At 34.7% G+C, this 66,626-nt stretch overlaps 3 protein-coding genes across 3 annotated transcripts; all 3 read right to left on the bottom strand.

The window, feature by feature from the left end:
• Window positions 1–9,231: 9,231 nt before the first annotated feature.
• Window positions 9,232–13,202, bottom strand: LOC130623099 (uncharacterized). Its single transcript, XM_057438597.1, has 5 exons — window positions 12,578–13,202; window positions 12,324–12,401; window positions 11,424–12,033; window positions 10,582–11,306; window positions 9,232–10,235 (listed from the first exon to the last, which is right to left on the bottom strand). The coding sequence occupies exons 1-5, from the start codon at window positions 13,200–13,202 to the stop codon at window positions 9,232–9,234; spliced, it is 3,042 nt and encodes a 1,013-aa protein (XP_057294580.1).
• Window positions 13,203–14,164: 962 nt separating this feature from the next.
• LOC130623297 (coadhesin-like) lies at window positions 14,165–37,392 on the bottom strand. The gene is made up of 14 exons (XM_057438764.1): window positions 37,345–37,392; window positions 34,180–34,243; window positions 33,200–33,793; window positions 31,917–32,075; window positions 24,778–24,951; window positions 22,152–22,754; window positions 21,899–22,072; window positions 21,623–21,802; window positions 18,739–19,341; window positions 18,486–18,659; window positions 18,210–18,389; window positions 15,822–15,920; window positions 15,093–15,296; window positions 14,165–14,901 (listed from the first exon to the last, which is right to left on the bottom strand). Exons 2-14 carry the CDS (start codon window positions 34,241–34,243, stop codon window positions 14,678–14,680), a joined length of 3,432 nt encoding a protein of 1,143 aa, XP_057294747.1. The 5' UTR covers window positions 37,345–37,392; the 3' UTR covers window positions 14,165–14,677.
• Window positions 37,393–44,655: 7,263 nt separating this feature from the next.
• On the bottom strand, window positions 44,656–63,336 carry LOC130623296 (uncharacterized). The gene is made up of 23 exons (XM_057438763.1): window positions 63,249–63,336; window positions 58,241–58,304; window positions 57,278–57,871; window positions 56,693–56,851; window positions 55,744–55,917; window positions 55,503–55,667; window positions 54,947–55,120; window positions 54,471–54,635; window positions 53,771–53,944; window positions 53,485–53,646; window positions 52,087–52,689; window positions 51,770–51,943; window positions 51,115–51,294; window positions 50,167–50,343; window positions 49,885–50,058; window positions 49,630–49,803; window positions 48,786–48,959; window positions 47,965–48,138; window positions 47,558–47,728; window positions 46,506–46,667; window positions 46,342–46,430; window positions 45,721–45,898; window positions 44,656–45,569 (listed from the first exon to the last, which is right to left on the bottom strand). The coding sequence occupies exons 2-23, from the start codon at window positions 58,296–58,298 to the stop codon at window positions 45,526–45,528; spliced, it is 4,299 nt and encodes a 1,432-aa protein (XP_057294746.1). The 5' UTR covers window positions 58,299–58,304; window positions 63,249–63,336; the 3' UTR covers window positions 44,656–45,525.
• Between the last annotated feature and the right edge of the window lie 3,290 nt (window positions 63,337–66,626).

Raw genomic sequence — 66,626 nt, 5'->3', positions numbered from 1 at the left:
GAAAATCTTTGAAAATCTGATTACCTTAAGCAGGCATTTATATCTATAATTACAATAAAGTTGAGTGTCATTGAAGTACAAATGAAAATAAGGTTTATATCGGAGGAAGAAATTTTGACATATAGATTTCAATTTTCGATTTTTAAAACTTTCTTAGTGTATTACAAGATATCAGGAATTTGCGTATCTTGCGGGTTTTCTAGGACATTTTTGACTCTCTGCTTCTCTTCAGTTAAAGAGTTAATAGTGCAAACAAAATGTGTTTTTAGTAAGCGGTACGCCATATTCCCATGATTGTAAAACAAATTGAAAACATTTCTCGAAATGACTAAGTAGCATCAACTGGTCAGTATTCTGCAAAATATACAAATTAGCAAGGGTGCCAGCCAATAAACAATATTAAAAATATGTTTCTTGCATATTCCACCATGCATGTATTATGTATTAATCCTCCCCATTACTCCGGCCTTGACGTCAGAAAAAATTAAAGTTTAAATATTTTAAATTTAACTGAGTAATTTAAGATCCAAAGCCATAACTTGACCATCACCGTAGAATTGTGAAAAGTACGGGGTACATGTTACTTACAAAAACGACTTTCTCAATTGCAAATTTTAGTCTCCACCAGATAATTATTGTTATAAATTACATGGTTTGGGGAAAAGAAGAAAAAATGTTTTGGACCAAAAAGTATAACATGCCTATTTCCGTTTTGTTACGAACCGTTTCGTTCCGTTACGAATTTTAAGAATCCAGCTTTCTCTACGCTAATATATGTCAGTTTTGTAAGAACACAATTTCTTACTTGCATTTAAGATGTGAAAAGTTTCATTCCTTTTGTATTACCTTTCTCAAAAGTGACATTTCACATCCAAACAATTCACAACTCTTGATATAAAAATTCCATGGAAATGTACAGTTTCAAGAAAAAGTACTTTTTCGAAGTAATTGTACGCTTTTGGAGATATAAATGGGAATTTTAAGCCAATATAGATTAATGTACCAAAAAGAACAGAACAAGGAATTAAAAAATGCTATTTGTGTAAAAGCGAATAGGCCAAAAGAGAATTATGATGTTAACGCTAACTTGCCAATGCCACATTTCTTGTGCCATTTTTGTTAGCCTACAAAATTTCAAAGTAAGACATTTGTTTTTTTCCGGACCTCCAAGGATATGGTATGCACGACAATTTTATATCTACGTTGTAAATCATGCTTTGCTTCGCAGATGTCATCATCCATATAAAGAAGAACAGGAATCGGTGTAGTGGACTGGAATATGTCTTCATGGGATCACGAGATTCGTTGGATGACTTTATTATCATAGCACAAACTGAGTCAAACTTGTGTAATAGATTTAGGCCGCTGACGTAATAATTTCTTCTAGGATGTTAGAAATATGATATTATGTAATGTGTCAATGCACAATTTTCTTCAGAGTTAAATTTCGTGTTTCTGATGCGAAAGTACACTACGTGGTATGTTTTTAGGCTGAAAAATTCGCTTCACTTTAATACCCGGTGAAGTGTTTTTCCTTTACTTTGTTATATATGCTATACACACTGTAGCTACTGCTCCTCTTCTATCCTCCGCATTACCATTTCTTTATTATTATGATTTAGTAAATAAGCGATTTTAATTTTAAAAGTTAGCAAATATTAAATGCAGTATATAACAAACGAGCACTGTAGTAAAACTATGGATTTAACTACGGGCTACCGACTAGTGTCAACAATAATAGCCTCACTTAGTTTGTTCAAAATGGCTGCGCCGAAGCTTCATTATAAGCCACGGTAAATTAATTAAAATTCGTAATGCTAACAGAAATGCATGGAACACGCTGACGATTATTATAAAAAGTACGCATCAAAAGTAATCGCAAATTTTAGCCTGCGTCAGATAATTGTTGTTGTAAATTACATGGTTTGGGGGAAATTATGTGTTGTTATTAAAAATTACGCCATATTCCAGTAATTGTGAAAAAATTAGCTGCATTTCTTGAAGTAACCAAATGGTAATATGCTTTTGCACTTTCCATTATGTACTTTCTATGTATCAATTCGCACAATGGGACTTGACATCAGGAAAAATTAGTATAAAAAACGTATAATATTTGGATCTAACGAAAGAACGTATAATTTAAATATCTGACTCCTCCGCCCATTAAACTTTAAACATTAAACTCTAAAAGTTTAGAGTCCACGTTACACACACAAAACTACTTTTTCAATTGATGAGGGTTACAAACTTTGAGAATCCAGTTTCTTCTAACTTCAGTGTTGTAAGAACACGGTTTTTTTACTTAATTTTAAGATGTAAAAAGTTTGATCCCTTTTGTGTTACTTTTTTCAAAAGTGCCGTTACTTTTTATTCTTGTACAACTGGTAAGAAAAATGTTAATAATGATAAACAATTCACATTTCTTAATATAAATTTTCCATGAAAATGTACAGTTTCAAAGAAAAATCCGAAGAAAATTTCTCAAGTATTTGTATATAAATTTAAGCAGATATACGTTAATGTACCAAGAAAAATATATAATATATTCCAAAAAGGAGACAAGGCAAACAAAATGTGATTTCGTCAACATTAACTTCTCAATGTCACATTTGTTGACTCATTTTCCACGTTGTAAGTCATGCTTTGCTTTGCAGATTATCCATAAAAAGAAGAATGGAAATCAGTAGTGGAAAAGAGTATATCACCATGGAACTACGAGATTCCGTTGAATGACTTCATTATCGCAGTACAAACTGACTCAAACTTGTGTAATTACTTTAAGCGACTGAATTTAATAAAGCCTTTCAAGATGTCAGAAATATAAATACTAGCTTATCAGTGCCTAATATGTCAATGAAAATTTTTATCAGAGCTATATTTCGTGCTTCTGATGCGAAATTATATTACGTAGTGCACTTTAAAGATAATTAACTCCTATATACACGGCGGTGTGGCACTCAAGAGCTAAAATATGCTGATAACAGCAGCAAAAATCTGAAAATCATAAGGCAGAACCACATTTTTGTAAAATTACCCAGGGTTCCTCAACGTTGCCCATCATATTGGCTAGCGCTGAAACTTGTGAACGAGACGCAGTTGGAAGCTAAGGAATCGTGGCTTCGAACTGAAGACATGCTAAGAAATGCCAAGAGTGGTGCAAGGGAAAGAAGAGGAAGTTTTAAGTAATTTTTTTTCATTGGATTTACAAGAATTTGAGGTACCCCACAATGAGAAGTAAAGAACAGAAACGCCTTTCTGATGTCTGATGATGAGGGATGGTAACATCTGGATACAACAATATTTATTTTGTGATTTTAAGCTATCTAGCTAGTACCATGCCAGCACTCCCGGGGCACATTTGTTATTAAATAAATAAGTGATAAAGTACAAGAGCTAAATATATTATTTTTATGTAGCTAGCTACACAAAAGATTTTTCAAGGCATTCTGTCATTTTAAATAAAGATAGCTACTTGCTAGCAATTTGGACCTGCAATAACAGTGAACAGTCAAGACTGGAGTATATAGCTAGTTAGGTATGCAAGGCATTGCATGTTGGTTAAATATGTCACGACAAACAGAAACCTATATTTCATAAATAAATTTCTGCAAATGTTCAGGTTTCTTTTATCGAACAGAAACCTATTTTTCATAAATAAATTTTTGTGGATTTTCAGGTTTCTTTTATGAAATAACAAAATTTTGGAAGGTATAGCCAGAAGTAATATTCGCTTGGAGCCGGAAGACCTAAAGTCTCTGTCCAGGTTAAGATTTGTAAAGGGTAAACTGCGTCACACGGAGGACACTTAGTGTAATGTGTTACAAATCCAGTGGAGCGCTTATAGCATTAAAGGTATAATACATTTTTCATAAACCAACATTCACAGGAATTATGATGAAGCCTATTGTTACTTCTGCAAAGCAAATACAGTTGTTTAGCAATTTTCATTTTACATAATAAGTTCCTGTAGATATTCAAAAATTAATTGTGAGTGGCACCAGGCAGAGCGATTAGTACAAGTAAACGTGTTGCAGATCCAGGTGGAGAAAAAAATAACTTCTAACCACTTCGTATTTATACGGCATAAAATTTAGATTACGTATTTTGCACTGTGCCTTAGAAGCTCATTCCCACTTTCTCTGAGCTGGATAAGGTATTTGGTCCTAAACCTGGGACACATTTTATCTGTTTGAATTATTTTAAATCCTGAGAATCACTTTAAATGTTTTCTGTACACATGGCTTGTCAAAATGATATGCTGTCAAAAACAGTTTATCAGCGTCTCCAAAAATGCGTAATTCAGGAACTCAAAAACTATGATAGTAGCAAAAAAATTTCTTGGGTTTATATCATCAAACTGGTCTAAAAACATATAATACTAAGTTTCAAGTCATTATTTCAATTTTTACTGAAGTAATAGGACTTTTACTTAGTATAGTTTTAGCATAGTTTTCATACCGCTAACACCAAAATGGTTGCAGGGACTAATCGGTTTGAAATTAATTTATAATATTTTTTTCTTTATGTGTTTTTATTTTCCTGCAAAAGTTGTTGCATAGCTTATGTATATGACATTAGGATAAGGATGAAAAAGTTACTGTGAGACATGGGTTTTAAACCTTAAAAATTTCCAGCGAGAAATTTGAAAACTAATAAATTACAAAATCGCAAAAGTTTATCTTAAAAACATTTAATTTTTGTCAATGTGAAAGTAATCCACTTGAAAAGGTTTCTGAGGTTTTTTATGAGGAAATCTTCCATGTTACCCATATGGGGTAACTTGATGAACAATGAATTTTCCCGCAGGTGTTCTGCAGTATGTGTAATATAATTTTAAAAACTGTGATGTAATTTTCCTCTTAAGTTTTGACTTTTAACCCAGCTAAAAATCTCAGCCCTGTCCTTTCATACTTAGTCTAGCTAGCTATAGCGAAAAAGTTTAATATTTAAACTTGACCTATTTTACTGAGTATTAAGTAATAAATGCTAGTTTAATCCTTAATCTAGCTATTCGGCGATTCGGTTCAGCTTTGGTGCCGTAGTGATGATTGTCATTTTGCTTAATTGACGAATCACATTTGTGCTACATCCGCCATTTTTAAAATTTCGCAGGGTGAAAACAAACCTAGTTCGTAGTGGGAAGAATGCTAAAAAATGTGGAAATGGAAGAATAATTATCTAACGAAAGGTAACCACAATAAAAATCTGTCTGGAAATGATGCTTAGCTATATAGATTTTGCTCCAAAAAATTATCTTTGCTCAAACTTTCTAACATTGTTCTTAAAACTCTGCAATGTGTCTAGCTCTGCACTTTTCACCTCCAAAAAATTTGTTATGACGTCAAACCGAATCGCCGAACAGGGTAGCTAAGTTACCTGTAAGAACAACATCAGACAACGTCGAGGCTGTTCTCTTTTGTAAACAAAACCAGTGGTATTTTTGTAATAAGTACCAAATTTTATGTGTACATTTCTTGCGCTTATGAGTGTAACCAAAGTGCCCTGTACGTAAATCCTAAAAATTTATGTCATTGGCTCACTCTTTACGAATGACACCACATAACAAAAAAACGTGCTTTGCTATTTCCCCTAACCTCTACCAAGATATGGTTGTGATATATATCAGAATTAATTATCTTTAAGATTTAAAAATTCACTTTATTTGTGCGTTACTTTTCCCTACATAACATAACAATATGAAATGTGCATTGTAACTACTGGTTCGGATTCTAGATCTTCTGCATCAACCAAGTTAGCAAAGAGCAACTGAGGTGTATAACGGATTTGTGAAACAATGGTTTTCTGCCACAATGCATATAAACTATCTTGTTGGTGTGTCAACATCAGGTTGAAGCAATTATGTCTTTACTCAAACGTTATGTCCGACATCCAATACTTTTCTTGCAATGGTAGCTGATCAATTAATTCATCAATCAATTATCAAATCGAATATAAATTAAAAAATTAATTTGAAAATTCTTAACAGTTATTAAGAAAGTTTCTTCTTGGCATCTATACTGTGCCCTTTCTACTTTAAAAGTATTTGTTGTTCCATCTGTGTTTACACATATGGTTTAATTTACGTACGTTTCGAAATTCTATCATTCAACTTTTTTAATTTTAATAACCGTCGATTCTCAGTAAGTTTATTCTGAGCTCCAGTGAAATTTTTAATCACATGATACATGCCGTTAATAATACCTTGTTTTCTTATTGTCACGTGGTATGAATCTGCACATGCGCAATATTTATTTTTAGCATATACGTAATCTTCTCAACATTTGAAATAATTTCAACTATCACAGCGAATAGGAATTTATCAATCATCATTTTATCAGTTTTTAGCATGGATGTCGTTTGGATAATACTTCGAGAAAAGATCTTTGTCCGATTTATTTACCATATTGCAACGAGAAAAAGCATAAAATATATATGTTATAACTTGGTTTGTTTTTATGTTTGTGAAAACTTTCTATAAGCTCGCTCGTAAACATTTTTGTGTTTTTAGAAAAAAACTAAAGTTAGCTTAAAAACTTGGTTTCCATCTGGCGTTAAATCGCGTTAATTTTTCGCGCCAATTTCTGATCCTAAAGTTAATTATAATGAGCGTGAGGTCGTTTCCATTACAAGCAAAATTAACGCGGAATTAAGTTGTTTCGTTAAAGAAATTGTCTAAGAGCATTGACGAGGACATTTCATTATAGGTTTTCATAAGGCGAAGAAGGGGAAAGCAAAAAATGAAAACGGTTGAGATATAACAATACAGATAACATTATAAATTAAAAATAACGTTAAAAATAGTGTGTTTGATGTTCTCTTTGGTATATTCAAAAGTGCATATATGAGTAAGAGAGAGCTGTCAGAGACATTGCCTTATCTAAGATCACTCTGAAATCTAACAACACCAAGATCGTTAGCAAAGATCCCGTTAACATGGAACAAACAGTTAGGTCCCCAAAAGCATATCAATATCAATTATGGTAAAACTTGGGACAGCTATAATAAACACTAAAACAACAGCAGAACTGTTCAAAGTTTCTAAGTTTGATGTTAATAAATTTGAAAAAGACACTTCCAAGGATATGAAGTTGACTGTTGAGGATTATCCTTTTACAGAGGGTGGCTTTCGGGCAGTTTATAGAGCGAAATGTGTTGGCAATGGGAAACTCTATGTAGTCAAGCATTTTATACAAAGTACATTGGATAGAAGGGAGATTTTTACCAGTAATTTAAAAACTCATTAAAAGGCAGAAACAGAAGAAGGCCGAATGAACGGCCAAATTGAATCAGATAGTGCTTTGAAAATGTTCATTTGTTTGACTACAATGTTACTATGCTTGGACAAAAAAAGGGGATTTTTTTGTGATAGAAGAAATTGTTAAGGAAATTTTTTAAAAATACATTAACAATGATGGTTCTTTTAACTTCACAAATCCTTCACTGTAAGTTCAAGCCAAAGCTGAATGTCTAGCTCACTATCCCTCTGTTAAATTAAAAAAAAAAACATTGATCATGCTGGATATTCAGGGTTGTGGCTATACATTGTTTGACCCTGAATTTAGTATGTGCAATTTATTTAATATTGCCATTGAGGTTTTTTTTAATAATCATGTTTGTATTGTTTATTGCAAGTCATTGATGTTGGATAAAACTTGTTGTAGCGAAATATAGAATGTGGTAACTTGATGAGAGAAAAACGCAAAAGCATTTTTCGCTAGTAATATATTTAGCTGGTGTGTTCCTTTAATGTAAGATTATACATATTCCTTAAAAAGAAAAAATTCGAGTTACCGTCTCAGGAGATTTCATTTTATTTTCTCGCTTTCGGAGCATTTGGATAGGTGCGATAAATCAGCCAATCAGAAAACCTCAAAATTACGTCCTCAGCGTTTTTCTATTGTTAATTTTTTTGTCTGCGTTTATTATCACATCAGCACTTTCAACTTTTTATACGCTTCGGAATATGGTAGAAAGGGCAGTCTAAAATTTAGCAAGAAAAGGAAGCAACCGATTCGTGGTCAATGTTAGGTTTGTAGTTCTCTATTTGACCTTTTTTTCGTCCAAACTCTTTTTATTTTTGTAATATTTCTTTTCTCTCTGCGGTTTCGCATGTAAAGGTAAATATATTGCCACGTTTTCTAGCCATATATAAATCCTAAACCAATTTTTAGAAATTTGGCTGTAAACGAATATTTTGAGATAGCATCCAAAATCAAATAGCTACAATCGTGGACAAAAATATTGAGACTAAGGCAGTTTTTTACTCATCATCCAAATATGGACAACACAGTCAAACAGTCAAAGCTCTGCAGTCGGCAGGCTGCAAAGTCGCTAATTTGGCTCACAAGTAGGCCAGCCAGAGAGCGTTGAAAAGTTGCTAGTCACATTCTTTAGCACGCCCGCACACCGAAATAATTCACGTCGGGGACCACAAAGGCCCCGAAATTCGGGATTAATGGCCTTGCTGACGTTAGCAACAATTAGCACATTTTATGAATTTCGTATTTACCAAATAACCTAAGATCCACTCTGAACATTGACACGTGAACTTTGACAAGTTCAACATGTGTGATTCTTTTCACATCTTCCTAACAATAAATTAGAACAGAAAAAACAACAGTATTGGAGTAACTTGTTATATTGGTATATTGGTATTGGTAGAGTGGTACATCGCATGACATATTTTATAAAACATATTTCATATTCATCACAGATCTTTGCACTTGACACCGGCCGACTTGTGACCAGCAACTGGATTAAAAACTTTCTCGGTATCCACGGCCAAATGTGGATTGCATCTTTTGTGCGTATTTTCCAAGAAAGAAAACCGTGAAGCTGGTCACTTTACAGTTGTCGATGTCCGTCTGTTCTTCTACACGCCGACATTTTCTTGATTATTTGCGCCGGTGCGGTACATAAAACGAAAATTGCATCAATTAATATTAATGACAGTTAAAGTTTGCGATGCTTTCCACCCGACCAAAGACCGAGGCTTGGCCGAGGATACAACACGTGCATTTATACTATTCTCATGCGCATGCGCATAACCCGAAAAATCGGGTTACATTGTAGTGCAGTATCCGAAAAGAAACTTCGTTCCCGACTTATCGCAGAACGTCGGAAACAGCGCTTCTTTTCACATCTTCCTAACAATAAATTAGAACAGAAAAAACAACAGTATTGGAGTAACTTGTTATATTGGTAGGAGAGTTAAAAGAGGACCAATTTTTGTTACAATCCTAAATCTTTGCTTACAGAGAGTCGTTGAGATTTGCTATCTTTTATGTATCCATCCCTACTGGAACTTGATGACCACCTGCCGTGTTTACTTATCATTCTGTCAGTGACGCCGTTATTTGCAGCAGCACTACCTCCACCTGAGCGTAAAGAATGTAACCCAAAATTTTCCGGTACTTTTTGAATTGTATTCAAATATTCGTGAAATGTTTTTCTGGCGCTTTCGTAGGATATAGAAAGATGCCCTAACACATTGTGGCCTGTCTTTGTTTTCGCCAAACGACAAATTAAATAAGAATCCGGCTGAAATTTCAAATTAGTCATACAAAGATACTTTCGTAACCAGGTTACTGGACATGTGGAATTACCAGTGTGAGCTATGTACACAATATGACCTTCTCTTAGCTGATCCGTTTTGGATTTTTTAACACTAATTTCAAATGAATCTGGTTTACCTTCCAGGTCCTTAACTTTTAAGGCTAATAATTCGCCAATGCGAAAGAATCCTGCGAATCCTAACACGCATAACATTATAAACCTCATGTGCATGAAGTTTGAACTTTCTCCATAATATGCAATTATCTCTTTAATTATGTCCACTGTGAACGGCTCTTTCTTATTGCACGTTTTACCGACTAATCGTTTTGCGCCTGCAAAGGCTAATTTAACAATTGAGTGGTCTGTTGGCGACGAAAAACCTGCATTAATGTGTCCCCAGCGTATTCCACAAGGTGCCGAAATTATTGTACTTATTGAACATCCTTCCATAACCAAGTCGTTAAAATAAATACATACGAAAAATGGGTCGGCAGGACAATGGTTGACCTCAGTATATTTAGAGCTCCAATCTACCCACTTTTGCCAAGCTCTTTTGTATTTAATAATCGTTTCCTTTGCGTAAGCCGCTTGTAAAAGTTGTGGTAAATTTGCTGCTTTTGACTTCAGTGCAGTGTTTTGTATCGCGTCTAGTTTTTCCCAAATACCAACATTGATGTGATCTGTTAAGAATAAAAGAATGTAAATAAGCGTCCTATATATGATTTTTTAGAAAACCTAACCTTTAGTGGTTCTGGCAAATTTAATGCACACGCCCCTCCGGCGATTTAAGACATACGCCCGTCCGGCGGTTACTCACATACGCCCGTCCGGCGATTTAAGACATACGCCCGTTCGGCGGTTAAGTAATATACATAAGTCTGCTAAGGCGTTTTTCACCCGTGCGGCAGTTGTCCTTGTGTCAAATTCGTTACAGAGAAAATAACAAAAGTTGATTTTTTAATCTGTATTAAATTCCACTAACAAAGCTAAAGATTTAAACTTAGCAAAGCCTTCAAATGGTTTTACTGGCGGTATAATTATAAAAATAAGGATCTAATAACAAGTAATCTTTTACAAATTCGTAAAAATAGATTCCGTTCGGAGTTAACAATGGCCAGAAATATGATGATTGCCACATAGGGACTAATAGAACGCCTCGACCGTTACAAAGTTTTAGATGATTTAGAACATCGCTCACTAACGAAATAGGGGGGCACAACCAATTAAAATCACCGAACCAATTGTAAGTGAACGCGTTAACACCACGCGAATTCGGACAAAAATATTTTGAGTTAAAGTTGTTAATTTTCTTATTTATGTCATCGGCGAAACGATCGACTGTAAAAATGCCAAACTTCTGTTGAATGTAATTAAATGATTCGTAGTCTATCCCCCAGTTGTCGGAATCAATTATTTTTGATAAAAAATCTGCTTTGTTATTTGCCTCCCTCGGGATCCATGACGATTGTAATTTGATATTATAAATCATTGAAGCATCAAAAATTTCTAAAGCGAGTTTTTGTAAATGCGGTCTCCTGCTGCCTACTTCTATAATTCGAGTGACATTAACATTATCGGAAAACCATTGAACTGATTCATTTTTTACACGTGGGCCTACCGCTTGCAGAATAAGTTTAACAGCTAAAAGTTCTCGGTAAGTAGAACTTGTACGTCTTTCTTCCGCAGTAAAATTTCCCCTGGCGATAATATCTTCCAACCGTTGCACAACATAACCCCCATAACCACTGTCACTGGCGTCGGAGTAAAAAACCTTGGTTGTTAAGGTGTTCTTTTTTTATTTGATAACCGTTTGTGTTGAAGAGGTTTCTGTACCAAAAAAGAAGATCTGACTTTAAAATTCATCTAACGTTTCTAATTTTTGCCAAGTTATACGAGATTCTATAAAGCGGTACATGTGCCTTGTAAAAAGTCTTGTTAAAGGGCCAATAGCTAAAGTCATTGAGATAATTCGTCCGGCAATTTTTGAGATAAATTTTGCGCTTGCACGATCGCTGTTTAATGGTAATTTCACAAGTGAGAAAAGTTTACTTAGTTTTTCAGATGGAACGTAAAATTTGCTAGTGCGGGTATCGATGTTAAAGCCGAGCCATTTTCCAGTTTTACGAGGCTCAAACTTTGATTTTTCTAGATTAATGGTGAGTCCTGCTCTTGCTAAATCGTTTTGAATAATCGCAGAATGCTTTTTTGTTGTCTCTAATAATTTTGAACCAAAAATACCATCATCTAAATACATAGTACATCTTATACCGTCTTTTCGCCATTTTGTTAACAAAGGTCTTGTCAGCTTTGTAAACACGTAACAAGCGCTAGCCAGACCGAATGGTAAAACGAGAAATTGATAATATTTGACTGTGTTATCTGGAAAAGTCCAGGAAAATCCTAAATAATTTCGATCATGCTCATGAATGGGAATGTGATGGTAGCCATGTTTTAAATCAAACGTTGAGAAGTAATAATCTGTTTCAAGATACGATTTTTAAATCTTCGTATTTAAATTTTGGAAAAGTTAAGTAATCGTTCAGATGTCTTAAATCTAAAACCAATCGTAATTTATTTCCTTCTGCTACTGTAAGCGGATTGCAACAATATGGAACGTTGGAAACCTCTTCGATACAACCGTCTTTTAAAAGTTGCTTAATACTATGCGCTACAAACTCTTTATGTTTTAGACTCGAGGCATTGTTCTTAGCGGCAAACGATGGCGGTTGAAGGTTAAAAGGTAGGCGAATAGCCATGCTTTATCATACTTAAAACGAAAGGTGACGTATCAAGCTCATCCTGCCAGAATCTTAAATTTTGTTGAAGTTTTCTCACTACAGAATGTTCTAAAACAAGTAAAAACGCAAAGAATTACATTAAATTAAAAACGTGTTAAACTCAAAAAGTAGATTCGAAAACTAAAATTGTTTGTCTCTTTTCAATTCGTTATGAGTGACTTGTGGTACCATCGTATTGTTGCTTCGTGAAAAAGGACAACGTGCGGAATAATGACCCAGTCTACCACAGCCCCAGCATACAATGTTTTCGCTTAGGCGAGGACTTTCTCTTGTTCCAGAATACCTTGGGCCAAAAAACGTTTGAAATTGGGATGCTGGTCTACTACGATCAAAGTTCATTCGTTGGGGAAAAGTGCGTTGCTTTAATTTCCTACGCTTTTCGCTTTTAGCATTGGCTGAACGGATTGCTCGATTTATAAGTTTTTCGTCTTCTGAATCAGACGCTAAGTCGTCACTTAAATATTCATTAACCGTTGCCCAATCTTCTCTGTCTGCCAACTTAATGAGTTTAATACGTTTCTCAACTAAGGTCTTACCTTCAGACAACAATTTTTGCGCTTTTTCGATGTCCTTATCCGCCAAACTGTCCGCTGCCTTGTCGAATTTGTCCATAGCGTTTTGGCAAAAGTTAAATTGGTGTTGATTTCCTTTGCCTTTTAGATTGACGCTGGCCAATTTCTTTTGAGATTCCAACGCTTTATCAATCTTTGACTGTTGGCTGTCTAAGAAACGTGAAGCAATTGTTTCAGCAACAGAGGTAGCAGCTGCCAATGTTTGCTCTTGGTGACGTTGAAGTGTATCTTCCACCAGCTGTTGGATACGTGTATCGAGTTCTTCAGGATTCGACATGCTGTTTATAGTTTGCGATGCTTTCCACGCGACCAAAGACCGAGGCTTGGTCGAGGATACAACACGTGCATTTATACTATTCTCATGCGCATGCGCATAACCGGAAAAATCGGGTTACATTGTAGTGCAGAATCCGAAAAGAAACTTCGTTCCCGACTTATCGCAGAACGTCGGAACAGCGCATCTAATATAGCCATTTTAGTTTTGAAAGTGCTGGTGGTCACTGTTATGTTTGTAGGTCTGTTTCACCTTTTTGTCTTTTTTCTATTAGCCTTTTATTTTTGTAATATTTGTTTTTTGTATGTTCTAAAATGTCGAGATAAATACATTTTCACGTTTTTCAGTCACGCACAGATCTTAAACGCACCAGTTTTAGTATTTTGGCTAGGAAAGAAGATTTTGAAGGCTAGCTAACTAGCTAAGAGCCTTACTTATTACTATTCTCTATGGTATAAGAGCTTTTTATCCTAGGCTAGGAGCGAAGATTTTGAAGGCTAGCTAACTAGCTAAGAACCTTACTTATTAAAATGTTTGTGTGCTAGAAAGAGTTGCGCGACGGAAACACGAAATGCGATATAATAATTATTTTTTCAAAAACTTTTGTTTAATTTAAAAATTCTTATACATAAACCATATGTTGTTACCTTTTATTATTCCCTCAAAGCAAGTTTCTTTGTTAAAAATACGTGCACGGTCAAAGTTACGGACAATTAACATTGCGTTGTCTATTTTGTTAAAAATTTTTAATACTTCGCGCCTTTTTAAGGAAATTAACAAAAACAAGTTTTATGATAATAAGAAGAGGTCAGTAAATTTTAAAAAGACTTTGTAAGTGATTTTTTGTTTGTTCTAAACATGAATTCGGAATTTATTTTGTAAATTTGTTTTATCTTTAACCATTTACATTTTTTATAACAACAATAAATTCTGTCTTAAGGTAAATGGGCTTATAAAATCACGAGGATGGGGAATAGTAATATAAAAAGGAAAAATGCCTTTTTTACATATAAAATGTAATTTATATTTTATAAAATACATTTTTATGTTGTCTTGTGCTGAATTTTATTCTGCTTTTTTTGTCACATATGCTTTCATAAAACAGTGCTGTTATATCCCAGGTCACCAAAAATTTATTAAAATATACTCTCCAGCTTAGAATTAGACACGTGGTATAAAAAATTCGTAGTTCTGTAAAAAAGGCCACTTGGATACATGGTTCAAATAGTCAAAAGATTTATTTCAAAGAGTGCATAACTTTTGACTTTAACAGAATTTGTGTACACCCATCACTTTATAAAATATTTCATTTTAAGTAAACCCGCGGCTTTAAATTTTAGTTTAAAAGTGGCTAATATATAAACCTGTCCCTGCTTGGTTTTCCTTATCTTGGTTTTAATGCATTTTTAAAATGGGATTTTGTGCAATTAATAAAAAAAAGGCCCTTTAATAAAGTATATCGTAAATAAACTTAAAATTCAAGTGTTGAAAATTGCACCATTGCGTATTTTCGTCATCTCAATATCTTCGCATGCGTTGTAATAATCTCTGGTAGTTGCCAACTCCGCGTAGATGCTTGGTTGTATAGATTGTATGCTAAGATCGGCATATTGAGGTGCTGGTGTTCCTACCACATCATCGTAGCTATCAGCATTCTCACTTTCCTTGTTCTCTTGGCGGTTGCTATTGCAAGCGCTGCTACCTAAATGGAATAAAATGATACATTGATTTTTGATTCGGATTGCTTTGAAATGTTCAATTTTAAATTCATGGATTACGTAATAGCGCTTTTTAATCCAATAAATTAGATCTCTCTTTTCTCATAATCTTATTATTTTGCTTAAATTAGGTTTAAAATTCTTATTTCTCTGTTATATGGATGCCTGTACGGACCATTGCGTATTTTCGTCATCTCAATATCTTCGCATGCGTTGTAATAATCTCTGGTAGTTGCCAACTCCGCGTAGTTGCTTGGTTGTATAGATTGTATGCTAAGATCGGCATATTGAGGTGCTGGTGTTCCTACCACATCATCGTAGCTATCAGCATTCTCACTTTCCTTGTTCTCTTGGCGGTTGCTATTGCAAGCGCTGCTACCTAAATGGAATAAAATGATACATTGATTTTTGATTCGGATTGCTTTGAAATGTTCAATTTTAAATTCATGGATTACGTAATAGCGCTTTTTAATCCAATAAATTAGATCTCTCTTTTCTCATAATCTTATTATTTTGCTTAAATTAGGTTTAAAATTCTTATTTCTCTGTTATATGGATGCCTGTACGGACACTGCTACTAATAAAACGCAAGTATATGCAGATACTACGTATTTTGTCCTGAAAAACATTGTTAATACTAATTATGTACATGCGAGAACTATCTGGTATTTTAAGGAACGTGCAGAATCACAGGAGCTTTCTTCCTTCGTTAGTTAAACCGAATTAGATCTGATTCTTTGGATTTGCTCTCCCTGTGCACAGCTTAAATTTAAAGACTATATATTTTTTTCCTTTCTCTATTTATGCAGTGTTGTGAACGTTCTACTTTTTCTAAACTTACGTATCCAACAGCAAAATTAAAGAGAGTCTTGAAGAATTTTACGAGGATCTCAGAGTATCTTACCTTTACACTTTAAAATGATAGCGATAGTGATGACAACTACAACCAGGGTAGCAACAATTGTGATGACCACCACAGTGACAATATTGTCTTGTTCATTATCTAAAATATAAACCAGAAAAATTCGTTTTTCCAAAAGGGGAAGCTTTTTTCCACTTAAAAAATTTGAAAAAAAATATATATAATCTGTATTTTGATATGAAACATTCAGCCTTAACATGTTTCATTTATCCCTATTTATCCCAGGCCCTATCTGACTTTTTCAGCCACGAGGGTAACTTTAAACGGTTTTTGCACTTGTATCTTTGTCAAATTTGATATGCTGTCAAAAATGGCTTATTAAGGTTTCTGAAAATGCCTAAATTCAAAAACTGAGAAACTACGATGGCAGATCAAAGTTCTTTTCTCCATTTTATTAAAATGTTCTAAAACCATTTTTATACTAAGTTTTGGTCAATATTTTAGTTTTAGATTAACAAGAATATATTAATCTTAATTTTTTTTTCATTTAATTTTATTAAGGCGTGACCTAAACAAGCTTTTTTCATTTGAGATAATTACCATCCCGCGCACAATACAAATTAAAAAAATTATGGATTAAAAGACATGATCATATATATTATCTTGCAATATATTATTTCCCTGTTGAACCTCGTAAACCGCGATTAAAATTAAACAATTATCTGGCTAGTATATCAAATTACAGTGATTTATGCTCGGTTTACATGATAAACTAGTTATCACACTTGCTCTTGAAAAACACCCTCATATTTTTTTAGTTTTTTAATTCTCGTGTATTTCGTCTAAAGGCTCGTGAAATATGTAAACAAGAATTTGAAAACTCAAAAAATATTGCCGATATTTTTCACGGCACTGTGCGATAACTACTACTTATTAGCTGATAGCTATTCTCAACTGGTTTATACGGGAAATCCTACAAAACCTTAATGACAGCACCGTAAAATGCCGTAATGGTAAACAACCATAATGGTAGCTATAAATGCAAACGACAAACATTGCTGGAGAATCGTTAAAACATAGCGACATGCATACAGACTCCAAAATCAAGTTACAAAAAATCTAAAATTTCGAACCACTCAGCTAGAAAAGCAGCAAGAAATATGGTAATTTGATATGGTAAAATGAGCAACAAGTAAAACGGCGCCGAATGATAGACCCTTCTTCTAGGGAATAAACTTTGTTTGAAAAAAAATTTTTTAAAGGTTTTTCGCATGCTTTGTTTTCTCTTTGTGTATGTATTTGAAAACTTAAACCAATAAAGTTTGAATCTAACTACTTTTTTTTAACAATACATAGTTTGTACAAACAAATCTTTAAAACTTGTCCTGGTTTCTACATAACTGAACGCTTTTTGCTATGGTGGAATAACAACAGCTACAGTACCATAGCGAAAAGAGTCGGGCGTCCTATTCTTTCTCTTAATGACACTGCTATTTTATTTAATCAATAAACTTTGTATTGCCGTAAAAGGTGTAGCTACCTAACTACATTTAGCAAACAAGGGATTTGCAGCTAATTGAATTTGTCTACTTTCACATTTTAGCTGAATGTAGCTAGCAGTTAAATAACCACATCTCCAGTTAAAAAAAAACGTGTTTCGTCAGTGATGTCACAACTCAACAGGTCGCGTAAGTCCCAACAGAGTGCGGAATTGTAAAAAACTTTAGCGATTGTTTCTAAATATGGAAACAAAGCAAAGATAGATTTTCTTGGCAGACTTTTTAAATTGATTCTCTCAAACATCTCTTGATCGGCTAGATCAAGAGATGTTTGAGAGATCGTCATTATTTCGTGTGTAATGAAGTCAACTTCTTGTAGTTTGTTCGCCAAAGTGCGCTGTAGCTTTTTTTCACACCCGTCACAGAGTAATTTTTTAACTTAACGACGAAAACTTCGCATAATAAAAAATGGAGAAATGTGTATGATTTGCAAAACCTTTTTGAATTTTTCACGGGCTAGCAGCTAGTTTTCTCTATATTCCTAAATTTGCTTTTATAATATGCGAAGCGTTAATTTAAATTTACTATTTCCAAGTATATTACCTGGAAGGGATTTGAATGTTACAGCTTCTTCTCCTCAAAATGTCCCGTTACGCAATGAATATATATATCAATGAATATACGTAAATGAATATAAATTATTTAATACACAAACGAACGAAGAACAAAGGAACGAACGAAAGAATATGCATGATCAAAATAACCCATTAATAATTCTTTTAGTGAACTCTTGGTGAAATATTTCCATTCTATTCTTGAAAACGTTAGGACATTTTTAACCTAACAAAAGTCGAAGCACATTTCCTTATACTTGTGCATTTTCCTCCAAATCAATTTTAACTGTATAAACTAATTTAAAAAGCATATATACCTGGACAAGTAACTTGAACGTTACAGCTCCTTGTTTCTGATGTGAGTCCTCCACCACAATTTCCTGCTTCAGTAGCGCCAACACAAGTCCTTGTTCTCATTTGGCTTGGTGGGGAATTAACTGCTTCAAAATGACAAGTTGCTGAACATGATCCAAAGGCTGACCACTGTGACCAAGAACCTTGTATTGAAACGGATATCCCAAGTATAACATTTTTATTTTATGAATCTCAAGTATCTTATATTGTCATGGTCAGTTAAAACATATGATTTATACCTGCGCAATCTCCTTCAAAACATGCGTGAGTATCGTTAGCAGAACCAACACAATCACTCTCTAAAGCATTAGTTACAGGACTTCTACACTCTCGTGTTCTTGTTTTCACACCATTTACACCACAGCTGATTGAACAAGATCCAAATGCAGACCAGCTACCCCAAACTCCACCAACTATATTGTATCAGAATTAAATATAAAATAAAAAGGAATATTTCATTATAAACTGAAAAAACCATTCATAAAAGGTTACCTTGACAAACGTGGCTAACAACTCTCGGATGTAAAGCAGCAGCATCAATGTTAGATAATTCTGAAAAATTACTTGCAGTAAATATCAGAGACGAATTCCCAGTGATACGAACAAGTTCAGGAAGTCTTACATCTGTACCAATTGCACCAACATATATTAAAGCTTCACTGCGCACTAAATTTTCTGTGCTTACACGGACAGTGTAATTAAATTCGACATTCTCGAACCCATCCGTGAGAAAAAGTACAACTCTTAGTTCACCTGCACGGTTACATCCAGCACCAGTGTATAAATCACGAGCTTTAAGCAAGGCACCATAAATGGCGGTACCACCAAGTATAGGAGGTAAAGCATCTATTAATGCATTAAAATTTGCTAAATTGCTAGTTTCGGTGGAGTCACAAGTAGCAACGATGTTAGCGTAAGTACCATAATTGACAACGCCCACTCTAATTCGTGGGTTTGTTCCAAGACCAAGCTGGGCGGCAAAGTTCTTAACGAAAGTTTTTTCTTGACTCCATTCGTCTGGTAGTGATCTTTTGATACTGTTGGATGAGTCAATGACAATGATGTACGATATGTCGGCATTGGAGCAACTAATCACTAAAAATGTTTTTTAATGAAATAAGAAAATTGTGACAAAATCACGCTATAATCTAAAAATTATTATTAATTTATTTTCACATTTGACATCTCCTAAAACTGCAGTAAATAAACGCTTACGTTGAAATATTTTAACATTTACTGCATTAAATTCATTCAGAATCATCTCGAAGCTTACCGCAAACATGGTTAACCACGTAGTGGCAAAAAGGAGTAAATTTTAGCAATAAAAATACTATGTTTATCTTATTGAATTTCTACAAGATAAATTGAATTCAATTGAGCTGCACAAATAATTGTATACATTTGGAAAAAAAAATGACACTATTTAGGTTTGCCACAGTTTAATAAGAAAAATATAACAAACAATGTAACGATGATTCCACCCTCGTCCCGTTTATTGTCTTTTTGATATAAGAGAAGACAACGAAAATTACCCTGGTTCGTTGAGTGATTTTTGGCCAATATATGGCCAGATTAGGCGAACGCGTCATACGTTAATGTAAGCAACCAACAAAGGCGGAACTTTAGTGAGCAGAATTTTATGTTCCAGCAACAGCAAACGTACTAACATAATCTATTGTCTCACGACTAAAATATACAAGAAAATTTATCTTGGCAACTGCAATCTGTTTATTAGTAGGTCACATAATACTTTAAGAAAGTTTAGCGCGGTACTTCCTGAATTTTTTCTTTGCTGAAGTTAGATAGTTCATTGTTAGATTTCAAATCCAGTTTATAGAAAAAATTTTTATTTTTGTGAAGAGAAGATCAGACCAATTTCTGGAAATATGTAGACTGCTTCAAATATTATAAAAGCTTGCCTTAGACAGCACCGTATAATGCCGTAATACTAAACAACCATAATGGTAGCTATAAATGCAAACGACAATCATTGCTGGAGAATCGTTAAGACACAGCTACATACATACAGACTCAAAAATCAAGTTACAAAAAATCTAACATTTTGAACCACTCAGCCAGAAAAGCAGCAAGAAATATGGTAATTTCAAATCATGTTCCATGCTGCACACATAAGGACTGCGTTTTTAATATAAACATTCATCAGCAAAATGAGCAACAAGCAAAACAGCGCCGAATGTTAGACCCTTCTTCTAGGGAATAAACTTTGTTTTCTCTTTGTGTATGTATTTGAAAACTTAAACCAATAAAGTTTGAATCTAACTACTTTTTTTTAACAATACATAGTTTGTACAAACAAATCTTTAAAACTTGTCCTGGTTTCTACATAACTGAACGCTTTTTGCTATGGTGGAATAACAACAGCTACAGTACCATAGCGAAAAGAGTCGGGCGTCCTATTCTTTCTCTTAATGACACTGCTATTTTATTTAATCAATAAACTTTGTATTGCCGTAAAAGGTGTAGCTACCTAACTACATTTAGCAAACAAGGGATTTGCAGCTAATTGAATTTGTCTACTTTCACATTTTAGCTGAATGTAGCTAGCAGTTAAATAACCACATCTCCAGTTAAAAAAAAACGTGTTTCGTCAGTGATGTCACAACTCAACAGGTCGCGTAAGTCCCAACAGAGTGCGGAATTGTAAAAAACTTTAGCGATTGTTTCTAAATATGGAAACAAAGCAAAGATAGATTTTCTTGGCAGACTTTTTAAATTGATTCTCTCAAACATCTCTTGATCGGCTAGTTCAAGAGATGTTTGAGAGATCGTCATTATTTCGTGTGTAATCAAGTCAACTTCTTGTAGTTTGTTCGCCAAAGTGCGCTGTAGCTTTTTTTCACACCCGTCACAGAGTAATTTTTTAACTTAACGACGAAAACTGCGCATATTAAAAAATGGAGAAATGTGTATGATTTACAAAACCTTTTTGAATTTTTCACGGGCTAGCAGCTAGTTTTCTCTATATTCCTAAATTTGCTTTTATAATATGCGAAGCGTTAATTTAAATCTACTATTTCTAAGTATATTACCTGGAAGGGATTTGAATATTACAGCTTCTTCTCCTCAAAATGTCCCGTTACGCAATGAATATATATCAATGAATATACATAAATGAATATAAATTATTTAATACACAAACGAACGAAGAACAAAGGAACAAACGAAAGAATATGGATGATCAAAATAACCCATTAATAATTCTTTTAGTGAACTCTTGGCGAAATATTTCCATTCTAATCTTGAAAACGTTAGGACATTTTTAACCTAACAAAAGTCGAAGCATATTTCCTTGTACTTGTGCATTTTCCTCCCAATCAATTTTAACTGTATAAACTAATTTAAAAAGCATATATACCTGGACAAGTAACTTGAACGTTACAGCTCCTTGTTTCTGATGTGAGTCCTCCACCACAATTTCCTGCTCCAGTAGCGCCAACACAAGTCCTTGTTCTCAATTGGCTTGGTGGGGAACCAACTGCTTCAAAATGACAAGTTGCTGAACATGATCCAAAGGCTGACCACTGTGACCAAGAACCTTGTATTGAAACGGATATCCCAAGTATAACATTTTTATTTTATGAATCTCAAGTATCTTATATTGTCATGGTCAGTTAAAACATATGATTTATACCTGCGCAATCTCCTTCAAAACATGCGTGAGTATTGTTAGCAGAACCAACACAATCACTCTCTAAAGCATTAGTTACAGGACTTCTACACTCTCGTGTTCTTGTTTTCACACCATTTACACCACAGCTGATTGAACAAGATCCAAATGCAGACCAGCTACCCCAAACTCCACCAACTATATTGTATCAGAATTAAATATAAAATAAAAAGGAATATTTCATTATAAACTGAAAAAACCATTCATAAAAGGTTACCTTGACAAACGTGGCTAACAACTCTCGGATGTAAAGCAGCAGCATCAATGTTAGATAATTCTGAAAAATTACTTGCAGTAAATATCAGAGACGAATTCCCAGTGATACGAACAAGTTCAGGAAGTCTTACATCTGTACCAATTGCACCAACATATATTAAAGCTTCACTGCGCACTAAATTTTCTGTGCTTACACGGAGAGTGTAATTAAATTCGACATTCTCGAACCCATCCGTGAGAAAAAGTACAACTCTTAGTTCACCTGCACGGTTACATCCAGCACCAGTGTATAAATCACGAGCTTTAAGCAAGGCACCATAAATGGCGGTACCACCAAGTATAGGAGGTAAAGCATCTATTAATGCATTAAAATTTGCTAAATTGCTAGTTTCGGTGGAGTCACAAGTAGCAACGATGTTAGCGTAAGTACCATAATTGACAACGCCCACTCTAATTCGTGGGTTTGTTCCAAGACCAAGCTGGGCGGCAAAGTTCTTAACGAAAGTTTTTTCTTGACTCCATTCGTCTGGTAGTGATCTTTTGATACTGCTGGATGAGTCAATGACAATGATGTACGATATGTCGGCATTGGAGCAACTAATCACTAAAAATGTTTTTTAATGAAATAAGAAAATTGTGACAAAATCACGCTATAATCTAAAAATTATTATTAATTTTTATTCAAATTTGACATCTCCTAAAACTGCAGTAAATAAACGCTTACGTTGAAATATTTTAACATTTACTGCATTAAATTCATTCAGAATCATCTCGAGGCTTGCAACAAACATGGTAAACCACGTAGTGGCAAAAAAGGAGTAAATTTTAGCAATAAAAATACTATATTTATCTTATCGAATTTCTACAAGATAAATTGAATTCAATTGAGCTGCACAAATAATTGTATACAATTGGAAAAAAAGTTCTTGACTTTCCTTAAAAATGACACTATTTAGGTTTGCCACAGTTTAATTAGAAAAATATAACAAACAATGTAACGATGATTCCACCCTCGTCCCGTTTATTGTCTTTTTGATATAAGAGAAGACAACGAAAATTACCCTGGTATTGTTGAGTGATTTTTGGCCAATATATGGCCAGATTAGGCGAACGATTCATACGTTAATGTAAGCAACCAACAAAGGCGGAACTTTAGCAGGCAGAATTTTATGTTCCAGCAACAGCAAACGTACTAACATAATCTATTGTCTCACGACTAAAATATACAAGAAAATTTATCTTGGCAACTGCAATCTGTTTATTAGTAGGTCACATAATACTTTAAGAAAGTTTAGCGAGGTACTTCCTGAATTTTTTCTTTCCTGAAGTTAGATAGTTCATTGTCAGATTTCAAATCCAGTTTATAGAAAACGTTTTTATTTTTGTGAAGAGAAGTTCAGACCAATTTCTGGATATATGTAGACTGCTTCAAATATTATAAAAGCTTGCCTTAGACATTCTGACATTCTGTTATGTAAAACAGCGGAACCATTAAAAAATTATTTTTTGCAAAAACTTATTTTCGAAATACTTTTTACAAAAACTATTTCTTGCAAAGTTAGCAAGCTCTACTCTTGTTTAAAATTCCTCCTTAATCTGAATACAAGTATGAGTATATATACTGAAAGGAATATATGCTAAAGATTATTTTCTATTTTAAGAAAATTTCCCGCGGAATAGAATGGAAAGGAACAGAAAAATTTCTGAGCATCCATACTTAAATTGTTTACATCACAGGAACAGAAAATTTTATTGTTTACTCTGTTCTGAGCAAATTAGAATCAAGTTCAACTTTTTTTTTGCGTTGTGTACGGAAAAGACAAATAGAGAATTATTTGGCCATTCAGGTTACTTCATTTTGTGAGATTTGGGCAAAGTGTGTTTACTTTCTCCATAAAAATGTGCACAATATTTTGAAATGGAAGTTACAAGTAGAAAATTTTCTGTTTTGTTCTGTAGTTACTGAGTTTCTAAATTTAGTCATTTTCAGGGACACCCATACACGATTTTTGACAGTATATCAATTTTGACAAAGGCACATGTCCAAAAACATTATGAGCAATTCTCATGATTAAAATTGTCTGATAGGGTCAAAATAAAAACGTGTGCCTTGCTTGATTGATGCAACCGAGTTTCCTAATTTCTTTTACCACAAAAAGCTACTCTGTCCATAAAAAACTCGACAAATTTCACTTCAAATAGGCCAATTTTTTAACATACAACGTCTTCTTAGCTGCGAGTGAGTTGATTTCACCTGCCTCTGCATGAATACGGTTAAGGTAATATTGAAATTCATAGATTTCTCAGCGACACTAGCTTCAGCTTTCTATTTTTTATATTTTATATTTTATATATTTTTTTATATTTCTATTTTTCTATTTTTTATTATATTTTTTTTCTTGAATAAGTTCATCAATTGAAGTAAATATTTGACAAACTTTTGCAGAATGGGTCCCAGAAATATACATATTATTACGGGTTTTTGTACGTGAGTTAAACCAACTGGATTACAAATTGCTAGACAAGCTGACCATAGACCCCAATTTGCCCATTGTATTGCTGGTAAAATATACGTAAAAAGTCGTAAAAATTGTCTTTCATTCAACTACAAATAAAAAGATACTTACCAAAGCATGACGCATTGTTACAGATTTCTGGTTCTGTTAAGCTGGCACCACCACAATTCCCTCCAAGGCTGGGATTGTCACACTGACGACTTCGTGTTCGAGTGGGTGCAGAAGCACCATTTTCCCGGCAGGTAGCTGAACATACGCTCCATTTACCCCATGATGTCAGAACACCTACAAAAACATCTCTTACAGGTCTGAGCGTAAATGGGGTACGATTGTGCAGCAGAACTCTCTTATTATGTGCGACGAAATTAAGCGAAAGTTTTCTTTACAATATACCATTTTGTTCTTTGAACCAGTTGTTATTTATTTTTACAAGCGAAACACGATAAAGTAGCTACGTATAGTTCTTTTCGCATCAAAACTGTTAACAAGATAGTAATTCTCACAAAGCGTCTGTAGCAACGGAGTACGAAAGGTAGAGTTATAATTTCTTTATAAATTAGCTAGCCATTTTTATTTCATCAATGATATTGTGTTGGAGCAAAGGGATCGCATGAAAAAGATATATATTATGACTGCATGACTGAGAGAAAATACGTCAAAAACGTACCAGAATATAAAAATAAAAAAAGAATAAAATTTTCTCCCCCTACGAAAATCTGAAAAAATTGTTAAAACTGTTTATTAATTTTTTAGGGCAGATGAATGTCTTGGTAAAGGGAAAAACTTTAAACATAGTTGATATAAAAATACGTACTTTAAACTTCATTGGTCGAACGAAATTTACATCCTCGTCCCCAGGGTTTGCTGCCTATATCAAAGTCGCTAGCGCTTATTTGACGGCTAAGCAAGACCCTGGTACAGGCTGCTCTTTATAAACAATATATTGGTTACTATGAATTGTTAATGATTTGTCACGCTGTCAAAGTCCTCGTCTTTCATATGGCGAGACGATGTATTTTGGTTGTTGATATTTTTAAACGCTTGACTTTAGAAAGTTTATTTTAAAACAAAGTTCGTATTTTTAAAAAGCATTATTTATCAACAAAGTGTGGTAACGTGTGATTAGATAGATATGATTTTTAGCTGGCTTTTATATTTTACAAGCCTTACTTCTTTGGGAAAAAGTTGAAGTCTTAGATTGTAGCATCTGGCTAGTTATAAATTCAATAAGGTAACAAAACCAAAACTAGCTTAGATAGCTGGCCAGGTAGCTAAGTATATTTTTATAACCAACCCAGTTAATAGTACTAGGTTTCAAATTGAGTGAAAATTAACATATTGCTTAGCTTATATCTATGCTACGCAACGACGAACTTTCTGTGTACATGCTTTCTCTCAACTAGCAGCTTTCCCAATTAAATTATAGCAAATCTTTTCCCAAAAGCAATATATACTGCGTTAAACGGTAATATAATATGCTTTGGCATGCTATTTGCTACTGATGAACATGATCCAAGGGTTAACATTTTGCAAACTGTGTTGACAAAATAAAGGAAACTTGTGATAAGGAAAGGCCTCAGCAATTTAATGTCTGACTCAAGAGAGAGGTTAATCTACTTTTTTATCACTTAAGTGTGTTATATATTGTATATCCAGAGAGCCTTTCAATAGTTACGTAGCACCTAAATTGGCTATTTTTTACCACCCCCACTCCTTGTAACGCATCGCAAAAAATCTAGTACCACGCCCCCTTGTTACATAATATTTTGAATTTTGAGACCATATTCTTTTTTATAGTTCCAAAAACCTTCTTGTAACAGACAATCAGGCAAAGTGCTCTAATATGAGAAAAAAAGATGTAACTGGGCCAAAAATTTAGTACACTTTCTTATTTATTTTTGTGACGTCCAGAGACAAAAACAAATTAAAGATGTTGATCATTCACTAAATTAATTAAAACTATCCGTCATGAGTAAAATTTATCTGTTGCATATCAAAATAACTCTGTCTCTCCCCCCCTCCTTCCCTCTTTTGTCGTTACAGTGCGTAACAAAAATGATCATAGTGTGTGGATAAAGTTTGCCCAATGTGATGTGTCTGCTAACTAGCTATACTTGATAGACCATCAAAATTTTAGACTTGTTGTTAAATAGTTACATCAGTTGTTTAAATTGAAAGATGCATTTAGCTGGTTGGGTTAAAACTACACTTTTGGAAGTGCACTTGTTTTTTCAAATAGAAAAATGAATACAAAATAAGATCTATTTTTATTTAACTACGCCTTTCTTTGTACACGTTAGCAAGATAGTAGCTAACTCAAACATAGAAATCTGCCTAAAAACGTCTTTTATAAAAATATTTACTTTTTTGGCTCACCGTTTTTTTAGTCAGTCTTTTTGATTTCTCATAGTAAGGAATCCTCTTATCTGGAGAGTATTGTGTTTACTAAGATTATATTTTAACGTTTTATTTACACATTCCATACTTTTAGTGTAACATTCTAATTGTATAATCCTAACAAAGAACGACTTTTGTCCATATTAGACTACTCAAATCAGTGACTGGAGTATTTTTGGGAAGATCTGTAACATGACAGTGATATCCTATCCAATTGCAGATTGCATGTAGAAAACTGACGATGTTGAGGTAGTTGATGCAGCAGCACTGCTCAACCTTAACTCCGCCACGTAGTAACGCTGCCTCAGCTTTTCGCGCTCCAAAGTTTGAGAGGAGCAGAGTTCGACTCAACTCCTCAACGGAAGACTGGTACGCCTTCATTGGAAGATGGGATACCTTCCGGATTGGATCCAACCTACCAGACAATGCAGCATCTGGCCAGCTGCTAGAGTGCACCGAAGAACAACTTGGGAACATCGTGCTGCCGGCCAACCCTGGCTTTCTCGTGATGAAACATTGAAGACCCTAAAGGCACTAGCAGTCATTCCAGTCGCCTTTGGTGTGGTTAGATCAGAATTGATGGCCATGAAAAAAGTTCCTGAAAAACCATTCAGAACGTTCGCCGCTAGAGTCCAGGGAAAAGCCGAGACCTGAGATTTCTACACTAAGTACAACGGTGTCTGCAACAACTGAAACGAAGGATACAGTGGAGATGTATACTACACGGACGAGGAAATCCAGGACGTCTTGCTCAATTGCATAGCTGACCGTGACATTCGTCGTGATGCCTTGAGCTCGGAATCGAGAGGGGCTTTTTCTCAATTGGGAAGTTCAGCAACCCAACCCCAGAGACCACAACTACCGACAAGTCAACCATCAGCGAAGAACCCACAAGCGCAAGATGATAAATCGAACAGTGCTGCTTGCACTTGTGGGGCCACGAATAAGGATGGGAGCATTTGCAACTGCCCCAAGAGAACAGCTTTTTTACTTCGTCCAAAGAAGCTCCCCTGTGTCCCAGAAAGCAATGAGAAAATGAAGAAGTGGCTCCTTGACAGGTATGCGTGCCCTCACCAAGAGCTGCCACAAATGGACGGACCACCTGTGGAGATACACCTTCAAGAGAACGCGATACCAAGGGCGTGTCATTCTGCCATTTTTGTACCGGTACATTGGCAGGAAAACGTGTTTTCAGATCTCAAACGTGATGAGAAGCTAGGAGTCATTAAGAGACCACCTATTGGTAGAACGGTGACCTGGTGCCACAGGATGGTTATCACTCGGAAACACGATGGGTCACTACGAAGGACTGTCGACCATTCTCCCCTCAACAAGCATTGTCTCTTTGAAATGCACAATGCTGAGCCACCATTTCATGTAGTTAGAAGGATACCGAGAGGAGCTTGGAGAACTGTCACAGATGCGTGGCTACCACAGCATCCCACTGCGAGAATCATATCGTTACCTCACCACTTTCATGACCCCAATCAGTCGATAGCTTTACATGCATGCCATGCAAGGCTTTCTTTCATCCGGAGACGGATACAATTGTCGGTATGACAAGATGCTTGCTGACGTTGAACGAAAGGAACGGATTACGGACGACACCTGCTACTTTGACCACGATCTAGAGGAACATTGGTGGCAGAGTATCGACTTTCTCAGCCGCAATGGAAAGGCTGGTATCATCCTAAGCTTCAAGAAGATCCAAATCGGCCAGAAAGAGGTTGACTTTGCAGGCTTCCGGATTACTGCCGACAGAATTGACTAACTTCACAAATACTTCAGCACAACCCATGATTTCCCTACCCCAAAATCGACAACCGACATTCGGAGCTGGTTCGGTTTGGGGAACCAAATGACCAACTACGCTCAACTGCGTCCATTCATGGAACCCTTCCGTCCCTTCTTGTTTCCACACTGCCCTTTCCGATGGGACGATGTCATCGAATCAGTCTTTACCTCATCTCAAGCTGCCATCATCGATGCGATCAGACCTTGTGTCAAGATATTTGACCTGGTCAAAGCAAGGGATCAGAGACTTCTTCTTACAGAAGCATCGTACCTTTGACTCCTAGGCACCTGATTGTTGTGTCGATGGGTGGCGCATCACCCTGGCGGGTTCACGTTTTCTGTCATCAGTCAAGAAGCACTACGCTCCAATCGAAGGAGAAGCACTTGCAATAATCTTGAGCCTTCAGCAGATCATATTTTGTCACACTTGGATGCTGTAATCTAGTTGTTGCCACCGACCACAAACCACAGACCCTGGTGTTTCGTGACAGGCTGCTTGAAAAGATCTCCCACACCCACCTGTTCTGACTGAAACAGAAGATACTCCGCTGGTCCTTCGAAATCTTCCACCTCCCAGGGAAATTAAATCATGCAGCGGACGCTGCTTCATGTCACCCTCCACCTGACCAGGACCCATCTCTTGACATTGATCTTTCCGAATCGTCGATGGTCGTTGCAATACACAGGGAAACAACCAACCTGAAATCAATAATGTGGCAATAACTCGCCACAGAGACCGAGAACGACGCCAGAGTGTCGATCTTTTTTTCATCCGTGCTTTAAGGATTCCCCGACAACACACAGAATTTTGTGCCGTTGCAACGTTTTGGCGGCATCGTGACAGCCTTCATGTCTCTGATGGAGTCATTATCTACAAAGATCGAGCTGTCATTCCGCTCTCCTTGCATTTTACTGTTTTAGAATCGCTTCACCCTGTACAACAGGGTGTTTCCATGATGGGCGCACTTGCATGTGCAGTTGTATTCTATCCTGGTATGACACGTGACATCAAAGCAACAAGAGCGAAATGCAAAGACTGCATTGTCAACGCCCCATCGCAGCCGGCTCCTCCATCACCACCATCAGTCCCACCGTTAACGCCATTCGAGAAGGTGTTTGGAGATTACTTTGACCATGGAGGCCAGCACTATCTTGTCGTTTGAAATCGTCTCTCTGGCTGTACAGATGTATTCATTTTCCCAAATGGCTCCCCGAAACCTGGCTCGACAGGCTTGATCTCCGGCCTTCGTAGCTACTTTTCTAGATTTGGTGTACCAGAAGAGCTATCGAGCGACGAGGGGACTGAATTCGTAGCCAAGGCAACACAGCAGTTCCTGAGAGATTGGGGTGTCTACAATCTGCAGTCCAAGGGAAAAGCCGAAGTAGCAGTTAAAACCACCAAATGCCTCCTACGTTCCAACACTGGATCATGGGGATCCCTCGAAACTGACAGGTTCCTGAGGGGAATGATGCAACTTCGAAAACACCGAACCCAGATTGTAACATCTCCCCAGCGCATATCGTATTCAGCCACCCACTACGGGACGCATTTGCATTTGTTAACCGCTTGGGGAAGTTTACGAATCATCAGGTCAGACCAATCTGTAGGGAGGCATGGTCACAGAAAGAGTTGGAACTACGTAAACGCTTCAATCACGCAGCCAAAAAACTGCACAAGACTTGCGTAATCTATCTCTACTTGCTATGGGAGATCGTTGCTATGTCCAGAACCAGTCAGGCAACCACCCCAGACGTCAAGGTTGATGAGTTAGGCCGTCTCACAAAGCGAAACAGAAAAAATCTTCGGCAATTTGTTGCAGCATTTGACACAGTTGTCAGAGACAGGGCTCACAATTTCGTCTCGCCAAACTTGTCGGCACCGACGCCATTTTCTTTAGACGATCCTCCATCAAGCGATAATCCAGGTGAACTGGTTAATTTGCAACGACTACCCCACTCAGATGCTCCACCCATTGACACTGACGAGAGGCTGGCTGGAACTCCTATCGACAGCGGCAGTCCACTCGTCAGCGCAACAGCTCATTTAACAAGTCCATCGCGCTCAACTCTGCCCCAGCTAAGTCTGCAGTAGAAGCTCAATCAGCCTGACGCAGGAAAAACAACTAGTAGACGTTCTTTACGTGTTACACAGTGGCGGAGAACATATGAACCAGAAACTGGTCGATGGGTCTAATGGATTAACTAATCATCATGTTTTTATTCTATTCGCAGAAACTCAGAATTGGGGTGGAAAGTATTGTGTTTACTAAGAATAAATTGTAACTTTTTAATTCATGTTTTATCGTTTTAGTCTAATATTCTAATAGTATAATTCTAACAAAGAACGGCTTTTGTCCATTATCTTTCAATGTTTTTATAAGAAAATGCCTCATCATAGCAGGAAGTTCAAGTAAGTAGTTTTTATTTACACGATATTCGAACACTAATAGTGGGATACAAAAGAGGGACTTTAAAATGAGTGGTAGTGGGTCTTGTAATACAGATCCAGATGCTTTCTTATCAACAAGTATATTATATGTTCTTTTATTCGCATCACACAGTCTCACCTATCCTGAAATATATGTTCGAAACTGAGTCATAGGATTCAGAGTTTTTCGCTCTGAATGCTTGCCACTGTGATATCTTAAAGTTTTAGGGATAGCTAGCTATATATACTTTCACTTTTAACTATAAAAAATTACAGGTGGCTAGCTAAACAGTTGTTTTGTATTAAAGGTGAGCAGAAATAATGTTCGTTTGCTAGGTGCCACACCGTAGAAGAGTATATAGGTACTGCATTTACCTGAAAAAACGAAAGTGCTTATGTGGATCTCATGTTAGGTTAGATGAAAACCTTTATATTAATTTGAAGATAAATACAATACGTATTCTATTAAAAGAATCTAAAACATCCAGTCAAATATCAATTTCTTACTTGCTAACGAAAATAAATGTCGCCTATGAGTGTATGAAAATGGTCTGATTAATTATTTTGCTCATTATACAAAATCTTCTGCGGGCGTCATTGGCAAAAATAAATATATTGGCTTAACTCATACCTGGACATGGGATATTTTCATTGCAGCTAACAATTGTAGTGTTAAAACCTGGGCAGGTAGCACCACTTTGGCAACTTCTCGTTCGGCTGCGTGATGGTGTGACACCAACAGGGTCACAAGTGTTAGAACATGATGACCATTGACCCCAATGAGACCAACCTAATAATAAATATTAGTTATAAATATAACAAGCAATTAAAGCAAATTCTTTTCAGTAAAAGAGTAACTAACAAAAATTAAGCAAACAAATGTAAAATTTCGCGAATATTTGAGATTATTTGATTGCTGATCATTAAATGATAAATGTCTATGTTCGGTTTGGTGCTTTAGTATTTTCTAATATTGTTGTTAATAGACCATGGCAGCAGCAGATTTTTTTAATTTTCTATTTCGCCTGAGTACAAAAAATGTTTAGAACCGTTTGGCACTTTTTAGACAAATAAATTTTTCAAGAGCTCAGTACAGCAACTTTAGCTCAAAGCCAAGCCATAAAATTAATTAATTCACCGGCAGTAATAAATTCATAGCCTTATACTACGCAATTTGAGAAAAAGAGTCAAGACTATCAGTTGTTTCTTTACCATGTGTTTTTTTATTCTTTAGTTTGTTTTCTTTATTTTTCCAATTAAGAGATGCAAACCTGGTACCCTTAACTACGAATGTCTAAGAAGCGAAAGATCTGAACATGCACAGTTTTGTTTGTTTCGAAAGGTTTCTTACATTTTAGCGACGTAGAATTTCGCTGTGAACTTTTTACCAATCAGAACGCAACCATCAGTTTATTCTAAGAAGAACTCGCTACAAGAAGAAATAACAGCTTTGTTACCTTACTTCGTATTTAAATTCAATGCGTGTTGTCAGTTCTAATGAAAATCAAAACAGTTTTTTTTCATCTACTTCACCGCCGCTATTTTGCTCTTTACCGCATTCAAAGGTGGCATAAAAGAATGACGTTGATGGACAAATTGGGACTCCTTTAATTAAATTTAGATGCATTACCAATTGATTGCTTCCTAATGAATTAAATGGCTCCTTATCCATATCTCCCTATGTACAATCGTTAATTAACATGCACTATGGGCTTTATTTTGTTTGATCAAATATTATACTTTTGGGGGCTTTTAATTAGGCCTTTTTACCTAAAATAGAATATTTTGCTAAACAGTAGCGCATCAAATTAGCTTAGTTAGTAGTTTTTCCTTTCAAAGGACAACATAAAATCAAAACATCCAAAAACTGAAGTAAAGGGAACACAGATTTAGGGTAAAAAAATATTTAACTACCAGTTTGTGAAACAGTACAGTATGTCGAGGTTAATGCAGCATATAATGTATCAATATCATAAGTTGCTAAATCAGCAAATTGTGTTGAAAAAACTCTATCAGCGCTTCCGGTAAGCAACGATGCATTTGCTGCGGTAACAATATTTCCGATTGCCAGAGCATAGATAACATATCCAGAATTTCGAAGATTAGTTGCAGTAGTTACCACCTGGCTAGGGAATATATTTTCATTTCCATCAACCATTAGAAAGATTATTTTATTCTCTCCTGTTCTTCCACATCCATTTCCTGACAATAATTCTTGTGCTTTGTCTAAACCGCACTTGATACAAGTTGCACTAGTCAGGCTGGTGACTCCATCTACCAGTGTATTAAAAGCACCCGATGTAGCAGCGTCGTTACATCTGATATGTATTTGACTACTACTTGCAAACTGTACAAGCCCAGCATTGCTGTTTCCAGACACATCAATTCGGGTAATGAGTCGCTTAATAAAATCTTTTTGTTGTTGAAATTCATTCGCTCTAATGCTGGATGAGCCATCCATAGTGACTGCAAATGATAGCGTTGCAGTAGAGCATGGAACTAACTGACCTAAATAAATATATATTTTTCTTACTTTTCATGTGTAAATGTCCTACGAACCTTTTTCCTAACGCTTTTTAGTTCTTAGGGTAAGGAGCCTTGGTTTCTTTCCTATTTAGTTTTAACAAAGAAGAGATTTAGCTGCAGTGCATTGTGTTAAGGAAGATCATACAATGTAGAGCGAAGTCTATATGTATTGGGAATGAAGTGAAAAAACAAGAATGTATAGAATGTATTTGACTAATTCTAAGAAGATCCTATGGTTACTTTATTGCGCAGGCCTTCATAAGGCATTCGTTATAAGATATAAATTATTTCATTCTAAGTTTTAGTGTCTAGCAGCTGGATATCTATCTTTCGGTTACTTAAGACGAAATGAATAAGTACATTTTTACCTTTACTTGTTGTAGCCATTATTGCAAAGAACAATATAACCTGTTTCATATTTGCCATATTCATCTAAAGAAGATAGGTATTGTGACTGGTAATAAACTATTTCTATACACTTTTCCCTTTTTGAGTCTTAATAAAACAAGACGTGCGAAATACATAAACAACCTCACGAATAAGGTGTACAAAAAGCTGTCTATCGGATTGTGATTTCTGTTACGAAGTTAGGCACAACATATTTTGCTATTCAGAAATAAATTATGTAAATTATGTAAATTAAGTTGTGATATCTTCTTGAACGGAAAATTCCTCGAAAGTGAAGCCTAGAAGAGGAACGCAAAAAGTTGATTGTCGATAAAAGTCTTCGTTTCTCTCTTACGTAATATTTTTCGCAGACTACTTTCTGGGCATTTGGGGAGTTCTTAATTCTGCATGCATTCACTTTTGTAAACTTGGTGGAAACACTTTTACTTTTAATACAAGCTCACGGGCTTGTAACTAGTCGTGTGCTTGCGGAGAATTCACGAATATTCGCCCGTCGCTACTAGCAGCCAACATTTTACGATGACAGTCTGGAAAGCATTTGTATCAAGGATTATAATGTGAAAAATACAATTAAGTCGATTTTTGGTCTCAAATTTCTCGCTATCTCGAACAAATTTTAACTGTTTTCCTGATATTTTTTATTCTATCTCTTCTACAAAAACGCACAATCCCGGTATAAAAAATAGGAAACGAGGCTTGACATCGAAATGGCCCTATATAGTTTTTCAATTTTAAACAATTTTTGCATCAACCATCTGACGTAAAAAACGTCTTTTAGCATAAGGAAGGGGCGATTTTATTTTTAGGTAATGTAACGCATGTAGATGTAGATGATGTATGTGTTAAATAAGTAACTTTTTATTGACAGATTACCCTTGCAAAATTAATGATTACACTTGTACTGGTATTGTGCATTGTTATAATTGTCACATGCAACAAAGCAAATTAGAGTTTTTCAACATAGATAATTCCTTAAAATTAGCATAGATTAAAACTTATGCATTTTCTAGTCTCCAGTCTACGTCGTTTCTTCTGCTCGCATAACAAAACGTATCCAGTCCACATTTTATGATATATATACCATAACACTTTCTTTTTTTCACTGTTTTTTCATTGTTTTTGTTTTGACTTGTCTTACTTAATTGAAGGCTGGTTTGCTGTGATTTTACTTCGAAAACTTTAGTTGTAAAAAACTGCAAATTGTACTCATAAAAGGTTGAAAAATTTAATAATTAACGCAATATGCACCTTTAATTATTGATTAAGCCTTCTAGACTAAAACAACAGCCTAGGATTCAAGGAAGCGTTGAGCTGGAATAATAATCCAATTTTTGGTAGAAATTTTAAAATGAAAGCCTACTGACCAAATAAGCAATTTTTCAGCCGAACAGGACGTCTTTTTAAAAAAGGTTGCCAACAAAAACAAGTCTGAATAATTCATCGATGTAGGAACTTTCACATTAGTATTTGATGTGATTTTGAAGTAAATATGCAAAAACATTTTTTCTTTAGACAATACAACAGGATCGATTCGTTGATCTAATGTCAGCAGTATAACGTGCTAGTGCAACCAAAACAGCAAAACGCTTTCCCTTGCAGATACCGAGCCTACAATGATTATTATTATTAATTTCTTATTATTTTTATTAATTTTTTTCCTAGGAATAATCCATTGACTGAGTAAGTGCCCGTCTGAATGAACACCCACGATACCAACGTTAAAATAAGGTAGATAATATAATTTTAAAAATTAGTAGCCATCGAAGCTATTTGATCACTTTTGCGGGTAGGACTGGCATCACAGTTCCACCCTATGCTACTATGGTATTTCAAAGTCAGGGGTCCGCGTTTTTTACTCTGAATGCACTAGTAGCCTTATTTTTCAGGTTCCCAAGAGACCAAGAAGAACTTTCAAAAAATCAGTTTAATAAAAGAAAGGTTCGGGTGACTTGCCGCGCTGTAAACAAAGGTGACGGCTTAGGCATGACAATACCCTGCTTTCTTATGTTATCCCGATTCAGTGTGAGTGACCCAGTCAAAGGAAAAAAAATAATGCCCTTCCCTTATATTTTCTGATCTACTTGCTTATTATGAAAATTATTTTGCATAAATGTTAACTGACATACAATAGTTAAAGTGGGGGAAAAAGTTTTAGTTTCGGTCGCGTGATAATTTGCTGACGTCAGCAACATTTTAGAAATTGCTGGTTTTTAATTTTTTTGAATATATAATATTCAAATATGCTTTAAAAGATCAAATTATATATATTTTTTTCTTTTTCTGAGCTCAGAACATTGGGTTTTTAGCCCTTTCATTTCATTACAGGTCTACCTATTGTTTTATTGAAATAAAAAAGAAGTATGGTTGGACATTAGAATGTCCGAAAACATTTAAAGAAATACAATTCGAATGAATACTAAGAAACATTACGAATTAGAGAATAAGAAAAAGTAGAAGAATAATGAAAAAGGTATTTACTACAAAATACGGGCGTAAGTTACGCCACCATGGCGCAAAATAATGTATGAGGGCGTAATAAAAGCGTAAGAAGGGCATAAACACCACACAATAAAATATAAATATAATATATCACATATCGTAAAATGCGCCTAATTTTCTGGAAAAAATTAAATTTTTGCATTGGCGACCTTGAAAATAGGCCGTATGTGGCTCTACTTTTTTGGCTAAATAAAATTTATATATTAAGAAACTCAGCTACTAAAAATTTCACGTAAAATAAGCCAGGCAAACAAAAGGGAAGGGTAGGACATTTTTGCCCCTACCCCTACCCCCTACGCCAACCCCCCCTTTCACCCGCCTAACCTAAATAGGGTTTATATGGATTAAAGAACTAAAAAGAACATATACTACAGTATTTAATACCCCTAAAATTATTGTAATCATAACGATCCAAAAAAATAGTAGAAAAAATACCCTTATTGTTTTTCTATTTTCCCGGTTAATAGCTAGAAAATTGGGGGTTATTGATTTCTTCGTTCAAATAACCGGGCAATTTGAAGACCACAAAAAAGTTTGAAAATCAGGAAATTTGAAAAATCTGCTCTTCAAAAAATCGACACTTAACTGTAATTACAAATACAGGCGACAGAAAATAATACTCATACCAGAAGGCTTCTTGACAGACCGCTTTTCAATCTGCTTTCTGTTCGAATAAGGAGAGTTTCTACTTAATATTGTTCATGCTAAAATTGGACTACCTAATCGTAAAAGAATAAAGGTAGCTATAGAAAACAATAAGAGCTGTAATTTTTCTTATTATGTGGATTTGGTCGTTTTTTAATTATGATCACTGGTTTTTTATTACTTTTCTTAATTTAACAAATGTCTTTTCCATGATTCATCCACTGAAGGCAACCTAGCCGGTAGGATTTGTCAGGATTTTCATCCAATGATAACAGAATCTTAATAAGCCCGGGAGACAAGGTTGTCACTTAAAACAGGTTTTAAGGCTTGGTGTACTGTGTTCTATTTACTCTGCACAATTTTTAATTACGTTAGTAGGTCTTTAGATATGAAGTCTGCAAACTTAGTTTACAACGTTTCGTTTTTAAAGAAAAGACGACAAATGAACGGTGATTTTTGAAGGACATCTACTTTAGCGAGAGTATTAAATCTGAAGCAGCACATTACTTTTAATACAAACAATCTGGTGAACTAATTCATGATAAACTTAGTATTGAGTTATGCAAGCTTTTAGCACTAGAAGAAATCTTTGGACATATAATAAATCTAGAAGGAGAATAACTATCTCGACATGAATCCAAATTCATTAGCAATGTAAATTTTATATTCAGCCCTATTGCGCCCTCATTCCTTCACTCCATCACCCCATTTGTGTAAAAATTTCTAATATTCTGTAAATTGTCTTATCGTTTTATCTCGTGTGGTTATAATTGTCATATGCAACAAAGCAAATGAGATTTTCAAGCATAGATAAATCTTTTATATTAGAAATGGATTAAAACTTAAAAATTAATTAACGCTCAGAATGTTCTCCCTAGTCTCCAGTCTCCGTTGTCTCTTTTGCTCGTGCCCACTCGAGTTTAAAGTGCAAATTGGTATTTGAACACATTATATTTCAGGTATCCCAGGAAATGACATTTGATCCTACTGAAGTACTTAAATTAAAATTGTTGCAATTAATTAATTGTTTGTTTTTCTTATTGGCACAATGTAGTCAAGCAGAAACGTTATTATAAATATAAATAATAAGTTTTGTTTTTTATCAAATACATGCAATAACACATTCGTCTTTATTGTTTTTGTGTTTTGATTTGTATCCAAAGATTAATTACAAAAAAGCGAGTTTGTTTTGAAACAAAAGATTTTAAAGCATAGACTTGATTGGTAAGGTTGATAATATCAATACAGATTTTACAGGATGTCGAACCAATTGTCCACAGTTGCATAATTGCCTTATTTTTCTGCGATTTTATCTCGAAAACTTTATCCAATGACACAGCAGTATAACCTGGTAGTACAAACAAGACAACTTTTTTCCTACTTGTAAATTTGGTTTTAACGTAGAACGTTTTGCTCACTATATATTTCACGCCCATCATGTGATTAAGGATAATTTGAAAAGCAGGATAAACATAGACATTAAAAAAATGTGTGGTAATAATTTAACTGCCAACATGTTCCAATTTTAAGGAAACTGTTAATTATTTCGTAGCTTATAATGAAGCTTTCAGCTTTATGAGTACTATCGAAAATACACCAACTTGTTAAAAAAAATTCTGTATGAAGTTTTTAGCTATGCTAAATCTGGAACAACTGCAATTTTAACACTGTGCTGTACTGACTTGCGATTGAATGAATTGGTTTATACAATATCTAAACTAAATGGTTATAATCTCTAAAATGATTTTAAAACTATGGAGTACATGGAACAAGATGGGATTTTACATATAAATCCTGTTTTAGTAGCATGCCATTTTTAATACCGAGTGGATTTTTTTTTTTAAATAAATTGTTTCTGATGGACCCCTTGACAAGGTTAAATATCATGTAATTCGTGTTGAATTTTAGGTTAGATGTAGCCTCCATGATCACGTGTTTTTGTGGATCAAAAAATCATTAAAGAACACATAAGCTTTGTTGATAGTGCTAAAAGAGCAGATATTTCAGACACTGTTGCAGAATCAGAATTGTTTAAAGCTGTGAAAATATTCCAGATACATTCCCATTCTAAAACTTGTTAAAATTATAAGAATAGCCCATGCCGGTTTAATATTGGACACTTTTTTACTGATAGAACAATTGTAGCGGAACTACTTTTAACAGACATGGCTTTTGCACAAACAGACAGAGTCTTATAAGAAAAAGAAAATGTCAGATAAAGTGAAAGGTTATATAAATCAAAACCTCCAAATCAAAACAAATGATTAAAATTTCTAAAGCATTTTCAAATCATAGAGAATGTTCCAAGAAACGGCGTATCATTTAATGCCAGAATTATGGTTACGAAAAACATTTCCGAATAAAGTAAACAAACAAAAGCTTAAACCGTAATGTGAAATTGTTAATGAAACTTTTGCTAGCTTTAAGACTGACATAAACACTAACCAAGATGCATTTGTATAACAGAAAAATAAAGAAGTCGATCTTTTAGTATCGAGAAAAGAAAATGATTTACAAAATGAAACAGAATCAAATCCTTTTACTTTATCTGCTTTACCAAGAAATACTTTTGTTGTAACATCAGATGAGGTTATTACCCCAGATATTAGATCTATCAATGATGAGCAGCTGGAAGTATTTCATCCAGTATTTTCTTGGACAAGAAAATTCATTATAAAACGTAACTGTATTTCACCAAAGCCGTTGAACCTTTGTCTAAATTTTTAACAAGTAAAGGTGGATATGAAAAATCTTATCTAATCTTTAAACTGTATACAAATCTCTCAGTTGTTGAATATTTATAAAAGTGATCATGCAAAACAGCAAGGAGTATGTCTTTTAGCTCCAGCTGGCGTGGCAACTCTAAATATCGGAAGTACAATAGTTTATTCTTGTTTTAAAATATATGGTAGTAGTTATACTCCTCTTAGTGAAAAAAAGCAAACTCGTTTACAAAATAAATAATCTGAAGTGTAATGTCATCATCATTGATGAAATGCAATGGTTTCAAGTACTCTTCTTGTAAATATCTATCAACGAATGGTTGAAATATTTCGAGGTCAAAAAGCATTCTTATTGGTGGAAAAAGTATTGTGTGGTGTAATGACCAATAACAACTCCCTCCTGTTAATAGTCTAGTAAACTAAACTCATCATTTTTCCCTTTTTGATATTCTTGATGAGAGAAGGGGAAAAAAGAGAGTTTAGGATGACCTACCTGATTATTTGAAATTCAGGTTTACAGTTATTTGAAACTGAAAAATATTAGTCACTCAAATTTCATCTCATTGTTTTTAAATATTCGCATAATTGTTTTTGCAGTCTCTTTGAAAAATGGTAGAAAAAAATAAACATTGCGATACTTTTCGCCATGTCTGCAGCTAAAAAAAGTAGAAAAAGAAAAACTTTGATCGAAACAAAGCAGTTAACAGCTTGCGAGTTTATATGAGAGACAGAATAATAGTTAATGAAACTAGCACCGTAAAATATTTTTTGATAGCTTTAAACATTTGGCTTACTCCACTTCCTATCTGCCATATTTGTTATGTGCTTTCGTGAAGTCTTACACGGCGGCAGCGCATATATCCGCATTTGAAAGCTTAGTTAAAATGGTCGCTCATCTATGTGATTTATGTTATAAATAAACATCCAAAACGATGGACTTATATTTGCCTCTTCAGATACAACACCTTGATGTTTTCCATTCTAAACATGCTCTTAGCATTTAGATAGCTTAGATGTTTACCAGTTCTATGGTTGTTATTTCTGAACTAGAATAACAGACTTTAGATACATATTTAATATGGGAAAGGCAGCCACACTCTCTGGATATTATCCAGCGAGGGATATCCCCACAGATCAGTTCTCTTCCTCGTGTTACAAATACCTGCCTGTCACACATACACAAGTGGTAAATAAATTGCCACACTCTCCCCCGCACCAACTCTCAAAGGCTTTGAGCGCGAAATTTGAGAAGAAACACATACAAAGCACATCTAAACAAAAAGACAATGTAAACAAACTTGAGAGTGAAGCACGTCCAAATAAAATGCTTTTAATTTAATGTATCAACTCCATTTAAAGTATTCTACACAGCTTCTAGTTGTTTAGCTAGATTTTATTGAAAAGGTGAATTGGTTCAGAGCTTTCGAGACACCTTCTGAAACATCCGAAGCGTTCGCCATGTTAAAATAAAATAAATTAGAACCACGATTAAAAAAAACGGCCTTACCATAATAAAATAATTGTGCGATAACTTACGCTTTTCTTAGTTAAAACAACCAATAAAAACGATGCAGTCAGAATGTGACTGCAGGTTCAATCTGTTTCTCTTGTTTGCAAAAGCTTACTAAAAAAAAGCAGGGTGAAAAAAGCCGGACAACAAACAACGAATAGCGCGGTAGCAGGGAAGAGTGACAGGTATCCTTTCAATCCTGTTATGGGAAAGCGTGCCTATTCTAAATAATGTAACTGCGAACCTGACTGAGGAGGACAAAATTATTTTGCAATCAAGGTTCATTGATGAGACTGATTGCAATTATCCTGTTGGTGCCCTACTTTTGTTCGCAGAAAATCAATCAGTTCCGCAACGTAATAAAGACGACGTGCACATGATTCTTTGTGTAAAATAAATGCGATTGATAAAATACCAAATAATGCACTACCACATGTTATTGACGAAGAATCAAACAGGAAAGAAACCGACACAGGTGGTCTGGCTACACAGTTGATTTTGAACATTGGAGCTAGGGTCATGCTACAGTAAATTAGATATTGACGATGGAATAATCCACAACTGTATTGAAACAGTTTTTCATCACGATAATTATGTTCAGGTAATATATGTAAAATTTGACAATTACTGGTACTGTTAAATATAATATATGTTATATGATATATGTTATTAGGAAAAAGCTCTCTCCACCAGTAATAAAAAGAACACAATTCCCACGGATGCTTTCTTGGGCTTAAATTGTCCATAAAGTCAAGCTTTGAGTTTTTCCAAAGCTGTTTTTGCTTTCAATTTAATTAGATAGAGTCAATTCAATCTGGACCAAATGTATGTAGTTTTTAGTCTTAATCAAGGCTAATAAACAGGCCTTTATGAGTATGAAGAATGAGAATAAAATTTGTTACTGCCATCTTTAGATTACTGACCCTTTGACAAATCCTCTTTGGTGATTACTTTTTGTATGCTAGATCAATGTCAAAACATGCTATTAATCTTTAACACGTGAAAAAGCGATACATACTGTGTCTAGGAAAAAATCAATTCTTAGCTGACCATGACACGACAGAAGTATCCAGTTAACTCCCCATGTTTGATATTTGTCATAAATTTTGATGTAGATAGGTTCAAAAGTATAGGGGCATGTTAGAGGTAATTGTTTTGAATATACTAATCAGAATGTTATTGCTCCTGGTTTCTTTATGGTTAGAGCCCAAAGAGTTCATGCCAAGCTTTTCTTTTTCTCGTATATTTTTGACTAATTTTCGCATGTATAATAACAAAGACTCAGTTTTTGCATTGTTTTTTTAATTTGGATAAAAAAAAATTACAGCGAACCAAGTTATTGCAGTTTACCGCAAAAACTTGGTTCGCAAATTGTAATCATTAAGTGTTAAACATTGATTTTTGAATCTCTTTTTTTGTAGGAGGAGACGTATACATAACATCAAAATAAGTGATTTGTACTTTCAAGTCGTGTGTTTTAAATTTCTTGGGGAAAAATATTTCGGAAAAATATTTTGTAGTGTACCACTTTGTAATCCCAGCGCACTTTTTAATCTAATCTTGTGGCATTTTGTAATCCCATCGCACTTTGTAACTCATTTTGTTGCACTTTATAATCTTAAACCTATTGCAGTTTTTAATCTTTTCAAGTCGCACTTTATAATCCCTCGGTCTGTCGCACTTTGTATTCTCACCTTGTTACAGTTTGTAATCCACGAAACTTTTTGTGATAGAATATTCATCTCCTGTATTTCTGCGCTTGTTTTCGTTTTTTGTGTTAAAAAAGGGAAAAACAGATAACAGTAACAGGTACACGTCTTTTCCTGTTTACACTACGCGTGGAAATAAATTCTAACAAGTGAATTTCTATTGTTTATTATGTCATTGTATCATTGTATGTTCCTCACATGCTATGGGTTGACCGTAGCTGTGGTAAAGGCACTGGCTAAACATGCCCGCGCTGTGGACCAACCCGTGTACCTTGTGATTGCAAAGCGAACTTTATAACCACAATGTTACACGTCATACGTCGTTAACGTCGTTGGACTAAATGACGTACTAAGTAATGATTGAACTTAAAATATTTGTATTCAGACAAAATTGAAATAAACAGGTGCTTCCAAAACGAAACATGTTTTCTCAAATTTAGTCGATACCGAGAAATAAATACAATGGTTTAAGCATTGCTCATTTCATTGAGTTTCGGACTACGAATAATGCAACTTCTATCCTACGGCCTGTAGTGTTTCTGATACAAGACTAAAAGCGTCAAAGTTCTTACAAAAAGCTCGGCTAAATTAAGGACACAGTTTTACCACATTCCGGGCTTATTGGGCATATAATGACGTTGATAAAAATGCGCATCCATGGAAAAAATATGAAATTATATTTTAGAAGTATGACCAAGACAAGTCATTTAATGTTAAGTTTTTAAGGGCGTGCAAGACATAAAAGCGCCCACGTGTCAATTAATTCTTAAACCGCAAACGTTAAAAGTGTTTGTCTAACTAATATAAGCAGTTTAGTTGAAGAGTTTATAATGTTGTTGCCTAAATCTATGTTTATTTAACGTAAACCTTGAAGGCTTGGTGTTACTTACTTACTTACTTTCCTTGTATTGGGTACGAGGAAAGTTTCCCTTTAGAATGGTTAAGTTGCATCCGATATACCGATGGTTTTAATTTTAGTAGTTGTAATGTAGTTCATAGAAAATACAGATGCAATACGTCGTGTTATGACCACCAATACCACACGGTGCTTAACTAAGATGGTGCATTACTAGTCAAAGTTCTTGAGTCTTGTCTCCGAAATTAGAAAATAAATACGTTTATTATTATTATTTCAAATATTTGTACATGATATAGCCACTTCATTGTTGGAAACAATATTATCAGCGTGGCTCCTGTTTTTGAACGTATACATTATGTGTACGCGGACATTGCCTACCCAATCTCTCTCACATCGCATGGGTTAAACCATAGCTGTGGTGAAGACACTTGCTTAACATGGCCGCAGCAAATTAGAAAATAATGGTTTTTTGAAGCATGAAATGATGGCAATTTTGTATACGTGTAGTTTTCCTTCAAATTGCCTTATTAAAAAAAAGTACAAAAGTATAAAATTGTTTGTGCGAACTGTATAAACGATATTGTGCAAACAATGCAAATAGTGCGAACAGTGCAAACAGTGCAAACAATGCAAACAATGCAAACAATGCAAACAGGGCAAATGTAACATGGAAGCATTTTATTAGTGTAAAATCTTCAGTACGTCTATCCAACACAATATGAGTTCAACATCATATAAACTTAAAACCTTTCCCACCGAACACCATACCCAACCATACCCAATTAACACTATACAAACGAAACATTTTTAACACCCGACACCATACCCACGGATATCAAACCTAACCGACACTTTTCCTAACCGACACCATACCAAACCCGCTCAATATTATACTCACACTTGCATTATGTAATAGCCTACCCTGCAACATACCCACCAAACACAATACGAACCCATCACCACGGTCAAATAAAATCATACCTACTCAACATCACCCGACACCATACCCACCGACACAAAACCTATACCATACCATGACTATCCGACAACATACCCAAGTGAAACTATACACAGTTGATACTATACCTAACTGACACCGTACCCACCCAACACCATTTTCGTTCAATCTAACCCAACACTATATTCGTCCATTCCTGCCCAATACTAACAATGAATTAGTAAACAAAATCGGAAAAAACTTATTTCTAACCAGAAGCTAATAATTTACCTACTAACTGTCACCAAGAAAATTTCACTAGCCACAGTTTTTTTAAAAAATACTTCCATGATAATACTGCCCTGTTTGCACATGAAACATTACACGTAAAATATGCGTAAATAAAAGTTTGTTCCCTTTCCTTTTACCACTTCCTGTATACCTGTTTCATTAGTTGATGGAACCAACCTGAAATGAGGAAAAAATGATCATAGATTTGTTTTATTATTGCATTGTTTTGAAATCATCATCATCATCATCATCACTACAATATGGAGTCGTTGTTTCTAGTGTAGTGCACAGATCCATAACGTAGATATAGGTAATAAAACCAACTAACCGTATTTTTTGCAGGAATTGTTTGCAGCTTCAAATCTCATTTGGCACGCACACAATTCAGTATGAACACCGTTTAACATTGTGCAACGAGCATAAAGATAATCGTACAATGCCCATAGCTCGGAACCAATGAAAACATTGTTGTTACAGTTGATGATGTCACGTAGCCGTTTCTTGATCTGCAACAAAAGATTCAAGTAGAAATAACAGTTTAAAAGCTTTCTTAAAGCAGCTGCTATGGATGAAGACAACTCAAAATTCCTCTAATCCTTAGCAAAAAATGGATGCGGAAGGAACATTTTTAAAGAACAGAATGGGGGAATGTGTGCAAACTTGTGTCGTATTCGCAAACCTAAATTTCCCATTTTGTGGAAAATACTCGTTTTGCATTTTACCCTATTTCCAGCTCAGCAATTTGAAGTTATTCTTCCACAATAAAAATTTGCGCAATGACAATTTTTATTCGTATTTTGCACAATTCTTGAGGTATTATTTGCAAATTCAAATTCCTTTTTTCCAAAAATAATTTGCTTGATGAAAAATAATACTAGAATAATACTTTCAAGTGTGCCACACAGCATTAGATATAAGTAGCAATGTAGCTGCTCAAATACAAACTAACCTCATTCAATCGATCAATCATTGCTTTGACTTGATTGACATGTGAAGTTACCGTGTTCACACTCACTTGTAAACGTTGGAGGTTGCAAGCTATGAAGAAAAAGAAAAGTGCAGTCATAAAAACAAAGTAAACTTTTTAAAGTTAAAGTCAACAACTTCACTTACATTCACAGATTTGATTTTGAATTTCTTTTGTCCAATATGTCAATGTATTAATGGCAGCATGAATTGTGGCGTCGTCTATGTTAAAGTATCCAAGAGCAGGAGCAGTTGTTGGAAATTGAGGAGCTAAACTGCAGTTACATCTCTTTTGAACAGGACAAGCAACTAAATAAAAAACGTTGTGCAATCACGCTGCGAAGCAAAGTATAAGAGTTTAGTCTTACCATTAGGTAAATGTGACCACAAAGAGAATCAAGATAAAAATATTCAAAAATGGCGGCGTGTTGGCGACGGTTGATAAACAAAACAAATTTATCAAAAAAGCCAAAATAATGACATTTATGTCATCGTAATTTAATCAAATGCCGCAAATATGTAGTTTTTGGATTGCTACTTCGGTCATAAAATTATTCGTAGTTTCGTTGCAAAAAAAAAAATATATAGATCTAGCTAAAGTTTGAATTAATTTTTATGCTGTGAATATGCAGAAGGTCAGAAAGTTAAGGTTGTCTTTAGGTTCGACTCAATAAGTTTTATGTACTCCTGCCAATTTATTCCGTTTTTTGCATAAAAAACTCTTATTTTAGTTCGTTTGCCATGTTGGAAAAAAACTCCAGACTGTAAGTTAAATATCTACTAGAGAACATTCTATTTTTGACTTTTCGTGCTTTAGATGCAGGAGGTGTTAAATTGCCTTAATTTTACCAGCGTGATGGGTATGTTTTAAAAACAGCATGACTGTTAAAGCTTCTAAGCGTTCTTGTTATGCTTGAAAATAAATTGACATAACATTAATTTCTGTTTATAATTTCTATAATTATAACTTCAACTTAGATTTTATTTCATTACCCTCTAACCCTACATGCATTTTATTGGCAACTGTACGCACCCCACCAAATGCAATCCCGACAACAATTCTTGGTTCGTGACTTTTCTGTTTCTTTTACTGGACTTATGAGGTTATTTGTCACTTTAGGTAGTAAAATCCTAGTTAAAACCATGTAAGCAAACGAGCAAAAAGGGTGCTTAAACAAACTCCGGTTGTTATGTCATACCTGGGCAGTCAGCAATCTTACAAGTGGATGTGCTTGCAGTTGAACCAACACAAGCATTGCAGCCGTTAGCAAGAAATGGATCATTACACGTGCGACTTCGTGACCTTGCACCCATATCACAAGTCTTTGAGCAGGTACTCCACATACTCCACTGATTCCATATACAAGGAACTATATTGAATACATCAATCCATAACAAAATAAGTTAAATGGTTTTAAAAAACAAAAGTTGTGTAAAGTACACTTACCTGTCCCGAAAACTCTAATCAATAATAGAAAAAATATAGTTACAAGTACACTTATTTTAAGTCTCTAAATACTTGCCTTTTATATAGCTGAAAAAAGCTACGTATATATATTGGCACCATGCATTTAAACCTTTACACAACGTAAGATCAATTCGTTACCTGGACAAATCACACCGACGTTGCAACTTTCAGTTTGTTGCAGAGAGGCGCCAAAGCAGTTGCCATTAAAGCTTGTATTAATACAAAATCTAATCCGAGCACGAGAAGGATTGACTGCAGTGGCTTGACAGGTGCTTGAGCAAGGATTCCATGGTCCCCATTGGGTTAGATTCCCTGATAAAAAGATTCTATGAAATACCCGATTATTGTCGCAAGTAGTTCTAAGAAGTTATCTATTTCAATTTGATTACACTGACTATAATCTCCTGTCATTTACAAGTTCCTAATGGGGTTAGCCAGTGTCAGTAGAGAATAATACATGGATGTACCATGATAAATTCTCATTTAAAAAAATGTCACAATTTGCTGGGCGGATATAGGAAGTTGTGCCACAGATAATTTGCATATGCAGGTGCAGAAGCCACTCATTAAGCGGTCAAAATATCATTATTTACTTGAGAATATAATGTACTTAGTTTTTGAAACGAAGCATGTCAAATAGACACAAAAGTTGCGAAAGTAAATCAAATAATTTTCCTGATTACTGTTTACAGTGCACAAAAATTATTCTTTGCCTACAATAATCTCGTTAAAGCAAACAGAAGAAAACGTAGGTAAGCAGCGCAATGCGTGTAGATAAAAAACGTTAGGTACGTGAAGGTAATCCCTTTATACTGGCACAATATTAAAAAAAAGTTAAAAATTTAAATTCCCTACATTTGTCTACATCCAGTAGTATAGATAAATACATGTTAGCTTTTGTTGCGTGGAGTAATATCTACTAACTATATTAGCTTTTTTTATATCAGGCAATCACATACCTGGACAGCCAACTTGAAAGTTACAATTTTCTGTTTGATTTAACATTGCACCACCACAGTTGCCACCCAGCGTTGCGCCTTGGCATAAACGTGTTCTTGTTGTTGTTGGAGAGGTACTTCCCAATTGACAGGATGCAGAGCAGGTTGACCATTGGGTCCACGCAGTTAGGTTACCTTTAGGTCAAAAAAACTATTAACTCTAATCTCCACGCACTTTATAGTTGTTCTGCTGATACACGAAAGAACACACGGGAAAGGTACGCGTAACATAAAGAACAGTCGAGCAGGTGGAACTGTCCATGGGCTACCAGTTAATACCAATTGTTAATTTAGGAACGTCTTTTACCACAAGAATGGTAAGGTCTTATGTACTAAATTACTCGATCGTTAGCAAATATAAAATATCCATTGTAACTTCATCTCCAAAATTCCAAATAACCTACGTTTTATTTTACGTTCTTATTCGACACGTTTTGATTATAAACCACCTTCTCCGCCGCAAGTAAGACATGGCAAGGCAAATTCCTGCTGCCTAAAGCTAATACTCATACTTTTCTTTGCAGTATGATTGAAAAAGTTGCTTTACGTGCTTTTTGTTGTTCTTTTTTAATTTAAACTGTTTTAGCACAAAAAATAATTTTAAAGCAAAAAACAGATACCGGTCGAGAGCTCAACATGCACAAAAAATTCTCGATATTTACAAGTCCTTGTAGCGTAAGACAGAGTACGGACTATTGTTTAAAAATGGTATGGCCTGTAGTTCTGTGTATCACTGCGAAACATTGTATTGTTTCGAATAACCAATCAAAGACAAAATAATTCTAAGCCAAATAAATGTACAAACCTGGACATGGTACTCCAGCATTACAATTTCTGCTTTCAGTAAGAGAAGCTCCATTGCAATTTCCACCAAAACTTGTATCATTACAGGTACGCGTCCTTATATGTTGAGTAGGTATAACACCAGTTTGACAAGTCTCAGGACAAGTACTCCAATTTGTCCATTGAGATAGATTACCTACATTGAATTTATTCAGGTTCAGTCAGACATTTTCCATTTTTAAAAGAACAATGTTATTTAAATAACTTAACATGTTACCTGGACAAGCAACTTCTACGTTACAGTCAGTAATTTGAACCAATAGAGCACCATTACAATTTCCTCCAAAAGTTGCATTTTCACAACGACGTGTTCTTTGTTGAGTTGGAGCTTGAAGGCCTAATTGACATGTTGCAGAGCAACTACCATACGCTGACCATTGTGTGAGATTTCCTAAACAGTTATTATTTTAGAATATGAAGTTTCTTAGCGAAGGGACAAAAAATATTTCGACAAAGAAACATTTTCAGAAAAATATTTTCGTCCTATAAAAGATTGTACCTTGACAAGGAGCTCTAGCATTACAACTACGTCTTTCTACATTGCTTCCAGGAAAACATCCTCCTCCGTATGTTCCACCACTACATGTTCTTGTTCTGGACTGAGTAGGGGCTGTGTTAACATTCGATTGACAAGTTTCACTACAATTGGCCCATTGACCCCATTCAGACCATTGCCCTAAATTGAATTTAAACAGATTAAAAGCAATACATTAGAATATCATATTGACTTTTGTTTTAGGTATTCTTTTAACAGTTAAGTATGCTTATTCTCATTATTAAGTCATCAAAAAACAAAAGCTCGTTAATTGTAAGATATTCCTAGTATATATTTAGTATACTGTTTTGTCGACATCAGTGTGATTGCTGAAACCATAGAGTTCAAGTGGATTTTTCAACGGGTCACCCATCTATTATAATACGATAACTGTGCATGTTTGACTTTCTTACAGGCAAGGTGAATATCTTCACATTTTCTTAATTGTAGCGGAAAAGATATGTTTTATTTGTTAACCTTTGTAACGCTGCGGCACGGCAATAATGCAGTCAGTATGTTAAACAAGATTATTTCAAAATTGTGCTATGTGCTTCTAAAAATTTTGCTCTTTAACGTTCTAAAGTTAAGTGTTAGAAAATTGAAAGACAAGTATTTCTGAAGGAACAAATAAGTTTTCAATAATTTATTCTTCACTAAAAAATTTAACTGCAAAAACAAAAGTTGCATGAAACTGATTGACAAAAGGTTCGAATTAACCAATCACAATTATTTTAAACAATCACAGTAACTTTCCGCGAGCAAACGTAGAGGTGAGCTGGCTTTTTTAATTCAGCACCTGTTTGTAAAACGAAAATGGTTTTAATGGCTCTGTAGAACATGCATCTCCTTAACATTTAAACCTCCATGATTTGAGTCGACACTTAGCTAAACTACGTTTATCTGCAGATATACCTGGACATGGAACTTGGGCGTTACAGCTCCTTGTTTCTGATGTGGGACCTCCACCACAGTTTCCTGCGCCAGTAGCACCAACACAAGTTCTTGTTCTTATTTGAGTTGGCGGTGATCCACCTTCGTTAAAATGACAAGATGCTGAGCAAGCTCCATAAGACGTCCAATTTGACCAAGTACCTTGAAAAAAATGATTTCCCAAGTATAAAATTTTAATACACCTTTCCCGAATTTCATAAATTATAATAATTATGACGTCATCCATAATTTTATAATGGTTCTGTGCTCTCCAAATAAGGATATTCAGATAGAATATTAAATTATCATGACAAAAATGAAGTTTTTGGAGCAATATAATATTCTGGTTGGATTTTATTTAGATTTAAAGAAAATAATTATTTTGAAAACGAGGCTATTCTTAGGAAGCTCGGCTATATGAAGGGTTTGACCGTAACTCTCAGCTCGCAATAGAGGCAATAGAAATGTTTACGAAATTAGGTAATTTATTCTACCTTTTGCTAAGGAACTTAGGGATAAGAATCATTTTTAGTATCGAGCTTTTTAATTGAGCTTGGCATAATTAGGAAATTCGGGAAAGGTCTATTGCATGAATATATTCTATTGTCATGCACAGTTAAAACATGTGACCATATACCTGCGCAATCTCCTTCAAAGCATGGGGTGGTATTGTTAGCAGAACCAGCACAATCATTCTGTAAAGCATTAGTTACAGGACTTCTACACACTCGTGTTCTTGATTTTACACCACTCGCACCGCAGCTGATTGAACAAGACCCAAACGCAGACCAGCTACCCCAAACTCCACCAACTATATTGTAACAGAATTAAATATATAATGAATAAATCTTTACTAGTCAGTTCTCTCAAACATTTTAGCCTTTATTATGAGGATAAAGATTGGGTTTTAAATTTCCTTGTAAATTGTTTAAAACGCTTATATATAATGTATACCTTGACAAACTTGACTAACAATCCTCGGATGTAATGCAGCCGCATCAATATTAGATAATTCCAAGAAGTTGTTAGCAGTAAATATCAGGGACGAATTCCCAGTGACACGAACAAGTTCAGGAAGTCTTACTTCAGGACCAATTGCACCAACATATACTAAAGCTTCACTCCGCACTAAATTTTCTGTGCTTACACGGACAGCGTCATCAAATACGATATTCTCGTACCCATCCGTGAGAAAAAGTACAACTCTTAGTTCACCTGCACGGTTACATCCAGCACCAGTGTATAATTCACGAGCTTTAAGCAAGGCATCATTAATGGCAGTACCACCAAGTTGACGAGGTAAACCGTCAATTAATGCATTAAAATTTGCTAAATTGCTGGTTGCGGTAGAATCACAAGTAGCAACAATGTTAGCCACATCTCCATAATTGACAACGCCTACTCTGATTCGCGAGTTTGTTCCAAGACCAAGCTGTGCGGCAAAGTTCTTAACGAAAGTTTTTTCTTGACTCCATTCGTCTGGTAGTGATGTTTTGACACTACTGGATGAATCAATGACAATGACATAAGATATGTTGGCATTGGAGCAACTAATCACTAAAAAATGTGTCCATGAAATAAGAGAAAGATTGTGAAAGAGAACATCACGCTACTATTAAATACATAGCATCGAGATTTTGACATTGCGTGGTTTAACTGGCGATAATACAACGCAGTATAAACACGGGACATATATTTTTCGGTTCTTTATAGTAAAAGATCCATAGCATGTTTTTTAGAGCATGTATACCGAAATATTAAAGAGTTTGCTGCATAATCGCTAAAAAATTGGTGGCGCTGAACTTGTCACAAACGTGGTGATCCTAATTTAGTATAAGTTAAAGATATCGCATTGGTCAAATTGTTTCTGCCAAAAAACATACCTAAAGCTACGCGTTAAGAGTTTAGCAACCAGTTTCAAATCAGCACATTTAGAAAGCATGCTTTATTCTAGAACTTTTGTAAATTATCAAGTGCTTTTTAGATATGTAAATATTCATGCTTCCTAACAATTTCCACAAAAGAAATTATATTAGAATGATCTGCACAAAGAAATACAAATCTGGGGATTCCAAAATCTTGACAAATAGCAAAAGTTTCGAAAACTTGCGCCCAAAGACACTTGTGATATTAAAAAGCCTTTTTTTCGTTGCGAGTGTCAGTATCTTAAGAATTGCGAAAAAAGTGTTTAAGCCTTCCACAATACCTTCTTAATAGTTATATAATGAAAATCAAGCATTTCTACCACTGTAACAATGTTATTGTATATTGGTTGCACAACAGTTGTTAACAGTTTGTCAAAATCATGATACGAATGACTTATGCAAAAATTTATAGACGAAGAGTACAAACCATTGCAACTAACACCAGCATTACAATTTCTCTGCTCTAAAGTTGACACACCAGTGCACGTTCCACTACATGTTCTTGTACGAGTTTGTTGTGGAATTGTGTTGCCTGACTGACATGTTGCAGAACAAGGACCCCATTGACTCCATTGTGAAAGAAAATTGCCTAAAATGTAATTTTTTATTGTAAAAAAATACCACTCTTATCATCTGTTTAATCTGAATTTTCTTTATCCCTTAAAATTGTAGAATTGATGTACTTTTTCATCAACTGTCATATCTAGTTTTACCTGTACAAGCATCAGTGTTACAATCTTCTCTTTCCACAACAACAGCGTTATTACAATTTCCTCCTAAACTAGGATTGATGCATGATCGTGTTCTTGTTCTGACTGGTGGGGATGATCCTGGAGTTCTGCATGTTGCTGCACAAGCTGACCATTGCGTCCATTGTGTCAATACACCTATAGTCAAAAACATGTGTTGACAGAACTGATATATTTATGTTGTATCTTTAATGAATTTACAAAAGGTTTTACTACTAACAGTTTCCCATCACTTTATTGATTTACGAGTTTTCCAGTTTTAAAATGACGTCATGAAAGTTTTTGCTTGTTAATAAATTATTGAATTTTTAGCCAAGCTACTGTACTAAATAACTTAAGAAATGTAAACCTACAGTTAAAAAACTTTCAATTTATACCTGGCTAATATGATCTTAGTTTGTAAAAACTAATACTGTTCTAAAATTAAACTTGTTAAATAAGGCTGAAGTCGTGTAACTTTTTTTATTACATTACCATTTTTATTTACAGTTACGAAACTACCAGAAAAACATGTACACCTTTTTCATTACATTTTTCTTGGGGATGCTCAAAACTTAGAATATTGTAAATCGTCAAACCATAGCACTCCTCACATATTATTCCTATGCATATTTCACAAAAAGACGTTCAAGATAATACAACGAGCCGTAACATACACGCATACCTGGACAAGCTACGTTTACATTACAACTTTCACTCTCAGTAGCTGATCCTGGACAAGTTGAGCCACCTGAACAGCTACGCCTTCTTGTTCGTGAAGAAGTGAAACCAACTGGATCACATGTTGCTGAGCAAGCTGACCATTGACCCCATTGTGCCCATTGTATGACTAAAGGAAAATACCCCATGAATAAATTAAATGGAAATAATACCTTCCATATAACAAAAAAAAAATTCAAAAATATCGGTTCAGGCAAATAACTTGATGGTAAATATCATAACCAGAGGCTTAAACATTTTTAAAAAAGAAACAGAGTCGAAAAAAAATGAATGATCATGGTGGCCTTTCGAATGTAAAGTCAAAATATCAATTTTAAAAGAAATATTTTGACTCTTTTTTTAATAATCTCTTCAATAGTCCCTTTTTTAGAAATGTTTAAGCTTTTGGTTATATTATTTACCAAATAAAAGTATACCTACCAGTACATGGAAAATCGTTACAGTTTTCTGTTTCTGTTAAGCTAGCACCACCACAATTCCCTCCATTGCTTGGATTGTCACACCGACGAGTTCTTGTTCGTGTGGGTGTATTAGCACCAGTGGCACGACATGTAGATGAGCATGTGCTCCATTGACCCCATTGAGAGAGGATACCTACAGGAAAACCAATGAGCGTTATAGTTGTATTATATATTTATTTCTGTTAGTAAAATGTTATGTCTTCAGAATACTCCTGATTAAAATGGAATATATATTATGAAAACTTAAACATTTATTGCAATCCCGACCACAAGAGACACTTAAATTAATCAAATTCCATTTCTTATTGTTGTGTGTGCACAAAGCAAGAATGTTGGATCTTCATAATAATAAAATTGATCCTTACTAACATCAATTCACATACATTGCTCTTGCAAATGTTTTAGACCAAAAACATTTGAAAATAGTTGAGCCTATCACCTCCACAAATATTTTTCCGCACATTTCACAAAAAGACGTTCACGCTAATACAATGAGCCGCAACATACACGCATACCTGGACAAGCTACGTTTACATTACAACTTTCGCTCTCAGTAGTCGATCCTGGACAAGTTGAGCCACCTGAACAGCTACGCGTTCTTGTTCTTGAAGGAGTGAAACCAACTGGATCACATGTTGCTGAGCAAGCTGACCATTGACTCCATTGTGCCCATTGTATGACTAAGAAGAAACACTCCGTAAATGTCGTAAATGAAAGTAATGTTTTCCATGCAACAACAAATAAAAAGATACTCACCAGGGCATAAAACATCGTTACAGTTTTCTGTTTCTGTTAAGCTAGCACCACCACAATTCCCTCCAAGGCTTGGATTGTCACACCGTCGAGTTCTTGTTCGTGTGGGTGCATTAGCACCAGTGAGACGGCATGTAGATGAGCATGTGCTCCATTGACCCCATTGAGAGAGGATACCTGCAGGAAAACCAATGAGCTTTATAGTTGTGTTATATATATTTTTTTTGTTAGTAAAATGTTATGTCTTCAGAATACTCCTCATTAATATAAAATATATATTTTGAAAAACGTAGACATTTACTGTAATCCGGATTACAAGCGACAGTTAAATAAATCAAACTTCCATTTCTTATTGTTACTTGTGCACAAAGCAAGAATGCTGGATCTTGATAATAATAAAAAATTGATCCTTACAAACCTTCAATTCACATACATTGCTCAGCAAATTTTAAGACCAAACACAATGGAAAATGGCTGACCTTATTACCTCCAAACCTTATATTTTTGTATATTTTGCAAAAGATTTTTCCGCAAATAAAACTTTGGAAAGATACCCTGTATACAGTTTTGCTATAATAAGCCAACCATTTGAATGTAGTGAATACGATGAGAAAGATGTAAGCAAATGAAATTTTGCTGCAAAGTTAAACAATAAAAATAAAAGATTATGTCTGCAATTTCTAATACCAATAAAGTTCTTTTGAATTTAATCTTTAAGTAGAATACAAATCTTTTCTATGGGGTTCCATGTACCACACGCAGAAACGTTTGCTTATGGTCAGGCCTTAGTAAACCAAAGTAAACTATCTTGTAAACTTAGTTTACAAGATATGCAATTAAACCAAACTTCTATTTCTTCTTGTTGTATGTGTACAGAACAAAAATGTTGGGTATTAAGTGATCTTTACAAACCATCAATTAACGTATTAAAACGTATTAGATTAATTCATACCTGGACAGGCAATATTTTCATTACAGCTCTCACTTTCAGTGTTAGAACCAGGGCAGGTAGCACCACTTGGGCAACTTCTTGTTCGGCTCCGTGATGGTGTGACGCCAGTAGGGTTACAAGTGTTAGAACAAGATGACCATTGGCCCCAATTGGCCCAACCTATTAATGAATATCAATTATACATATAAAACAAAAAACAACAGCTCACTGTAAGACAAAGCACTTATAATTTGCAATTAAATCAAATTCGCTTCAGTAAAAAAATGACTATCAAAAATTATACAAACACGATGTGAAAGTTTGCGAATATTAATATTTCATATATCTATTTGATTGCTGATCATTTATTGGTAATTTCGGATGTTAGTACTAGCTATAAACAGATGTTTTAGTATTTTTTACCAATGAGGCTAATGGACCGTAGCTGGAACGAATTTCCTTATTTTCTATGATCATCAACGCCATGTAGGTTTATTAGATGCAATATACCACACGCCGATACTCTTGCTTATAATCAGGCCTTAATACAGACAAAATAGCAAAATACTGAAGTAAATGGACAGGGTAAAAAAATTATATAACTACCAGTTTGTGAAACAGTACAGTATGTCGAGGTTAATGCAGCGTATAATGTATCAATATCATAAGTTGCTAAATCAGCAAATTGTGTTGAAAAAACTCTATCAGCGCTTCCGGTAAGCAAAGCTACCTTTGCTACGTCAATAATATTTCCAATTGCCAGAGCATAGATAACATATCCAGCATTTCGAAGATTAGTTGCAGTAGTTACCACCTGGCTAGGGAATATATTTTCATCTCCATCAACCATTAAAAAGATTATTTTATTTTCTCCTGTTCTTCCACATCCATTTCCTGACAATAATTCTTGTGCTTTGTCTAAACCGCACTTGATACAAGTTGCACCAGTCATGATGTTGACTCCATCTACCAGTGTATTAAAAGCACCCGATGTAGCAGCGTCGTTACATCTGATATGTATTTGACTACTACTTGCAAACTGTACAAGCCCAGCATTGCTGTTTCCAGACACATCAATTCGGGTAATGAGTCGCTTAATAAAATCTTTTTGTTGTTGAAATTGATTCGCATCAACGCTGGACGAGCCATCCACAGTGACTGCAAATGATAGCGTTGCAGTAGAGCATGGAACTAACTGACCTAAGAAAAGAATCTTTTGTATACTTTTCATGTGTAAATGTCCTACGAACCTTTTTCGTGACGCTTTTTAGTTCTTAGGGTAAGGAGCCTTGGCTTCTTTCTTACTTACTGGTAACAAAGAAGATATCAGGCTGCAGTGCATTATGTTATGGAAGATCGCAAAATGTAGGTCAAAGTCTATATCTATTGGGAATGAAGTGATAAAACAAATAATGTATCCGACTAATTCTAAAAAGATGCTTGAATACTTCATTGCGTCATTGCTATGTTCTTCATAAAGTACTTATTCTATAATAAATTTTAATGCTTAGAAGCTGGGTATTTCACGGTTACATAAGACGAAATGAATAAGATCAGGGTTATTTTTACCTTTACTTCTTGCTGCCATTATTGCAAGTAACAATACAACGTGTTTCATATTTGCCATATTGATCTAATGAGAAAAATGTTATTATGATTGGTATAAACTATTTTTTTTTCCAAACAAATTCCAACTCACAATATAACTAGTCGTGTGCTCGGAAATTTGCCTATCGCTACTACCGGCTACCCTGTTTCGTCCACAATCTGGGAAGCATTTGTACCAAGCATTATAATGTAAAAAATACAATTAAGTCTATTCCCGCTCTCGAATTTGTCGCTGTCTCGAACAAATTTTAATTGCCTTGCCGATTTTTTTTCGTATTTCTTTAATACAAACGTAGAATCCCGTATAAAGAAGATTCAAAGAGCCCTGGCATCGAATTTGTTCTTCATTCTTTCTTTATCTAAAACATTTTTTGCATCAACTCCAATTAACCTCCTTTATGGTATCCTGTATGGCTATGATTCTCACTGAGTTTTAATATTTATCAATTAGCCAACTGCGTGTTAAATTTTTAAACCCCATATCTCTCAAAGGCTCTGATATTGGCTTTTACTCGAAACTACCCTTAAAAATCTCTATGAAATGCATATAATCCGGAAAATATAATAACTCTTGTTAGGATTATCCGTAGAGTTGAAACTCACAACACAACATTGTTTCATCCAGTAGAATCCCAGGAGCGGATCTAGGGTTGTTTTCTGCTTAGGCAAAATTTGACAGATTTTTTGGCAAAGTAATATCAAGGGTTGTGGTGTTGTACGAGGTAAAGCGGGCGTTTTGTGTTTTTGTTATAAAAGTGTCTTTATAGCCCAATAAATAAAAGTAACCTCCGTAGTTTAACACTGGTATCCTCGCTAAAACATGCGGATGGAAAACGCGTCCGTTTAGTAAATTAGACTCAAAACAGGGTTAGCGTTGCCATAATTCCTTTCAATGGTATCATCTTAGCATCTTTTTTACGTTTTACGCATTTAATACGAGTACAAGTAATCGCCAAGTTACAAATTTGGGGAGTTACTTTTATTTTAAAATATACAAGTCTAATGGCTAATAATACAACAAAAAATTACATTACAAGACAATTTTAGGAATAGATAGTCAACAGCAGTGCAACGAAGAATTATTGTTTGGAAAATTACAGCCTGTGTTAACAACCTGCAAATGCAAAAACAAAAGCAGCATGTGTAAGATAGCAACGCATAATAAACGTCTACAAAAAGTATATAGTAGTTACCCCTTTTGAAGTTAATATAGTTTATTATTAAGGTCACTGGTGCAGTTTTGCACCAATTTCTATTAAGCATTAATTTTATTGTTAAAAAATTTCCACAAAGGTTAAGCAGTTTATTAAGCCAGAAAAGAGTTAAAAATCAGAAAAATAACATCAAAACATTTAACATGTCTGCATATTATTTACCCTCACATGCCCCTGTCAACTGTGTTTAAAAGTATTTTAGTACTTTGAAATCTTAGGTCAATTCTGAAGATTCTTACATAAAAAGCAACATATATACAAATTCTACTCATATGCAAAGTTAACATGACATTTTCATTGGTTTGCAGTCTGTAGCAGAACGTTCTTAAACATGCAATTCTTGTTTCGATCTGTATCATTTTACGTGAAAATCATTTCTATCAGTACAAGTTATTTTGATATCATATTCATCCATTTGATATATAGATATATATCCATTGTGTACAGTTTTCCAATATTAAGGATTCATAATGAACTTGTTGTCGTCACCTGCTTAACAGGATCACATATCCGAGTGCGTATGATTTCAGAGATTGACAACATTTGTAATATCTGAAAATCCCCAGGGAAAGAGGATCTACAGACCCAATCCCGTTTAGCTTAAACGTTTGCGTTTATGAAAGAGCTGTCCTTTAGTTATCTTACAAGAATTATCCTTTTCCACACGGACACAAAGATACACAGTTGCATAAACGGCTATACGAAGACTGTGACCTTAAGACAATAAACAAAAAACTAACAAAATTCTAACTAATACACATGCAGCTTAGCAATACTCTATACCAGACTTAACATGCACCTGCAAACATTTTTTTTGGCCGCCAAGACAGTGTTTACATAAATTGCCTCAGTTATCTCGTTTAGCATTGGGCTTTAATAAACAAACAATCCATTTGATCATGGTCAAGTTAAAACCTTTTGTTTTGATAAGAAAGAGAATTTTTTAATCACACGTTTTGTAAGAACATCTGGTGGTTTACCAATTTTAAGAATAGTTCTTGACACAAAAGTGCCTTAAATCCAGCAGCAGTGAAAACTAAAATATATGAAGTATTACTTACTTTAAAGCAATGTACAGTAGACTCCCGGTTATTCGAACCTGCACTTATTCGAATAATTCGGTTATTCGAAGTGAGATGGCGTTCCCCTTGGATCTGCTTACCCAACTCAGGCAAAAACACTCTCGGTTATTCGAACTTCAGTTATTCGAATAATTCGGTTATTCGAAGTGATTTTTATTCCCCTTGGGGTCAATTATAGGCTAAGTCACCCTCAGTTATTCAAATTTTTCTTATTGGGAGATCGTCGAGTGAGAACATTGATTTTCAGCGATTAAAACACTTTTTTTCTTCAAAAAATCAGGTTTCAATATTCATGGTTATTTACACTCTTCAAGCAATTTCTTCAAAAGTTCAATATTCTCCTTCGGTCCAGAGAATTGAAGCAAACAGGGGATCCTCAATCCCTTATCATCTCCAAAGTTAGTTCTTTTCCCTGTCACTTTTACTTTGCAAGTACACAACATCTCTGACTTCAGAAAGTAAAATATCGTTTTGGCAAATTTTCCTGTTTTTCCTTTAGGCAAATGACCAACAATATCTCCTTTTTTGCAGACCGCCACTGCATATTTGTCTACCACAATGCCTCAATTACTTAAGAAAAGTCCATCCCATTAAGGTTAAGTTGAAAATCTGGCGGGAAAACGAATTTTTTAGTTATTCGAACTCCCGGTTATTCGAATTAAATTCTTATCCCCCTTGAGGCTTCGAATAACCGGGAGTCTACTGTATTTATTGTCTTTTGCAGAGGCAGGATGAAGGTTTGGTTTAAGACAACAACATGGCACACGTAACAACAACACTTCCCTCCAGAATTTCCAATCCTTTTAATATCTGAAAGGGTTTCCAAATTCAAAAATTCTTTATTTAACTTAGCTAGCATACAATTACTTTGATTTATTCTAGCCACTTGAGGTGCTTCCTGCAATTGGACCTGACCCAGCTAAACCATGTTGAAAAAGAAGCATCCACTTGTCGTGCATGTAACCATACCCGTGGTCGTTTTAGGCGTTTAAAATTAACACTCACGTACGTTTTAGGCGTTTTTTCTTCCCATATCAAAAATTCATTCATTGGAACTTGAAAACCCGCGGACGTTTTAGGCGTTTTTTCTTCCATCTTTGATTTTCATTCATTCGGAACTTTAAAAGCCGCAGACGTTTTAGGCGAATCGACATTTTTGCCTAAGATCGCCCCGGATTTGCTTTTGAGTAAAATATCAATGATAAAAAAATTGATAAAACGCCGCATCGTCATGATGTCGAAATGAGCAGGATGCCAAAAACAAATTAACAAAAATAATTCTGTTTTTAGCGATTATTAATGTTTTTTCTACGGCCACAAAATTAGGCTTAGGCAATTGCCTAGGCTGCCTAAACCTAGATCCGCCCCTGAATCCTTCTGCAGGTTTTGGATACGTGATTAATACAATTTGCCGATTTTTTCGGATTTCATCCAAAAGTCTGAAAAAAGCTGATTTGCGGACAATTTTTCGCAACTTTTTATGCGAACTATGTAAAATCCGGAAATTATGCCAAATAACTTTGATTTAGCCTTTAGAATTTATTTACAGATTACTATTATTAATACTCTACACACCATGTGTTGTTATAATTGTCATATGCAACAAAACAAATGAGAGTTTCTAGCATAGATAAATCTTTTAACGCTATTCCGTCGGGGGGTTTTCGAACATATTATGACCAATAACTTTTCATGTGCTTGTCCAAATTGAACCAAACTTAGTACACTTATAACACGTCACAAAAGGAACAAAATGGCAGCAACAAATTTTTGATTATGTCAGTACTTTTTCTATGACGTCATCAAAAGCTTGAATTTCGTTCAAAATACCACCATCTCCTTAAAATTCAATTACTTTAGTTTTAGAGCGAATTCTTACATTCTATTTAAATTTTCTAAAAAGCCAAATAAAAGTTATTAAACACTCTTTCCGGATTTTACATAGTTCGCACAAAACGTTGTAAGACATCAGAAGGAATCGGAAAATTGGATTAATTACGTGGAAAACATGTAGAAGGATTCTACGTAATGAAAATAACCTGATTTCTTATGTTGAAAGGACTTGTAAAATTTGAAAAGGTAATTATTAAAGAGCTAACATACGTACATAACAATTATCACAGTATTTGATACCCTTAACATTATTGTAATCATAAGCATGCATTGGGCAAAAAAAATATTCTTCCCGGTTTTTTCATTTGCCTGAATAATAATTCAAAAATTGGGGTTATTGACTTCTTTGTTCAAATAACCAGGGAATTCGAATAATCGGGTGTCCGAGTTAAAACGTAAGGCTTTCTTGTAGCGCATGGACTGGTTATGGAGTTCGCTTCGTAATCAGAAGGTCAGTGCTTCGGTCCACAGCGCGGGCATGTGTAGCTAGTGTCTTTACTACAACTACGGGTCAATCCATGCAATGTGAGGAAAATTGGATAGGTAATGCCGGTGTATACTTAATGTATACATTCCAAACACAGGACCGACATTAATAACAGTGTTTTAATCACTGAAGTGGCTATATCCTGTATAAATTTTCGGAATAATAATAATAATAAATACTGAAGGTACCGCAAAGAAAGTTTGAAAAGTTAGGGAATTTATAAAATCTGGAGTTCTAAAAATCTACAATTGATTGTAATTAAAAATAGATGCAACAAAAAATAATACACATACCTAATGGCTTCTTGACAGACCGCTTTTCAATCTGTTTTCTGTGTAAATAAGGAGAGTTGTTAATTGATGGCAATGTATATGCCTAAATTGGATTACCTATTCATAAAAGAATGAAGATAGCTATAGAATACAGTATGATCAGGAATTTTTCGTATTAAATGGATTTGGTCGTTTTGTAATTATGCTTTAATCTCTCTGATGCATATCACTGATTTTGTATTATTTCTGTTTTTGTTTATAAACATCTTTTTCATGATTCACGCACCTAAAAAAAACTTTACCGGCAGCACTTTTCAGCTTTTTATCCAATCATAAAGGAATCCTAACAAACTCAGGAGACGGAGTTGTCGCTTAAAACAGGTCGTTAGACTTGGTGTTCTATGTTTTATCTTCACTATTTCAATTGCATCGTCAGTGCGTCTTTAGATAAGGAGTCTGCGAATTTTGTTTACAACGTTCTGCTTGTTAAGAAAGGATGAGAAATGAACGGTGACGTTTTTAAGGACATTTAATATAGCGAGAGTATTAAATCGAGAGCTACACACTATTGTTCAATATAAGAAACTGCTGAACTTTTTCATGACAAATTTTGTATTGGCTTATCCAATCTCTAACCACTAGAAGAAATCTTTGCACATATAATGAATCTAGATGTAGGATAATTATTCTTACAAAAATCCAAATTCATTAGCAAGTTAAATTTCATATTTAACCCTATTGCGCCCTCACTCCTTCATCCCATTACCCTATTTTTTGTAACATTTAATGACATAGTTTTGTAGTTTTTCCGGGGGTAGTTATTTCGCTCACAGGAGGTTATACCTGAAAAATTATGAGATTATTCTATTAATATGCTAATCCTTTTTACACTGTCGTACTTTTTGTTTACTAAATATCTAGAGTAATTTAGAGTCTATTTTGCAGACCAGAATATGTGTAATTGTTTTAGATTATAAGTACTGATAACTACTTAATTCTCTTGACATAAAATATTGGTTATTGTTATTCACATCATCATCGAAGGGAAATGGTAATCTCTGTGTCCAACTTGCAGTGTGTGGATACTTACTGATCAGACACTATTTTCTTTCAACATTAAAATCTAGAAATATTGTTTTGGTTATCTTTACTAATTAGACCAAACCAATTACAGCATCAAGCAATTAATTCTTACGAAAACAATACTAGTTTAAACGCACACAAGAAAAATGCTGAGTTTTATGACAAAGATAGACCCATTCCCAGTGATGTGACAAAAATCTTTAGGGTTAAAACACACACACAGAAAATTAATTAAAGGCTTTCCCACTATCCGATTATCTTCAAGCCTCAAACTATGTAAAATATGTATACAATCTATATATACAACTACATAATAACAAGCTGGATTACTTGTGTTTAAAGCGATATAATACCGTCGCGTAGAATGTTTTCACGGGGAGCGACATTTTGTTTTTCGTTTTTTTCGCGGTTATTTATTCCCTAACCCCCTGACTGCATAAATGCGTTATTTTGATTTGTTAAAAAAAACAATAAATTATAATTATGTGTGACGTTCTCGTTATATAATAATTAAGCCCGCATGGTCTGTGATAAAGTTTCTAGTGCTTTCTCTTCTTTACAAAAATCTTCACAAAAAAGTTCGTGCTGCGGAAGAACTTTTTCATGCGCAAGTTAGTCTTCAGTCCGTTCTTTTTGTTTTAATTGTACAAGGGTTGAAGACTATGCTTTAAGTTTATCTAGTTGGGCATCATTGCGATAAACCTTATTAAGTTAACAGGGGGTGGGTAAAATTGACAAACTTTGATTTTTTAAAAAAATCAACAATTAAACCTCTCCTTTCTTATTATCTTTTGTGAAACCATAGCTTTATTAATGTACAATTCTTAGATAATCGTAGTATGAAACAAAATAGAAGTACAAAACAAGATTGCCTATATCTCCCACGAGAATGCTATCTGGTTAATCTCTCGCACGAAACTAAACATATAAACATTGGAACTTCAAACTAGTAGAAAGAAGAAAGTTCTTGTAAAAACGACGCGAAAATACACACAATTGTATATCTACTTATTATAAGCTTCAAATAACCTAAAGCTTGCTTCAGTACTCTTTTTTGTATTAACACTATCTTTATCGATTATTAATTTTTCAATTCTTGCATTATCTATGTCCCCGAAGCGATTCATTTTTGTTTCGATTTCTTTGTTTTGATGTTTTTGTAAAAAGAATTTTCTCGACAAAAAAGTTCCCGCCATTTCACGTGTTTGGAAATCGACCAATCAGAAAACAGACCACTAAGAAACAACCAATCACAGTTAATTACGATAAAAATTAATGAGGCGGAAAGGATAAAATCAAAACATGCGTTTACGAATGTTTTGTCAAAACTATTGTTACGTCACAAGCATTGAATAATACGGGTGGAATACGATTATTTATTCAATGGCTGTTTTTGCTTACGGGTATATAATAATAAAACTTAACGACTGTCAAACGCATTTTTGGTTGTTAAATATCTTTTTGGGAGGTCAATTTGTCAAAAATAAGGTATTTTAGCCTGTTTTAACCATGTTTTGATAGCGCATTTTCCAGGTGAATTTCTTTATAGTTTTTAATAGGTTTAGGTTTTCTACAGAGCTTACGTGCTATATTTATGGAATCACTGACTGTCAATGAAAAATATGAAGTATTCTTAGAAAAATGCACCTCAAAGAAAGTAGAAATCGGATGTTTTGTGTCGTGCACCATATATTTTCACATGTGAAGTCGTTCTACTCTGAGAAAACCCCCTGTTTTTTGATTTTTTTCTAAAATGGTAGCAAAACATGTCGTTAAATTCTACGCGACGTTTATAATTTTGGACCTCCCATATAGTATTAAAATTACTTCGTGCTGTCAGGTGGGATAATGTACACAAAATAGAGATGCAAGCAGTATGTACAAGGTGCAAGTATCTGAGTGAGACTTTAAAGTAAGTAAAAAAATAATGACGGCTCCAAATTAACCTATTGTTAAAAGATTGTTTACATTCCACATTTTTAACTGATAAGGACAGAAAAACGTCTTATACAAAGATTAGGATAACCTAAAATACAATAGCATTTCATATGGCAACCATAATATGAAAAGCTGTACATTAATGTAATTCTTGAAATAATTCTTCAAATAACAACTATTTTATTCATCACATAGTATTAAAATCATACCCTACATCATTGGTGCAACACATAATATCATAGTCGATTTTTAAAATTTACATAAGAGCACACAACACTTTTTTAAAGAAGTAAATTTCATATAAAACTATTCTTGTTAGAACTTTTATTTAATATATTTCGTACAGGTGTTAAATTACTGGAAGGTGAAGTTTGCGTC

The sequence above is a fragment of the Hydractinia symbiolongicarpus genome, chromosome 13 (genome assembly GCF_029227915.1).
Source record: "Hydractinia symbiolongicarpus strain clone_291-10 chromosome 13, HSymV2.1, whole genome shotgun sequence".
Taxonomy (NCBI): domain Eukaryota; kingdom Metazoa; phylum Cnidaria; class Hydrozoa; order Anthoathecata; family Hydractiniidae; genus Hydractinia; species Hydractinia symbiolongicarpus.
This window is presented reverse-complemented; position numbering and strand designations above follow the sequence as displayed.

Excerpts from the sequence above, each read along its gene's own strand:
- LOC130623099 (XM_057438597.1), bottom strand. The coding sequence starts at position 13,202 with ATGTCGAATCCTGAAGAACTCGATACACGTATCCAACAGCTGGTGGAA. Across the intron at positions 12,034-12,323 it reads TACGTCACCTTTCGTTTTAA|ATTATTACTTCTCAACGTTT; the intron begins GTATGATAAAGC and ends ATCTTGAAACAG. Across the intron at positions 11,307-11,423 it reads ACTTGGCAAAAATTAGAAAC|TGACAGTGGTTATGGGGGTT; the intron begins GTTAGATGAATT and ends CTCCGACGCCAG.
- LOC130623297 (XM_057438764.1), bottom strand. The coding sequence starts at position 34,243 with ATGAATATGGCAAATATGAAACAGGTTATATTGTTCTTTGCAATAATG. Across the intron at positions 21,803-21,898 it reads TTTTGAAGGAGATTGCGCAG|GTTCTTGGTCACAGTGGTCA; the intron begins GTATAAATCATA and ends TTTCAATACAAG. Across the intron at positions 15,921-18,209 it reads CGTTCAAGTTACTTGTCCAG|ATAATGAACAAGACAATATT; the intron begins GTATATATGCTT and ends TTTATATTTTAG.
- LOC130623296 (XM_057438763.1), bottom strand. The coding sequence starts at position 58,298 with ATGGCAAATATGAAACACGTTGTATTGTTACTTGCAATAATGGCAGCA. Across the intron at positions 55,918-56,692 it reads TGAAAATATTGCCTGTCCAG|GTATCCTCTCTCAATGGGGT; the intron begins GTATGAATTAAT and ends GTTTTCCTGCAG. Across the intron at positions 54,636-54,946 it reads TAACGATTTTCCATGTACTG|TCATACAATGGGCACAATGG; the intron begins GTAGGTATACTT and ends ATTTTCCTTTAG.